This window comes from Neovison vison, chromosome 1 (genome assembly GCF_020171115.1).
Source record: "Neovison vison isolate M4711 chromosome 1, ASM_NN_V1, whole genome shotgun sequence".
In the NCBI taxonomy this organism is placed as follows: domain Eukaryota; kingdom Metazoa; phylum Chordata; class Mammalia; order Carnivora; family Mustelidae; genus Neogale; species Neogale vison.
Window position 1 is genome coordinate 160,951,920 of NC_058091.1, and position 72,089 is coordinate 161,024,008.

A 72,089-nucleotide genomic window follows, 5' to 3' on the forward strand; every position below is an offset into this window, starting at 1 on the left:
ATAATTATTTTTAATATAAAAGCATTTTAATCAATTCTGCCTTGAAATATAAGTATAATATATTGACATCTTGCTTTTAAGAAAAATAGAAAAACAATCTGAGGGGTTTGAAGTGGCGGGGGCGTGGGAGGTTGGGGTACCAGGTGGTGGGTATTATAGAGGGCACAGCTTGCATGGAGCACTGGGTGTGGTGAAAAAATAATGAATAATGTTTTTCTGAAAATAAATAAATTCGAAAAAAAGAAAAATAGAAGCACAACAATTACTCAATGAGTAAATATAACTAATTTAGACTCCTATAGCTTCTAATTTATGCAGAAATTTATAAGGCAGAAGAGAAAGTAGCATTAAAAAGGATAAGAAGGAAATATAGTAAAAGACATAGACTGGCTTTGCCAATCAAGTTCAGTACTGCATCCACTAATCAAATTTACATTGCAAACAGTTTTCAAGCTTTAGCACATACCTAAGGACAGAGGCATTAGTGATGGACATAGGTAATTATTGCCCAGTCATTCTGGAAGGGAACTGGGGAGGTTGCACAGAGTGAGAGGTATTGAATTAAGATCTCCGAAGGAAGTTCAGGCAAAGAGCAGAGAGGCACGTGACTTCTTATGCAGAAGTAACAGCCTGTGTAAATGTGCATAATTTGGAGAGAACATGACACCTGGAGATTCTGCAAACTGCCTGGCACTGGTGGAGCTTAAGCAGATGGTGGAATTTGTGGGTAGACTCACTAAAACATGTCATACAAGGCCTTTCTGTCACATAGGAGAATCTGTAATTTACCCCATAAGTTTTGTGAAGCCACTGATAAAGGATGAACCCCTGACCAGGAGAATGGGTTTCTGCACACAGACAAATCACACTGGTAGGATTGTGCATAAATCATAATGAAGGAAAGGGTCAGAGCTGGAATATCTGTATGCAATTATTGATAGAGATTATGGAGAGAAATGTGGAATGGATAAAAACAACCATGGTATTTAAGAGGTTAAAGGACATGGTTTATGGTTACCAGATGGGTAAAAGTGAGGATTGTTAGGAAGTGCTTATTTTTGCTTTATTCACTGGCTCAAAAACCTGGAAGTAATGGATATTTGGAAGTTTGTTACTGATGAAAACTAAAAAGAGTTGTGATCTCAGAAAAAATTCTGTATTTTCTTCCCAAGCACATTATAATTGTCTTATACCTTTTTCTACATCTAAAAGAAAGAGAGTTTTCCCATTCTAATTGATAAGAAATGAAGCAAGATGAGGGGATTCAGTGAAAGCTCATATTCACATAGGGAATTGGTTGTGATTTAGACCTCTTAAAAATGGTATAGTTTTTTTCTCTCTTTTCTGAGAATTCATTTGTTTTGTTATGTGAAACTGATATTATCAGGTGATAAGAGGAGAGGAAATGGAGACACAGAGATTCCCACTGTTTCCTCAGACCCTGCTGCCTCCAGAGATATTTGAACTTGGAAGTTCTGTGTCTAGTAACTGAAACATGGAAGCCTATTCTGAATAGGACATTTCCTCAGTACCTTCTTCATTGAGCCCACAACCTCCCTGTTCCTTAGACTGTAGATAAGAGGGTTCAGCATGGGAGTGAGGATGGTGTCAAACATAAAGAGACCCTGGTTCAGTATGGGGGTGTGGGAGGATCCAGGTCTCATGTATATCAGCATGGCTGGGCCATAGTAAAAGATGACCACAGTCAGATGGGAGGAACAGGTAGCCAGGGCCTTACTTTTGCCCTCACGGGAGTTTATTTGCAGGACCTGCAGGAAGATTAGGGTGTAGGAGGTCAGGATGAAACTTACTGGGAGAAGAACCACAACAATGCTGGTCACTAGTACTCCTTTCTCATAGGCTGAGATGTCCTCACAAGATAACTTCAAGATGGCCTTGACCTCACAGAAAAAGTGGTGGAGTTCCCTGGGGCCACAGAGGGGAAAGTGCATGGCATATGCTGTGTGGGCCAAAGATGCCAGAATCCCTCCCACCCAGGATCCAATGGCCATTTTCTGGGACACCTGGTGGCTGATAATAATTGGGTACTTAAGAGGATTGCAGATAGCCACATAGCGGTCATAAGACATGAGGGTCAAGAGTAGACACTCAGCAATCCCCAGAGTCAAAGTGAAGAAGATCTGTGTTCCACAGCCAATCAGGGAAATCTTCCTTTTTCCTGAGAAAAAGTTAACAAGCATTTTTGGCACTATGCTAGAGATGAAAGCCAGGTCAATGAGAGAGAGCTGGCTAAGCAGGAAATACATGGAGGTGTGGAGGTGGGGATCTGCCCAGATGAGGAGGATCAAAGTGATGTTTCCTGTGATAGCCATGGTATAGATGAGGAAGACAACAGAGACAAGGAATCCTGGATGTCTCATCCCAGGAAAAAGGCCCAGGAGAATGAAGTCTGTGCTCAATGTCTCATTTCCTGTCTCCATGCTTTCTCCTTAGCAACTTCACCTGAAAGACAGTGGATGCTTTCATAATACATGAATATAAAGCAGGCCCATACAAGACAGTAATTGACTGCATAATATGAACTATTTCTCAGGTGAGCTGAAAACAGAATTTTCTTACTTCATAAAGATATTTAAGTTGCAGGACAGGAATTAACCAGAACATGAAATGGCACATTTTTTCCCATCAATGCTCCAACACATTCTAAATTTACTTGATCTACCTCATCTTTAATTCTCCTCTTTCAATAAGCTAAATAATTCTTAAATTTATACAGCTGTTCCTGTTTTTGTTTTTGTTTTTTTCATAATAATGGTTGTAGTCAAAATGATTTTGTCATAGTGTAAGAATGCTCTAATAAAATATTTTTGTGATTCAGGTGTAACATATACTAAATATGTCACATGAACTAAACTATATTTTTGGAAACCCCAATATTATGTATTTAATTTGTTGACATTTAATCAGAAAGTGGACTATTGAGTGTTCCAATACACACTCATGCCTCAATAACATTTATCTGTTCAGTAGAATCGGTTTTGTTAGTCTTCCTTTGTTATCTGTATTCAGAGAATCAAAGAGCAGCAAGCTTAAATTCAATGCCTTTAAGAAGGGGTAGAAAGGACACATTTTTTTTTCCTCTTCAGTTGAAGTATATTTGGTAGGTGATGTTACATTAGCTTAAGAGGTGCAGCATACTTATTGGACAACTTGATAGGTTATGCTAACTCACCACAAGTGTAGCTATTATCTGTCATCAAATGAATCTATTTTGATACCATTGACTATATCCCCTATTCTGTACCTGGAAGGCTGTACCTCCCATTCTCCTTCAACCATATTTGCCCATCTCTGTCACCCTTTCCCAGTTCCAGGTATGACCAGTTTGTTTTACATATTTATGGATCCATTTCTATTGTATTTTTGTTTGTTTCTTCATTTTAAATTGTTTTTTAGATTCCACATATCAATGATAGCATATGACATATGTCTTTCTCTGCCTGACTTATTTTACTTAGGATATTACCTTCTAGGTTTGCCCATATCACAAATAGCAATAAGAGAAGAAAGTTAAGTAAAAGTCATGCAGATTGGTATGAAAAAAGTAGAATTGTCACTATTTATAGATGCCATAATGCTAAACAAACAAACACCCACTACACTAAAGACTCCACCAGAAAACTATTACAGATAATAAATGTAGTCAGTAAAGTTGCAGAATGCAAAATTTATAAATATAAATCTCGCCTCTCTCTAAACTAATGGCAAAATGGCTGGAAATTAAAATTAAACCAATTTCATCAAAAAGAATAAAATACCTAGGAGTAAATTTAGCCAAGGAGTTGAAAGGAAACAGTCAAAAAAACAAAGAGGCAACCCACGGAATGGGAGAAGATATTTGCAAATGACAGTACAGACAAAAGGTTGATATCCAGGATCTATAATGAACTCCTCAAACTCAACACACATGAAACAGACAAACACATCAAAAAATGGGCAGAAGATATGAACAGACACTTCTCTAATCAAGACATACAAATGGCTATCAGACACATGAAAAAATGCTCATCATCATTAGCCCTCAGGGAGATTCAAATTAAAACCACATTGAGATATCACCTTACACCAGTTAGAATGGCCAAAATTAACAAAACAGGAAACAGCATGTGTTGGAGAGGATGTGGAGAAAGGGGAACCCTCTTCCACTGTTGGTGGGAATGCAAGTTGGTGCAGCCTCTTTGGAGAACAGTGTGGAGATTCCTCAAGAAATTAAAAATAGAGCTTCCCTACGACCCTGCAATTGCACTCCTGGTATTTACCCCAAAGATACAGATGTCGTGAAAAGAAGGGCCATCTGTTGTTCTAGGATGGAGGGTTCTGAATATATCTGTGATGTTGATCAGGTCCAGTGCATCATTCAAAGTCCTTTTTTCCTTGTTGATCTTCTGCTTAGATGATCTCTCCATTGTTGTGAGTGGAGTGTTAAATCCCCTAATGTTATTGATAATGTTATTATCAATGGGTTTCCTTAATTTTGTTGTAATATGTATATAATATGTATATATAATTGGTTGACGTTTAATCAGAAAGTGGACTATTGAGTGTTCCAATACACACTCATGCCTCAATAACATTTATCTGTTCAGTAGAATCGGTTTTGTTAGTCTTCTCAAGTCCACATGGAACATTCTCCAGAATAGGTTACATCCTGTGTCACAAAGCAGGTCTCAAATAGTACAAAATATTGGGATCATTCCGTGCATATTTTCAGGCCCAAATACTTTGAAACTAGAAATCAATCACATGATAAAATTTGGAAAGAAGGGAAATACATGGAGGCTAAATAGCATCCTACTAAATAATTAATGGGACAACCACAAAATTAACTTTGAAAGAATTAGCAAGATTGATAAACACCTGGCAAGACTTATCAAAAAGAAAAGAGAGAGAGCGAGAGAGAGAGAAATGACCCAAATTAATAAAATCACTAATGAAAGAGGAAAGATCACACACAATACCAAAAATACAAACAATTATAACAACTTATTATGAGCAGCCATAAGCAAGCAAGTTGGGCAATCTGGAAGAAAAAGATGCATGCCTACAGATGTATAAACAAACCACCAAAATTGAAACAGGAAGAAATAAAAAAACTGAGCAGACCTATAACCATCAATAAAATTGAAAAAGTAATCAAAAATTCCCCAACAAATACAGTCCAGGGCCAAATGGCTCCACAGGAGCATTCTACCAAACATTTAAATAATTAGTATCTATTCCTCTGAAACTGTTCCATAAAATAGAAATGGAACAAAAGCTTCCAGATTCATTCTATAAGGTTAACATTACCTTGATCCCAAAACCAGATAAAGACCCCATCCTAAAGGAGAATTACAGAACAATATTCCTGATGAACATTGGTGCAAAAATTCTCACCAAAACACTAGCCAGTAGGATCCAAGAGTAAATAAGAAGGATTATTCACCATGACCAAACTGGGATTTATTCCTGGATAGAAATGGTGATTCAACACAACATATCGAACAATGTGATATACAACATTACTTTAATTTTTTTCAGTGTTCAAAGATTTATTATGTACCACACCCAATTTTCCATGGAATACGTGCCCTCCTTAATATTCACCACCAGGCACACTACATCATTAAAAGGAAGGACAAGAACCATATGAGCCTCTTAATTGTGCAGAAAAAAAAAATTGACAATGTACAACATCCTTTTTTTTTCTCTTTCTTTTAAGATTTTATTTATTTATTTGACAGAGAGAGAGAGAGAGAGAGAGAGAGCACAAGATGGGGAGTATCAGGCAGAAGAGGGAGAAGCAGGCTCCCCAGAAATCAGGGGAAGCCTAATGTGAAACTTGATCCCAGGACCCCGGAATCATGACCTGAGCCAAAGGATGTCACTTAACTGACTGAGCCAACCAGGTGCCCTACAACATCCTTTCTTGATTAAAACTCTTCAAAGTATAAGGATAGAGGGAACATACATCAATATCATAAAAGCCATCTATGAAAAATCCACAGTGAATATCATTCTCCATAGAGAAAAATTGAAAGCTTTTACCCTGAGGTCAGGAACATGACAAGGATGTCTACTCTCACCACTGCTGTTCTACATAGTATTAGAAGTCGTGTGGTGCAAAAGCAATGAATTCTGTTACACTGAAAAGAAAAAAAGTCTTAGCCTCAGCAATCACACAACAAAAAGGAATAAAAGGCATCTGAATAAAAATAAATACATACATATGTACATATATACATACATACATAAATAAAATGAATAAAAGTCTAATTCTCACTCTTTGCAGAAGACATGATACTGTTTGTGGAAAACCCCAAAGACTTCACCCCAATATTTCTAGAATGCTACAGGAATTCAGCAATATGGCAGGATATAAAATCAATGCACAGAAATCAGTTGCATTTCTACACATTAACAATGAGACAGACAAAAAATTTCAAGAGTTGATCCCATTTACAATTGCTCCAAAATCCATAAGATACCTAGGAATATACCTAACCAAAGAGGTAAAGGATCTGTATACTCTGAAAACTATAGAACACTCATGAAGTAAACTGAGGAAGACACAAAGAAATGGGAGGGGAGTTCCTCGTTCATGTATTATAAGAAAAAACATTGTTGAAATGTCTCTGATACCTATAGCAATCGATAAATTCAATGAAATCACTATCAAAATATCATTAACTCTTTTCACAGAGATGATATAAATGATCTAAAATTTCTATGGAATGAGAAAAAACCCTGAATCTCCAGAGAAATGGTGAAAAAGAAAACCAAACCTGGGGACATCACAATGTCTGACTTCAAACTGTACTACAAAGCTGTGATCATCAATCCTCACACAGTATTGACAAACATGTAACTTGGTGTACCCACTGTGGAAGACAATATAAAGGTACCTCGAAACGTGAAATTAGAAATATCATACAACCCACTAGTCTCACTATGTAACATTACCAGAAAATGAAAACAATGAATTGAAAATATATGTGCACCCTTATTTTTATTGCAGTATATTTACTTAAAATAACCAGGATATGGGAGCAATCTAAGTGTCCACCAGTAGATATAAGGATAAAGAAGATTTGGTTACTTGGCCATCAAAAGAACACCTTGAAAATTTGATTTACATCCTTGCTATATTTTAAAGTCAGCTTAGATTAAATTTTATTTCACCTACATAGAGAGAAATATAAAGAAATTGCTTAAAGGATTTTGTGGCTTCTACCCAATTAACCTTTGCATCTATGCCAGCTTGATCCTCCAGAAAAAGGGATATGAGCATCTGAAAGAAATATTTCCCATTAGTTTTTGGAGTATTTTATGCAGACAAAATTTGTAACAAGCTTTGGTGAAAATCAGTAATTTCTGTCCTGTAGTTGGTAGAGTCCCTCAGCCAGTAGACTAGGGGTCTTTCTACTTCCTTTCTCTACTCTTTGTATTTGGATCTTTGAACCGCCTTAAGCTTTAATACATGACTTTCATTTATTACTGTTCAGTAAAGCCACTTGGATTGCTTGCTAAAATATATATTCCAGACCCTATACCCAGAAAATTCAATGCTTAGGCTTAGGATGAGCTACTGAAATCTGCATTTCCAGGAAGAGCACAAATTATTCTGATGTTGGTGAAATGGACCACACTATGAGAAGGCTAGTCCTGGCCAAGTTATGGGGCACTTAGTCAGGAATAACATCTGGACACTATGTTACATTCTTTTCTTAGCAACACAGAAACATGCATTAATTGTCTTCCATACCTGTCACCTCTGGACAACTTTGGATAACCATAGAGCTTTCAACGTGTGACCCCAGACAGTAGTAAAATGATCACCATCATTTTGTGTCATGTCAAATTGATTAACTGAGTCTATAAATCTGATAAAATACCTTATACATCCTGATGTAGATACTTTAATAGATGTCAGGTGATTAAAATGCTCTGCATTTTCTTTTTAAAATTAAACATTTAGTATTTTCGATAGTGTTTGATTCTCAGAGTTAAATTTAGCCATCAAATTGAATACCAACTTGATTCCTTTGCATGAAAACTTAAGAAATGATCAACTCCAAAACAATTTATTTCTTCAGGGAGCCATATTAATAAATTAAGTTATACCAGTTACTTTATGTAATTCATTAGGTTTTTTCACAATTGCAAACTTTCCATTCAGTAGCAACACTGGCACATGCTATGAATTTACTACTCCTTCTTATAAATCTACCACAATATGTGTGCATGTGTGTGTGACTTGAAAACCACAGAAGTAGCCAATGATGTATTGAGGAGAGAAATTGTTAGCCCTTTTCCCCATACCAATGGAAAACAATTTTAAAAAAGCAAGTTAGCAAGTTTAGGAATAAATCTGCCAATCATATCAACATTTATTAACCAAATATGTATGAACAGGCAGGCTCACAAAAAAAAATATATGGTACCTGATCTTGAGCTCAATTAAGTCATTGAAGCTCTCACTACATCTCCTAGAAGCTCTTACTACATTTTACACAAAAGACTTACTTTAGGGGAAAAAAAATCAGACATCAGAGGCAGGCTCTGTCATCCAGAAAGCCAGCATTGGGCAAACAGAATCCAAAGCTTAAAGCTGTATATGGCCTGGCTGAGCAGTTTTGTTTAGACTTTCATATCTAAAGGCAAAGGATACATACCATCCTGCCTCCTGACTGAGTGGAGAATGCAAACTTCAAAATATTTTTTAAGCTAATTCACGTATTTTGATCACACTTAAATATACTTGTAGGATTCAATTTCTACTATTCACCATATTAAACTACAAGACAACATTTTTACCAATAAAATCAAATCAGATTTTGTTATTCTGTCATTCTTTAAATAGTGCCTACCCATTGTTCCTTAACAAAAACACTTAAGAATGACTGGTCTAGAACCTAAGATCCCCTCTTGTGAAATATTCTACAGTCTTAAGATAATTCAGTGCCAAACCTAATTAATTAAATAATTTCACATTTAAGCTGGTAACCTTTTTTTTGAATTTTTGTTCTAAGTTTACCACTATTTTGGTATTCTGATACCACATTTTTTTAAAGACTATTTTAACTTAAATTCAAATAGCCAACATATAGCACATCCTTAGTTTCAGATGTAGTGTTTGGTAATTTAGTGGTTGTATATAACAACCTAGGGCTGATCATATCACACACCCTCCTTAATGTTGATCCCCCACCATCATGCCCTGTAGCAACCCTCAGTTTGTTGACTATAGTTAAGGGTCTCTCCGATGACTTCTTATTTTGTTTTCTCTCCCTTACCATATGATCCTATCCAGTGTTTTTATATTCCACATATGAAAACATATAATAACAATAATAACTGAAATGTGATGTCAGACAGGTGTATGAGATACCACCTTATACCAGTCTGACATCATATGTCAATGTTGTGTTTTTTAACTGTCATATGAGTTGGTTGATGTTGTAAATGAAATCTAACGTGCTGTACCTTAATTCTGATCCTTGAAGTGCAGATTTTTCAGCAGAATCTCTCTCTTCTTTTTTAGATTCCAAACCGGATGAAGTGACCAGATGAAGAACAAAAATTCCAATGTTATTGCTCAGTGAGCCACATGGATGGGACATGAATAATATTGGAATTCTGGATGGCTATATCAGATATAATACTTCCAGGAACAAGCAAAGACATATTGCATGATGACTGTTCTCCAAGAGACAGTAAAGTAGTAGGGATTCAGATATATGCCCAGGTGAAGTTTTTTGTTTGTAATTTATTTTGTTGGTCTATAAAAGTATGATCAAACTCACTGGGTGATAGTGTAAACACTCATTTTAATTGTAGAGTATAGTTCGCATGACAAGAAGGACATGCTTAGTTCAAGGAGTGATTGATAGAGATGTACTTGGGAGAAATAAGCAATTATACAATGAGACTTAGTTGATATAAATATTTAGATAGATGATAGATCTCTCTCTCTCTCTCTCTCTCTCTCTCTCTATATATATATATATATATATATATATATGAATGTAAATATAACCTGACAGTTTACAAACATTATCTAGTTGGATCATCAATGACAATTCCTAAAATAGAAGTAACAGATAGTTTTTGCTTTACACTATAGATGCAGAAGTGTACATTCAAGAAATTAAGTGAGCTTAGGGTCAAAAACCAGATAGTTGGAACCTAATTGAATATTGGTCAAGTGTATCTTACTCTCAATCAAACTACAGTCACCTGTGCAGGCAAGATGATGTAACTAAAGTTATTTTTACCTTTTACTGAAATTAAATACCTCTATAATTAATACCAAAGATACCTTCTAATCAAAAAAAAAAAGAGATTAAAAACCTTTGCTTATTTAGACAGATAAAGAGAATACCAAGAAGAAAAAGTTATTGAGAATTGGGAATAAAATATCTAAACATGGGTTTGGCATTAAATAATCATTTGTAGTAGAATGTTGGTGAATGTAAGTGAAATTCCAGGGAAAAGGTACTGTGTGAAAGGGAGGCAAGGATGGCTCTTGTCCAAAGGTATCACAGCAGAATATATCTGTGAGTAATTAACTAAATCTAAAGAACAGAAGGTATGGTCATCATCCTTCATCTCACAAAGACAGTAACTATAGATCATATTCACATTTAAAAAAATAAGAATCAAAAACTCTTCCAGGGCAATGGAAATGTTGATGAAGGAAATGTACAAGATATGCTGGAAGGAAATTACTAAGGAGAGCAAAGAAGGATATGGGATAGAAAGACAGAAATGAGAAGGAATCAGGATCAATCTCTTGGAATGTGTTTGATTTGTGGTAATGTTTCACATAAGTGCATGGGTTATTTTCTTTAGAGGACAGAAAGGTATGTATAAATGTGTTTAAGACATTGTTTTTTTATTTGAAATCATTTGGAATCTGTGTATGGAACTGTGTGTGTGTGTGTGTGTGTGTGTGCACGTGTGTGTGTGTGTGTGTAAAGAGATACTTATATGTGAGATGATTAATATACTTGTACATAATTTAGATGGTCTTCCAATACTTTATATCCCAGAAGGTTGTTTTTCACTCACTGTCTAACAAAAGAAGAACAACAAAAATTGCGTTTCCTGGAGAATCTTGAAGTTTTCATTTATGATTGTAAAACCATAAACAGTTTTTTTTTAAATAAGACTTTGGACTCTGAGAAACAAACTGAGGGTTTTGGAGGGGAGAGGGGTGTGGGGATGTGTTAACCTTGTCGTGGGTATTAAGAAAGGCATTTATTGCATGGATCACTAGCTGTGGTGCACAAACAATGAATCTTGGAACACTGAAAAATTAAAATTAAATTAAGATGTTAAAAATAAATAAAAAATAAAAACACTTGTGTGCATAACGTTTATATGTATGGGGTTCTGTATTTAATTACAAAAGTATACTGATTCCTTTAAATGTTTCTAAACCTGGGGAAGCAGATTGGATTCCCACTAGACATAGAGTTTTCTATTTCCTTGCATTTCAGGAATTTTCACTCTCCGCAAAGAAATGGGAGCATTCTAATTCTATGAAAGGCAGATCAAAGGAATAACTGTTGTAAAGGCAGCTGAGAATTAGATCAGAAAGTAAAAATTCTTTATGGAAAATATATACACGGAAAAAGTATAAGGGAAGACTATTTCTGTTCTCCATGGGTTATAAATGTAGTATCAGACTCAATGAGATAAAAATAGAAAATCAAAAAGTTCTCACATTAGTATGAATTTTCAATGAGTATCCCTACCAACACTATCATTTGTGCTAAGTCTTGCCTGAAATCCTTAGGTTCTTTTGTGGTGCTCATTGCAGCTCTAACCTTGGTGGCATTTGGATGTCTGGCTTGGCCTTTGTGAGGTTCACATACTTGACTTCTCGTTGAGGCTAATCTTTGCATTGTTACCCATCAAGATTAAATAATGAGATGCTGGATTAAAAGGAGAACTTGTGCTGTCAAATCCTTGTTAGAAACTGACAAAGAACAGAGGAAGGATCTCAAAAACAACAAATTTGTTCCTTAATTATTTTGAAGTCACAACTGAGAGTTGCTGCACTGTCCCTCCCACAGTGTTACTGGGTAAAAATAGCACAAATTACTCCTGTGGTTTATTTTCTGGACAAGTGTCTCCCTGTTCGAATTGTAGAAATTATCTGAGGATTATGAAGACACAAGGATTACAGGAAAACTGGATCTCAAATGCCAGGGATGGGCATATGTTTTCCTTTGAATTACTGTTTTTGTATTTTCTGAGTAAATAACCAGTAGTGCAATTACTGGATTACAGGAACAGCATTATTTATAATAGCTAAATTATGTAAACAGCCCAAGTGTCCATTGTTTGATGAATGAATAAATATGTGGCACACAAACACACACACACACACACACACACACACACACACACAGGAATAATATTCAGCCATACAAAATAGTAAGATCTTGCCATTTGTGACAACATAAATGGAGTTAGATCGTATAAAGCAAAGTGAAAGAAGTCAGAGAAAAACAAATACTGTATGATTTCCTTCACATGTAGAATTTAAGAATCAAAACAAATGAACAGCGAAAGAGAAAGAGAGGGAGAGAAAAACCAATAAACAGACACTTAACTAAAGAGAACAAACTGATGCTTACCAGAGGGTTGGTTGGTTGGAGGATGGGTTAAGTAGTTGATAGGGATTAAGGAGTGTACTTGTCATGATGAGCATTGGGTGGGGTATGGAATTGTTGAATCACTATATTGTACATGTGAAACTATTATAACACTGTATGCTAACTATACTGGAATTAAAATGAAAAACTTAATAAAAACTAAAATTTCCAGAATGGGCAAGGAAAGTGGGTGTTTATCAAGGTCTCAGGTTTTTATCCTTACCACCAGGAAAGTGTGTAAAACAAGGAATAAAGAATTATTTCATTGATCATCAAGTAGTGGTAGCTGATAATAGGGTTTCTAGTCGTGGATCTTAATAATGCACATGGAAATTATCTTCCTCATCCAAGATCAGGGTGATGTAACACTGCCATTAGTAATTTAAGCTTTCTCCCTACCCGGGTTCTAATATGTAGTTGATTTGGAGAAACACGGTTTCTCTTTTCCCCAAATAAAGAATTAAATAAGTTATCAGGAATCAGGCAGGGCAAAAATAAGCAGGCAGATCTCCAGATGTATGTCCATCCTGGTGAAGACCATATGGATAAACAGAGCATTTATACACAGTCTTAACCTGTAGAGGTGCTAAGTAATGGTTGTTAATTTGGTATTCCCATTAGCTCAGGGCTTGCAGGAACTTTCAATATGGTTTTCAATATGGTTACTTTCAATATGGTTACTGGGTAGTCTCAGTCACCTCTGGGGACTGGATCAACAGCTTCCAAGTGCCAGATACCACAGAAGCAGTCTCAGATCCCACTGACACTGGCTCGCTCTTTTGAAATCTTGATTTTCCAGCTTGTGTATTAGATATTAGATGGAGTAAGTCAATAGCATGATGTCATCTGGAAATCATTTTATTGGAGCTTTGACTCATTTGTAATAAGAAAAGAAAGTTGTTTCATTTCAAGATGGAAATTTCAAAAGTTAACAAATCACAATCACTCTGATCCTCAGCTTAGCTTTGTTCCCCCCCACCCCATACCTTTAGGGAAATAATGACTCCATTAGTAAGTTGCTATGAGAATTAATGTGAAAATGTTTTGTAAGCTGGTAACTTGTTATTTTTGTAGCTTTTTTGAAGTTTAACTGATAAATAAAAGTTATAAATATTTAGGTTGTGCAATGTGGTGTTTTGATATACATATATTGTGGAATGACAACAAAAACAAACTAATTAACATATCTATCATTGAACCTATGTCCTGTAGGGTTAATGAAGTTGAAACTAGCTGAAAGTTTAAAGCTTATTTCTCAGGAAACTGTTTACCCCTAATCATCTGTTGTGTCTTTTCAGACTCCACTAACAAACTTACTAGCTGTCTTTGAAGAAGCCAGGACTGAAGAGCTTCCCATAGGGTTTCAGCCTGTGAACAAGGAAGCCCTTCATTCCTCTTAGCAATAACAAGCCCAAGAATCAATCCAGTTTATACCAGCACAACAAGACCATATCCCCTTCTCCTTGACTTAAAATAACCTCCTGACATCAGAGGCTGAATTTTGCCTTCTTCTTGTGCTAAGTCACCACCCCAAAATGAACGGAGGATATATGTTAAATACATATTTACTCAATGCTTATGCATGATGGTTCCTCATAAATAGTCATAAGTGTCTCTGCCCTTTTAATGAATAATACATAATTTCAACCCTTATGATTATAAAAATATTTATTTTTCCCCATTCAGAGAGGCAGATTTGAGTTTTGCTCTCCTGTCCTCCTGTTTGACTTCCTCTGGAATAAACTATTTTCCTTCTGCACACCTTATTTTTCAGTGCTTGGATTAGCTGTACATAGAGCAGATGGGCTTGTGTTCAAATACATCACTTCATACAGTTAGTGGTAACTGCCATTCCACTCTCCATTGCTATATGTTTTTATTTCTAGCTTTATTAAGGTACAATTGATATATACGTATACAACATTGTATAAATTTAAGATTACTACATAATTATATATATATATATGTGTGTGTGTGTGTGTGTGTGTGTGTGTGCATGTGGAGAAATGATTGTCATGATAAATTTAGTTAACACATCCGATGATTGAATACATTTTTGTTGTTATGGTGAAAAATCTTAAGATTTACTTTCTTGGTACTTTCCAAATATACAATATAGTATGATTGACTATAGTTACCATGGTGTACATTACAACTTATAGTTACAGATTTGCACTCTTACTACCTATACACTGAACCCCCAACTGCTGAACCCACACCCCTGCAACAACTAATCTGATCTTTCTCATGATTTTTTTTCTTTTAATTTCACATATAAGAAATATCATGCTTCCAATTTACCCAAATTCCCTACTCCTCTCTAACGCCCCTTGTCCTCCATGCTATTTGTTATGCTCCACAAATAAGTGAAACCATATGATAATTGACTCTCTCTGCTTGACTTATTTCACTCAGCATAATCTCTTACGGTCCCGTTCATGTTGCTACAAAAGTTGGGTATTCATCCTTTCTGATGGAGGCATAATACTCCATAGTGTATATGGACCACATCTTCCTTATCCATTCATCCGTTGAAGGGCATCTTGGTTCTTTCCATAGTTTGGCGACTGTGGCCATTGCTGCTATAAACATTGGGGAGGTGAACCATGAGAGACTATGGACTCTGAAAAACAGTCTGAGGGGTTTGAAGTGTCGGGGAGGTGGGAGGTTGGGGTACCAGGTGGTGGGTATTATAGAGGGCACGGCTTGCATGGAGCACTGGGTGTGGTGAAAAAATAATGAATAATGTTTTTCTGAAAATAAATAAATTGGAAAAAAAAAGAAATATCATGCTGAATTTATCTTTCTCTGATTTCTTTTGCTTAATATAATTCCCTCAAGATTCATCTATGTGATATGAAATGGGCAAGAGTTATTTTCATGGAAGAAAAATATAGCATTTACATTTTCTTTGTAAATTAAATTTTAATTTTATTAATTTAATTTACTAATATTTATTATTTTAATAATAAATTAAATTATAAATATATTTTATAATATATTTGTATATTTATATAATATATAACATATATAAGATAAATTAATAATTAAATGTATTAATGATTTATTGATTTAATTGATTATTTTTTTTAAGAAATTTTAAAAAATATTTTATTTATTTATTTGGCAGAGAGAGAGAGAAAGAGATCACAAGTAGGCAGAGAGGCAGGCAGAGAGAGAGGGGGGAAGCAGGCTCCCTGCTGAGCAGAGAGCCCCATGTGGGGCTCGATCCCAGGATCCTGAGATCATGACCTGAACCGAAGGCAGAGGCTTAACCCACTGAGCCACCCAGGTGCCCCTGATTTAATTGATTTTTAATTAAATTAGTTGAAGTATAGTTCACATGGAAATTTGCATTATACATTATGCACATACACATCAGGTCTAAAACTTAATGAGTGAATAATTCTATACGTTATTCTATGTTAATCACATGTAGCTAACTATACCTTGTATTAATGACTTATTTGTTCCATAACTGGAAGTACATACCTCCCACACCCCTACAAATGTTTGCCAGTAACTCTTCCCCCATCCCTTTGGCAACCATCATTTTTTCTCTGTATTTGTGGGCCTATTTCTGCTTTTTTTTTTTTTTTGCTCAATTGTTTTGTTTCTAGATTTCACGTACAAGTGAAATCATACGATATTTGTCCTTAATTTATTTCACAGAGTGTAATAGTCTCCAGGGGCATCCACATTGTTGCAGTTGTCAAGCTCTCAATTTTTTATTGCTAACTAATATTCCACTATATATATATATATATATATATATATATATATATATATATATATAAAGAAATACATGTTTACTCAATGCCTATGCACCATCCTTCCTTATAAATGGTCATAGGTTTCTCTGCCTTTTTCATCAATATATACATAATATCAACCCCTATTATTATAAAAATATGTGTTTTTATGTATAAAAATATGTACATCAGGACACCTGCGTAGCTCAGTTGGTTAGGCGGCTGCCTTCAGCTCAGGTCATGATCCAGCATCCTGGGATCGAGTCCCATATCAAGCTCCTTGCTCGGCGGGGAGGCTGCTTCTCCCTCTGCCTCTGTCTGCCACTCTGTATGCCTGTGCTCACTCTTTCTGACAAATAAACAAATAAAATATTTATATATATATATATATACACATATACATAAACATGTGGACTATTGGATGGATGGAGATGTGTGTGCATATATATATATATATATATATATATAATCTCCACATATTAATTCATTCATCTACTGAAGAACACTTAGATTGTATCCATTCCCTTGCTTCAATACCCATTAGTGGAATTGTTTGATCATGTAGTAATTCTATTTTTATTTTTAAAGTTTTTAAATTAATTAATTATTTATTTTTATATTTTATTTATTTTTTTATAAACATATACAATTTTTATTTAATAAGTATACATCAGCAAAGCTTGAGGAAAACCATGCATTTTAGAAGATTGTATAAGATAATTTATCTGGGTTACTTAAAACATGCTTCGTGTAAGTCATCACTGAACCATAGGTGTGGCACTTTCTCTCTTTATTATCATCATCCAGAACATCAAGAAATGTATCATCAAACTATTTTCACCTAGACACCTGGTATTCCTAGATTCATCATCAGTATAGTTCTCAAATTAGCTGTGTACTATTTCCATCTGATTTTCACAAAGTATCCAGATATTTTTAAACCTTTTCAGTGTTCCAAGATTCATTGTTTATGTATCACACCCAGTGCTCCATGCAATATGTGCCCTCCTTAATACTCACCACCAGGCTCATCCAATTCCCTAACCCCCTCCCCTCCAAAATGCTCAATTTCTGTCTCAGAGTCCACAGTCTCTCATTGTTCCTCTACTCCTCCTATTTCTCCCAACTCCCTTCTCCTCTCATTGTCCCAGTGTCCTCCATGTTATTCCTTATGATTCACAAGTAAGTGAACCATATGATAATTGACTGCCTCTGGTTGACTTACTTCACTCAGCATAATCTTTTCCAGTCCCATACATGTTCATACAAAAGTTGGGTATTCATCCTTTCTGATGGAGGTATAATATTCCACTGCATGTATGGACCATATCTTCTATCTACAGAGATTTTTTTTTTTTTTTGGCTCAAGGACATTCTTAGTTGAATTTTTTAAATATAATTTTATTTTTTAAAATTTTTAAAATTTATTTTTAGCGTAACAGTATTCATTGTTTTTGCACCACACCCAGTGCTCCATGCAATCCGTGCCCTCTCCAATACCAACTACCTAGTTCCTCCAACCTCTCACCCCCCGCCCCTTCAAAACCCTCAGATTGTTTTTCAGAGTCCATAGTCTCTCATGGTTCACCTCCCCTTCCAATTTAGCCCAATTCCCTTCTCCTCTCTAACTCCCCTTGTCCTCCATGCTATTTGTTTTGCTCCACAAATAAGTGAAACCATATGATAATTGACTTTTTAAAAATTTTTTAATTTAAATTATATTAACCAAGGTAAAGTACATCATTGGTTTTTCATAAATATTCAGGGATTCATCAGTTGCATGAAACATCCAGTATGCATCACACCACTGCCCTCTTTACTGTCCTTCACCCAGTTCCCCTATCCCCTCACTCATCTCCCTCTCTGCAAACCTGTTTGTTTCCCAGAGTCAAGTCTCATATGGTTTTTCTTCCTCTCTGATTTACTTTTCAGTTACCCCATCCCTACTTTCATCTCCACTACTCTTTATGTTCCATATATGAGTGAAAACATATGATAATTATTTTTCTCTACTTGACTTACTTCACTTAGCATAATCCCCTCTACTTCCATCCAGGTCCGTGTAAATGATACGTACTTGTCCTTTCTAATGGCTGAGTAATATTCCATTGTATGTAAGTACTATTCTTTCTTTATCCATTCATCTGTTGAAGGACATCTCATTTCCTTCCACAGTTTGACTATTGTGGACATTTCTGATATGAATATTAGGGTGCATGTACTCCTTCTTTTCACTACATCTGTATCTTTGGAGTAAATACTCAGTAGTGCAATTGCTGTGTCATGGGATATATCTATTTTTAAGTTTTTAGAAACCTCCATACTGTTTTCCACAGTGGCTGTATAGCTTGAATTTCCACCAAGAGTATAAGAGGGTTTCCCTTTCATCATATCCTCATAAGCATTTGGTGTTCCCTGTCATGTTAACTTTAGCCATTCTGACTGGTGTAAGGTGATATCTAATTGTGGATTTTAATCTGCATCTCCCTGATGGATAGTGGTATTAAGCATTTTTTTTTTTCATGTATCTGTTGGCCATTTGTATGTCTCCTTTGGGGAAGTTTCTTTTTATGTCTTACGACATTTTTTTGAGAGACGTATCTGTTTTATGGATGTTGTATTTGGAAAGTTCTTCATAGATCTTCGATACCAGCCCTTTTAACGCCTTTTGCAAATATCTTCTCCCATTCTGTGGGTTGCCTTTTTTTTTATTACTGTTTCCTTTGTTGTGCAGAAGATTTTATCTTGATAACGTGCCAAAAGTTTGTTTTTGTTTTCCATGCCTTTATTTGTTCTTCCTCTTAATATTTTTATTAATTTTTATTTGTTTTTAAAATTTCTTTTCAGTGTTCCAGAATTAATTGTTTATGTACCACACACAGTGTTCCATGCAATCTGTGCCCTGCATAATACCCACAACCAGGCTCACCCAACCTCCCACCCCCTTCTCCTCCAAAATCTTCAGATTGTTTTTCAGAGTCCCTATTCTTTCATGGTTCGTCCCCACCTCCAATTTCCCCCAGCTCCCTTCTCCTCTCTTATTCTTCTTGTTTTTATTTATGTATTTGTTTGTCTTTTAATTTATTTTCAGCATAACAGTATTCATTGTTTTTGCACCACACCCAGTGTTCCATGCAATTTGTGCCCTCTCCAATACCCACCACTTGTTTCCCCCAACCTCCCACCCCCCACCCCTTCAAAACCCTCAGATTGTTTTTCAGAGTCCATAGCCTCTCATGGTTCACCTCCCCTTCCAATTTCCCTCAACTCCCTTCTCCTCTCTAACTCCCCTTGTCCTCCATGCTATTTGTTATGCTCCACAAATAAGTGAAACCATATGATAATTGACTCTCTCTGCTTGACTTATTTCACTCAGCATAATCTCTTCCAGTCCCGTCCATGTTGTTACAAAAGTTGGGGATTCATCCTTTCTAATGGAGACATCATATTCCATTGTATATATGGACTGTATCTTCTTTATCTATTCATCTCTTGAAGGGCATCTTGATTCTTTCCATGGTTTGGTTATTTTGGACATTCTTTTATAAGCATTAGGGTACATAGGACATATTTTTAATTTATTGTAGTTATTTTTATATACTGTTTACTCAAGTCAGATCACCATCTGAAAGTGTTTTTCCTCAAATACCTATTGTCTCCTGTCTGCTCCATTTTCATATCCATTTCCATTTGTAGAATCTCCAAGTCTCTGGGCATCTGAAATGGTAGTTATCTTGTCTCTTTTGTAAAAGGTTCATTTCCCTACATCCTATCACCATAGAGTTTGAATTGTCATCTTAAAATAATGTAATCAGATGCAAAATTTTATTTTCATCATGGATATACTAATGTAGTTGAATTTTTTAAAAGATTTTATTTATTTATTTGAAAGACAGAGATCACAAGTAGGCAGAGAGGCAGGCAGACAGAGAGGGGGAGAAGCAGGCTCCCCATTGAGCATGGAACCCAATACAGGGCTTGAACCCAGGACACTGAGATCATGACCTGAGTTGAAGGCAGAGGCTTAACCCACTGAGCCACCCAGGTGCCCCTGTGGTTGACTGTTTAAAAATATTTTATTTATTTATTTTTTATTTACTTACTTGAGAGAAAGAGAGTGAGAGCATGAACACAACATGAGTGGGGAATGGGCAGAGGGAGAGGGAGAAGCAGATTTCATGCTCAGAAGGGAGCCAGACACAGAGATTGATCCCAGGACCCTCAGGTCATGACCTGATCTGAAGGCAGCTGCTTATCCACCTGAGACATTCAGAAGCTCCAATCTGGTTCATTACACACACACACACACACACACACACACACACACACAAACACACGGTGTTGTACTCAACTGATGAATCATTGAACTTTATATCAAAAACTAATGATGTGGAGAAAGACAAGATTGCAGAGAAGTAGGAGGTGTTGTTTCAACTGATGCCCTAAAGTGAGCTGATTATCAAAGAACTTTGATCACCCATGGAATCAGCCTGAGATTAGAATTATACACTTATGAATCTCTACAGGGACAGAAGAGGCCAGTGGACAGGTAAAGCAGAGTGGGAACATTGGACTGATATTGGAAAATAAACAAAAGGGGGAGGGAGCCACCAGAAGTGGCATTGTAAAGTAATACCTCAATATGAGAGTGCCCTGTGAATGGAAACCAGAATTAACTTGGAGTCTGGTTGAAAGCACTCAAAAAGAGCAAAAGATCTTAAGGGGAAATTGGTGTCATCCAGCGGTTAGGGAAACAGGCTTAAGCCCGATGCCCCAGGATGGGCACTGCTGAGAGCAGAGCCAGAGAGAGTGTGGCGAAGCATCCAGGCCTTGGTCCCTGAGCTGCTGGCATGCCTGAGAGCATCTAGGTGGCAGTGCATATGAGAGAGTCTGGTGTGGATGACAGCTAGTGCTCTCTGGAACCACAGCCCTTTGCACTCTGCACACAGGCTGTTCTACCAGAGTCTGAGTCATGCTCCACACCATCCTGTGAGAGAGGTCCTTGCAGGCGCTAGCTGGCACTCTCTAGGAGCTGCCAAGAGTTTGAACACTCCCAGCCACTGCCAACAGGAAAATCTCAGCTGGCTGTCTCTGGTTAGGACCTCTCTGGCTGTCTGGACCTGCCCAGACAGCCACAGTGGAGGCAGCCTCTGAAAGCCAGCTTTCTGGACTATTACATCTTGTGATTTTTGCTGACACCTAGGCACAAGCCAGAGCTCCTGCTACCTAGGAGACTGTGACTGGAGATATGCCCTTTTGGCAGCAGAATGGGAGTTTATGTGCTCTGGAGCACCCAGAGGGGAACAGACTGAGGCTTCTCTCTGAGACAGAGGTCTAGGTGAAGTTTGCTTTCCTCTAAACCTCCAAAGAACCTCCAAAAGCCACCAAGGGGAGGAAAAAACAAACAAACAAACAAAAAACCTCCAGAGAACAAAAACCTGAAAAACCAGTTTCCTCAGAACCAAGCCCCTTGATGGGTGGCAGGAGGAGTCAACACTATCAAGACTGCATGAAAAACCCTGAGGCAGGCCCCTCCCCCAGGAAGCTGGCCAAAAAACCCCCGCAAAACATACAAACAAACAAACAACAAACAAAAAACAAGAGGACAACCACCTCTACTTCGTAGATACAACTTTTATTTTTAATTCGTTCCACTATTCTCATTCTTATACTTTTTTTAATAATTTAACCTCTTTACCATCACTATAAGATGTTTAGTACAACAAATACCATAATAACATTTTAACTTGAACATTTTTGATACATATACCTGTGTTTCACTTTTACTTTTCTATTTTTTTAATATTCATATAGAGATAAGCTTCAAGATTATCCTCTTTCCCTAGTCAATACTACCCCTATATATAATACAGTTGTAATACCCCTTAATCTAGGGAAACTTGAGTCCTTTCACAAAGATATCAGGATACACCCAGGAAGAATCAAAATATCTTTCTTCACCCACACTGAGAATTATAACCACCCTCCCATCCTTGTCTTCTGTCAGTGTTTCTGTGTATTTGTTTTTGTTCTGGTAGTATATGAATCTTATACTTGGGGTTCATGTTGACTAGGTTATTTCTTTTTCCTTTTCATTTATTTTGTCAATCTTTTTGTTTGTATCCTTTATAAATCTTACCTTTGGGGCCCATTACAATGGGGTCTTTTCCTTTCTTTTTACTTTTTTTTCTTTCCTGTCTCTCTCTCTTTCTCTTTTTTTCCCCTTTTTTATTTCCCATTGGTTGGAACTCCCAATTGCTCAGAAGAATTCCAGGGTGCACCTTGCCTGCACCACGGTTAATACATTCAGCTACACATCCATTCAGCCATCTCTCTCCAAAATGAATAGGAGTAGGATTGCCCATCAGAGGAAAAATTCAGAGACTGTGCCCTCTCCATCAGAGCTATTGTATATGGACATAAACAGTATGTTGGATAGGGAATTCAGGCTAACAATTATCCAGGCAATGGCTAGGTTGGAGAGAGCCTTTAATGACAAAATGGAATTGATTAGTGCAGAAGTGAAAGCCACCAGGGAAGAAGTTAACAATGTTCTCAATGAGTTCCAATCTCACCTAAATTCTCTAAAACCTAGGATATCAGAGGCAAAAGATAAAATTACTGATCTAGAGGACAAACTGATAAAGAAAAAGGATCAGGAGGAGGCCTGAAACAAACAGCTTAGAAGCCATAAAAACAGAATTAGGGAAAGAAATGAGGCCATGAAATGTTCTAGTGTCATAATTATTGGAATCCCTGAGGGTAGGAGAAAAAAAAGGAAACCACTGGATATAGTTGAAAAATTTCTCCATGAAAATTTCACAATCTGGAGAGTGGAACCAGCATTCATGTCCTAGAGACAGAAAGGTCTACCCCCGAGATCATAGAATGTAGAAAGACCTTGAGACAACTGATTGTGAAAATGATGAATCATAAATTTGAGAGGAGCTCTTGAAAATGACTAGGAAGAAGAGATACCTTACATACAAAGAAAGGCCCATCAGAATAAATTCAGACCTGTCCACAAAACCTGGCAGGCCAGAAAGGCCTAGAAAGATATATTCAGGGCACTAAATGAGAAGAACATGCAGCCAAGAATACGTTATACAGCAAGATGTCATTCAAGAATGGATGGAAAGATAAAGAGCCTCCAAGACCAGCAAGGTTTAAAAGAGTATGTGACCACCAAGCCAACACTGCAGGAAATATTAATGGGGGGTTCTATAAAAGAGGAAAAAACACAAGAATATCACTGAACAGAAATATATGGAGACAATCTATAGAAAAAAAGACTTCAAAGGTAACATGATGTAAATAAAAATGTATCTCTCAATAATCACTCTCAATGTAAATGGCCTAAATGAGCCCATAAAATGAAACAGGGTTGCAGATTGGATAAAATGACAGGACCCATTCATATGTTGTCTACAAGAGACCCATTTTGAACCTAAGAATACATCCAGACTGAAAGTGAAGGGATGTAGAAGCATCTTTCATGGCACTGGGACTCAACATTCAGCTAGGGTAGCAATTCTAATATCAGTTAAATTAGACTTTGAACTAAAAACCATAGTCAGAGATACAGAAGGACACTACATTATTCTTAAAGGGTTTATCCACCAACAATATCTAATTGTTTATGTCCTCAATATGGGAGCAGCCAGCTACATAAGACAACTGTTAATCAAGAAAAATGTCATATTTATATGAATACATTAATAGTAGGGGATCTTAACACACCACTCTCAGAAATAGACAGATCATCCAAGCAGAAAATCAATAAAGAAGCAAGAGCATTTAATGACACTTTGGACCAGATGGACTCATAGATATATACAGAAAATTCTATCCTCAAATAACAGAATACTCATTCTTCTCAAGTGCACATGGAACCTTCTCCAGAATAGACCACATACCGGGTCACAAGTAAGGGCTCAGCAGATACCAAAAGATTAAAATTATTCCCTGCATATTTTCAGATTACAATGCTTTGAAACAGGAGCTCAGCCACAAGGAAAAAATTCATAAGGAATTCAAACACCTGAAGCTAAAAACCACCTTGCTTAAGAATGCTTGGATCAATCAAAGAAGAACTTACACAATGCATGGAAACCAATGAGAATGAGGAGATTTCGGTCCAGAACAAATGGAATACAACGAAGTTGGTCCTAAAGGGGAAATATATAGCCATCCAAGTCTCTATCAAAAATATTGAAAACTCCAGAATACACCAGCTCTCCTTAAATCTTAAAGAACTGGAGAATCAACAACAAATTACCCAACTCCACATGCAAAAGAGAAATAATCAAGATTAGAGCAGAGATCAATGAGATAGAAACTAGGGATATAGTAGAAAGCCTCAATGAAACTAGAAGCTGCTTTCTGAAAGTATCAATAAGATTGATAAACCATTGGCCAAATAAACCCAAAAGAAAAGAGATAAGGCCCAAATTAATAAAATTATGAATGAAAAGGGAGAGATCACAACTAATACCAAGGAAATAGAAACACTCATCAGAAATTATTATCAGCAGTTATATGCCAACATATTAAGCAACATAGATAAAATGGATGCATTCCAGGAAAACTAAAACCTTCCAAAGCTGAATCAGTGAGAAATTGACAACTTGAATAGACCAATATCTAGTAACGAGATTAAAGCAGTGGTCAAAAACCTCCCAAATTTGCAGATGACATGATTCTTTATATGGAAAACCCAAAAGACTCCACCCCCAAACTACTAGAACTCATACAGCAATTCAGCAGCGTGGCAGGATACAAAGTCAATGTGCAGAAATCAGTGGCTTTCTTATACACTAACAATGAAAATACAGAAAGGGAAATTAGAGAATCGATTCCATTTACTATAGCACCAAGAACCATAAGATACCTGGGAATAAACCTAACTAAAGAGGTAAAGGATCTGTACTTGAGGAACTACAGAACACTCATGAAAGAAATTGAAGAAGACACAAATAGATGGAAGAATAAACATTGTTAAAATGTCTATACTGCCTAGAGCAATCTATACTTTTAATGCCATTCCGATCAAAATTCCACAGGCATTCTTCAAAGAGCTGGAGCAAATAATCCAAAAATTTGTATGGAATCAGAAGAGACCCCAAATCGCTAAGGAAATGTTGAAGAACAAAAATAAAGCTGGCGGCATCACCTTACCTGATTTCAAGCTTTACTGCAAATCTGTGATCACCAAGACAGCATGGTACTGGCATAAAAACAGACACATATACCAGTGGAACAGAGTAGAGAGACCAGATATGGACCCTCAACTCTGTGGTCAAATAATTTTCGACAAAGCAGGGAAAAATATACAGTGGAAAAAAGACAATATCTTCAATAAATAGTGCTGGTAAAATTGGACAGCTGTGTATAGAAGAATAATACTCGACCATTCCTTTACACCATACACAAAGAAAATCTCGAAATGGATAAAAGACCTCAACATGAGACAGGAATACATCAGAATCCTAGAGGAGAACATAGGCATTAACCTCTTTGACACTGGCCACAGCAACTTCTTTCAAGATATGTCTCCAAAGGCAAAGGAAACAAAAGTGAAAATGAATTTTTGTTACTTCATCAAGATCAAAAGCTTCTGCACAGCAAAGGAAACAGTCAACAAGACAAACAGGCTGCCTAACTCACAAAATGGGAGAAGATGTTTACAAATGACAATACAGACAAAGGGCTGATATCCAGGATCTATAAAGAACTTCTCAATCTCAAAACATGCAAAAGAGATAATTATGTCAATAAATGGACAGTACACATGAACAGACACTTCTCCAAAAGAGACATACAAATGGCTAACAGATACATTGAAAAAATGCTCATCACCAGCCATCAGGGAGTTTCAAATCAAAACCACATTGAGATACCACCTTACACCAGTTAGGATGACTAAAATTAACTAGACAGTATACTACGTGTATTGGAGAGGATGTGGAGAAAGAGGAACCCTCTTACACTGTTGGTGGGAATCCAAGTTGGTGCAGCCACTTTGGAACACAGTGTGGAGATTCCTTAAAAAATTAAAAGTAGAGATTCCCTATGACCCTGCAATTGCACCACCTGGTATTTACCCCAACGATACTGATGTAATGAAAAGAAAGGACATCTGTACCTCAATGTTCATAGCAACAATGGCCACAGTCGCCAAACTGTGGAAAGAGCAAAGATGCCCTTCAACAAATGAATGGATAAGGAAGATTTGGTTGATATATACTATGGAGTATTATGCCTCCATCAGAAAGGATGAATACCCAGCTTTTGTATCAGCATGGATGGGACTGGAAGAGATTATGCTGAGTGAAACAAGTCAAGCAGAGGTAGTCAATTATCATAGGGTTTCACTTATTTGAGGAGCATAAGAAATAACACAGAGGACATGGGGAGATGGAGAGAAGGAATCAGGGGGAAATTGGAGGGGAAGGCAAAGCATGAGAGATTGTGCACTCTGTCAAACAATCTGAGGGTTTGGGAGGGTAGGGGTGTTGGGAGGTTGGGTGAGCCTAAGGGTGGCTATTATGGAGGGCTTGTATTGCGTGGAGCACTGGGTGTGGTACATAAAAAATAAATTCTGGAACACTAAAAAGAAATTTAAAAATAAATAAAAATAAGAAAAACTAATGATGTACCTACTATTACTTAGCTAATTGAATTTAAATAAATACATACATATTTTATTTATATATAGAAGACATTTTTGGTTATTCTACAACAAAATATATGCATGTCAGAGAGCTGTTAAACTAGAAGAAGGCAATTTAAAATCATGACTATGAGAATGGAAATAAATGAAGGAATCATGATTAAATTAGGATTGATCATAGTTATTCTGAATGATCATATACTTAATGAATTCCCTTAAAAGATTAAGTCAGGTCTTTTCAGCTGGTACCCCAAAGTGAGCTGATTACCTACCAAAGAACTCTGATCACCCATGAAATCAGCCTGAGATCAGAATTATACACGTCTGGATCTCTACAGGGGCAGAAGACGCCAGTGAGCAGGTAAAGCGGAATGGAACAGCGGACTGATACCGGAAGATAAACAAAAGGGGGAGGGAGCCACCAGAGGCGACCGGTGAGAAAGTAATACCCCGATACGAGCAAGAGTGCCCTGCGTCTGGGGACCAGCATTAACTTGGAGACTGGTTGAAAGCACTCCAAAAGAGCAAAGGATCTCGGGGGGAAATTGTGGGAATCCGGGCGGCTAGGGACAGGGGCTTAAGTCCCAGGTCCCAGACGGCCTCCCCGGCGCGGAGGCAGAGAGAGTGCGGCGGGGAAACCGGCTCCTGGTCCCTAAGCCGCCAGCGCGCCCCAGAGCGCGGGGGTTCCGGCTCTTGTGAGGGGATGGGAGCCGCGCCGGTCTGCAGAACGCACGCTAGCCCTACCACAAAGCTTGAGATGCGCGCGCACGTTGCTCCAGCTCTCCTGGGTTTCTAAGGCCCGGGGCCGCTTATTGACCCGGGCCATTGTTTCAAAGTCTAAGCCGCGGGCGCGCGAAACTCTTCCCCAGACAGAGGCGCGCAAAAGCCCAGCCTGCGGCTTACGGACCAGCGCCCCGTTCTCAGTGCCCCAGACGCGCGCCCGACCCACAGCCGCCTCTGAAAAGAGGTGCGCGCAAGCCGGGCACTCCCAGCCCCAGCCGGCAGCAAAATCTCAGTGTGCGATCGCTGCTTGGAACCTCTCTGGCGGTCAGGAGCTCCCAGACAGCCGCCAATGCCTTGGCTTTGGAGATGAGCAAAAGATCCTGCGCACCCAGGGTCTTTAACTTGGAACCTGCACTGCCAGTGTCCAAGGGGGAATTTATTCAGCTTCTGCACCCAGACTGAGGCTTCTCTCTGAGACGGAGATCAGGAAGTGTTCCAGGGTGCACGTCGACTGCACCAGAGTTGATACATCCAGCTACATCTGTTCAGTCTTCTCCCACCAAAATGACTAGGAGGAGGAATGCCCAACAGAAGAAAAATACAGAGGATGGACCTTCTGCAATAGAGCTAATGGCTATCAACATAGACAATATGTCGGAAAGAGAATTCAGGCTAACAATTATCCAGGCAATAGCTAGGTTGGAGAAAGCCATGGATGACCAAACAGAATAGATTAGGGCCGAACTGAAAGCGACCAGACAGGATGTTCACAATGTTAGGGCGGAGCTTAAAGCTATCAGGGAGGAGGTCCACAATGCTCTCAATGAGTTCCAATCCAATCTAAACTCTCTCAAAGCTAGGGTAACTGAGACAGAAGATAGAAATAGTGATCTGGAAAACAAACAGATAGAGAGAAAGGATCAGGAGGAAGCCTGGACAAACAGCTTAGATCCCAGGAAAGCAGAATTAGGGAAATAAGTGATGCCATGAAGCATTCCAACGTCAGAATTTTTGGAATTCCTGAAGGGGAGGAGAAAGAAAGAAGTCTAGAAGATGTCATGGAACAAGTCCTTCATGAAAACTTTCCGAATCTCGCGAATGAAACCAGCGTTCATGTACTAGAGGCTGAACGGTCTCCACCCAAGATTATACACTCCAAAAAAACATCACGACACCTGATAGTCAAATTGAGAAATTATAATTGTAGGTATAATCTCTTGAAAGCAGCCAGGGCAAAGAGGCTCCTTACTTACAGAGGGAAGCCCATCAGAATAACGTCAGACCTGTCCACAGAGACCTGGCAAGCCAGAAGAGGCTGGCAAGATATATTCAGGGCACTAAATGAGAAGAACATGCAGCCAAGAATACTTTATCCAGCAAGACTGACATTCAAAATGGATGGAGAGATAAAGAGTTTCCGAGACCGGCAAGGCTTAAAAGACTATGCAACCACCAAGCCGATACTGCAGGAAATATTAAGGGGGGGTGCTATAAAAGAGGAAAAATCCAAAGAATAGCATTGAACAGAAATATAGAGACAGTCTACAGAAAGAAAGACTTCAAAGGTAACTCGATGTCAATAAAAACGTATCTATCAATAATCACTCTCAATGTGAATGGCATAAATGCACCCATAAAACGGCACAGGGTTGCAGATTGGATAAAACGACAGGACCCATCCATATGCTGTCTACAAGAGACCCATTTTGAACCTAAAGATACACGCAGACTGAAAGTGAAGGGGTGGAGAAGCATCTTTCATGCCAATGGGACTCAAAAGAAGGCTGGGGTAGCGATTCTCATATCAGATAAATTAGACTTCAAACTAAAGACTGTAGTCAGAGATACAGAAGGACACTACATAATCCTTAAAGGGACTATCCACCAAGGTGATCTAACAATTGTAAATATCTATGCTCCCAATATGGGAGCAGCCAATTACTTAAGAAAACTGTTAATCAAGATAAAGAGTCATATTGATATGAATACACTAATCGTCGGTGATCTGAACACGCCTCTTACAGAATTAGACAGATCATCAAAGCAAAAAATCAATAAAGAAATAAGAGCATTAAATGACACACTGGACCAGATGGACCTCATAGATATATACAGAACATTCCACCCTAAAACAGCAGAATACTCATTCTTCTCAAGTGCACACGGAACCTTCTCCAGAATAGAACACATACTGGGTCACAAATCAGGACTGAACCGATACCAAAAGACTGAGATGATTCCCTGCATATTCTCAGATCACAATGCTTTGAAACTGGAGCTCAATCACAAGGAAAAGCTCCGAAGGAACTCAAACACCTGGAAGCTAAAGACCACCTTGCTTAAGAATGCTTGGATCAACCAGGAGATCAAAGAAGAACTGAAACAACTCATAGAAACCAATGAGAATGAAGACACTTCGGTCCAAAACCTATGGGATACAGCAAAGGCGGTCCTAAGGGGAAAATATATAGCCATCCAAGCCTTGCTCAAAAAAATTGAAAAATCCAGAACACACCAGCTGTCTCTACACCTTAAAGAACTGGAGGATCAACAACAAATCAAACCAACTCCACACATAAGAAGGGAAATCATCAAGATTAGAGCTGAGATCAATGAGGGAGAAACCAGAGATACAGTAGAACGTATCAATGAAACTAGAAGCTCCTTTTTTGAAAGAATCAATAAGATCGATAAGCCACTGGCTACACCAATCCAAAAGATAAGAGAGAAATCCCAAATTCATAAAATTACGAATGAAAAGGGAGAGATCACAACTAACAACAAGGAAGTAGAAACAATCATCAGAAGTTATTACGAACAGTTTTATGCCAATAAGCTTAGCAACCTAGATGAAATGGATGCATTCCTGGAAAAATATAAACTACCAAAATTGAACCAGGAAGAAATCGACAACCTGAATAGACCGATATCTAATAACGAGATTGAAGCAGTGATCAAAAATCTCCCAAAAAACGAGAGCCCAGGACCTGACGGATTGCCTGGGGAATTCTACCAAACCTTCCAAGAAATATTACACCTATTCTCCTGAAGCTGTTTCAAAAAATTGAAGCAGAAGGAAAACTTCCAGACTCTTTCTATAAAGCCAGCATTACCCTGATCCCCAAACCAGGCAAGGACCCTACCAAAAAGGAGAATTTCAGACCAATATCACTGATGAATATGGATGCTAAGATTCTCAACAAGCTCTTAGCCAACAGGATCCAACAACACATTAAAAAGATTATCCACCATGATCAGGTGGGATTCATCCCTGGGCTACAAGGATGGTTCAACATTCGTAAATCAATCAATGTGATACAACAAATTAATATGAGAAGAGAGATGAACCACATGGTCCTCTCAATTGATGTAGAAAAAGCATTTGACAAAATCCAACATCCGTTCCTGATTAAAACGCTTCAAAGTATAGGGATAGAGGAAACATTCCTGAACCTCATCAAATCTATCTATGAAAGACCCACAGCAAATATCATCCTCAATGGGAAAAAGCTTGCAGCCTTCCCGTTGAGATCAGGAACAAGACAAGGATGCCCACTTTCACCACTCCTATTCAATATAGTATTAGAAGTCTTAGCAACAGCAATCAGACAACAGAGAGAAATAAAAGGTATCCAAATTGGTAATGAAGAAGTCAAACTCTCTCTCTTCGCAGATGACATGATTCTTTATATGGAAAACCCAAAAGACTCCACCCCCAAACTACTAGAACTCAGACAGCAATTCAGCAGCGTGGCAGGATACAAAGTCAATGTGCAGAAATCAGTGGCTTTCTTATACACTAACAATGAAAATACAGAAAGGGAAATTAGAGAATCGATTCCATTTACTATAGCACCAAGAACCATAAGGTACCTGGGAGTAAACCTAACTAAAGAGGTAAAGGATCTATACTTGAGGAACTATAGAACACTCATGAAAGAAATTGAAGAAGACACAAAAAGATGGAAGACCATTCCATGCTCTTGGATCGGAAGAATAAACATTGTTAAAATGTCTCTACTGCCTATAGCAATCTATACTTTTAATGCCATTCTGATCAAAATTCCACCGGCATTCTTCAAAAAGCTGGAGCAAATAATCCTAAAATTTGTATGGAATCAGAAGAAACCCCGAATCGCTAAGGAAATGTTGAAAAACAAAAATAAAGCTGGCGGCATCACCTTACCGGATTTCAAGCTTTATTACAAAGCTGTGATCATCAAGACAGCATGGTACTGGCATAAAAACAGACACATAGACCAGTGGAACAGAGTAGAGAGCCCTGATATGGACCCTCAACTCTATGGTCAATTAATCTTCGACAAAACAGGAAAAAATATACAGTGGAAAAAAGAGAGTCTCTTCAATAAATGGTGCTGGGAAAACTGGACAGCTATATGTAGAAGAATGAAACTCGACCATTCTCTTACACCGTACACAAAGATCAACTCAAAATGGATAAAAGATCTCAACGTGAGACAGGAATCCATCAGAATCTTAGAGGAGAACATAGGCAGTAATCTCTTCGATATCAGCCACAGCAACTTCTTTCAAGATACGTCTCCAACGGCAAAGGAAACAAAAGCGAAAATAAACTTCTGGGACTTCATCAAAATCAAAAGCTTCTGCACAGCAAAGGAAACAGTCAAAAAAACAAAGAGGCAACCCACGGAATGGGAGAAGATATTTGCAAATGACAGTAGAGACAAAAGGTTGATATCCAGGATCTATAATGAACTCCTCAAACTCAACCCACACGAAACAGACAAACACATCAAAAAATGGGCAGAAGATATGAACAGACACTTCTCCAATCAAGACATACAAATGGCTATCAGACACATGAAAAAATGCTCAACATCATTAGCCCTCAGGGAGATTCAAATTAAAACCACATTGAGATATCACCTTACACCAGTTAGAATGGCCAAAATTAACAAAACAGGAAACAACATGTGTTGGAGAGGATGTGGAGAAAGGGGAACCCTCTTCCACTGTTGGTGGGAATGCAAGTTGGTGCAGCCTCTTTGGAGAACAGTGTGGAGATTCCTCAGGAAATTAAAAATAGAGCTTCCCTACGACCCTGCAATTGCACTCCTGGGTATTTACCCCAAAGATACAGATGTCGTGAAAAGAAGGGCCATCTGTACCCCAATGTTTTTAGCAGCAATGGCCACAGTCGCCAAACTATGGAAAGAACCAAGATGCCCTTCAACGGATGAATGGATAAGGAAGATGTGGTCCATATACTCTATGGAGTATTATGCCTCCATCAGAAAGGACGAATATCCAACTTTTGTAGCAACATGGACGGGACTGGAAGAGATTATGCTGAGTGAAATCAGTCAAGCAGAGAGAGTCAATTATCATATGGTTTCACTCATTTGTGGAGCATAACCAATAGCATGGAGGACAAGGGGCGTTAGAGAGTAGTAGGGAATTTGGGTAAATTGGAATTTTGGAAGAGGTGAACCATGAGAGACTATAGACTCTGAACAACAGTCTGAGGGGTTTGAAGTGGCGGGTGGGTGGGAGGTTGGGGTACCAGGTGGTGGGTATTATAGAGGGCACAGCTTGCATGGAGCACTGGGTGTGGTGAAAAAATAATGAATACTGTTTTTCTGAAAATAAATAAATTGGGAGAAAAAAAAAAGATTTAGTCATAGTATGTAATCATGCCCCTCTAATAATAGTGGGTCACAAACACATAGTGTAAAGTCCAAGGTCAGTGCCTTCCCAATCCATCTGTATATCTGTTCACCGTGAATTTCACAGGGTTAAGATGTTCACTTTCATTAGTTACATATGATGTTAAAACATATGAAGTTAATACGTATGAAGTTAAAACACATACATAACATACACTTAACACATACATATGGAATTAAAACAGTCAAACAAAAATAACATGCTTTATGAACACATATTATTAAACAGAAACTTCGAGTAGGACTATCTTCCCTCACTGAGTATTTCTCCTTTCTTTCCTAATGTCATCTTCTAAACACAATTTTATCTGTGGATTCCCTTTGGAGTACCAGAGTGTTATGACACCACCAACTGAGTGGTAACATCACATGATAGTATGCATTAAATGACACACTGCTCTTATTTGAGATAGCTTAGAGATAATTTTTATTCTTCAGTGAAGTGACATTTTGACTCAGTTTCAAGGATTCCCTCAGCCATTCCTCTAGGAATTCTGAAGGGTCCATGTTTAATATTATTGAAACAGTTGAAATTTGACACAAATATTTTAAGTTTTCCAGAACTCAGCTCTGTATCTCTGTAATACACTGTCAATTAATGACTTCTGAGATATTTAAGGAAGAAGTTGTTAGATTGTTAGTGCTCCTTTTGAATGTTTCTTTTCACTGGAAAACTGGTTTTATGTTCTTTCAGTCATTTTTAATAATTTTATTTATTTATTTAACAGAGAGATAGAGAGACAGAAGGAGATTAAGCAGCAGGATCAGCAGGCTCCTGGGACACTGAAATCATGCCCTGAGCGAATGGTAGACACTTACCCACATGAGCCACCCAGGCACCACTATTGTAGTCATTTTTAGAAAAAAGAAACTTGTGTAATAAGTTCTTAATGTTCATTTTTTTTCTATTATCTTTTCATTTTTCCAAGGTTCATTGTTTATGCACCACACCCAGTGCTCCATGCAATACATGCCCTCCTAAATACACACCACTGGGCACACCAAACCTCCCACCCTCCTCCCTTCCAAACTCTCAGTTTGTTTCTCAGAGTCCACAGTCTCTTTATTATATAGTGTATTTTCAATTTTTTGAAGAATATCAACATTTTGGAAACATCTATGATACTTCCTGCTTTAAATTTTGTTAAGTTATAAACATTTTTAATTATTCATTGTTTTATATCACAAATCTGAGTCTTTTTTACTTATTTGTATTTTCTCTTTACTCTGTGTCTTCAAAATTTTTAAGTTGTGAATTATTCAAAACATAAAGTTTATTTTTTTACTATCTTAAAAATAACATTTTAAAAAAGATTTTATTTATGTATTTGACAGACAGAGATCACAAGCAGGCAGAGAGGTAGAGAGAGGACGGGAAGCAGGCTACCTGCTAAGCAGAGACCCCAACATGGGGCTCAATTCCAGGACCCTGAGATCATGACCTGAGCTGAAAGCAGAGGCTTTAACTCACTGAGCCACCCAGGTGCCCCAAAATAACATTGGTTTTTGCTAGCCACCTTAACCCATTATATTATATACATTATAAAGAGATCAGGAAACTTTAAGACTGGGAAATTATCTTGCAAACAGGTCTAGAAAATTAGGTCAATAATTACATCGGTGGCTTTCAACCCTTGGTAAACATGACAATCACTAATCAGTTTCCTGGTCAGATCCTTGAGCCCAGTTTAACATATTCCAATTCTTCTAATCTAAGATGAGAACAAAAGAGCTATATTTTGTGAAGTCAGCAAATTATTCTAACACCAGTGATCAGAAATCCACTCTTTGGAAGCACTGACATAGAGTGAAGACTATTTTTCACAAGAGTAAGAGAAATCAATAGTCCTGTTAGATATATGGAGCAAAGCAACACTGTAAATTTATCTGATCCCTGATGATTTATCATCATGCCCATAAATTAATTTTATCAAGGAATTATCCTGAGGTATCTTGTCAATTTTTTTATTTTTTCATTTTAGGGATACAGACACTGATCTATTTTCATGGTATCAACATGAAACTTGGAAATAATAAAGTGCACATTACCATCAAGCATGAATCATAAAGAGAATTGATGTACACAGTTCCTTGTCCTTCATCAAAACATCATGTAGGACAATCAGAAAGAAATTTTAAGATGGAGAAATGAAAGGATAAAGATTTTTCCCTGAAGATAAACTCAGTATAGTGAGTTGACTTTTTCAGGATCTTGAAGGGATGATGATGATGATGATGATGATAATTCAACTGACAAAATGTTCCTTTGCTGGTGTATCACTATTTTGCCTATGGGTGACAGTGAGATTTCTGCCATTTACCTGAAAGACTGACATCTCCCTATTAACTTTTTCAGTGCACTTAGAACTTCCTTGTTCCTAAGACTGTAAGCAAGCGGGTTTAGGAGTGGAGTGAGGACAGTTCCAAACAGAAAGAGACCCTGATTCAACCTTGGAGTCTTGGCAGAACCGGGTCTCATGTAGATGCACATGCCTGGACCAAAATAGAGACCCACAACACAGAGATGAGAGGAGCAGGTGGCCAGAGCTTTGTTCCTGCCTTCTGGGGAGTTCATTCGGAGTACTGCAAGGAAGATGAGAACATAGGAAGACAAGATGAGAGACAATGGCAGCAGCAGAACAAGGATGCTTGTTATGACTACTGCCTTCTCATAGGCTGAGATATCCTCATAGACGATCCTAAGCACCGCCATGACTTCACAGAAGAAGTGGGGAATCTCTCTGGGGCTGCAGATGTTAAAATGCAAGGTAAAAGCAGTGTGGCCCAGGGAAGTAAGTGCCCCTCCTGCCCAAGACATGGCAATCATCTGTAAGCAAACCTTAGGGTTGATGATGACTGGGTATCGAAGAGGATCACATATAGCCACATAATGATCAAAGCACATGAGAGTTATAAGGATGCATTCTGCAATGGCCACCATCAGGGAGAAGAATATTTGAGTCCCACAAGCCAGGAATGATATGCTCCGCCATCCGGAGAAGAAGTTGGATGCCATTTTGGGGACAATGCTGGAGGTCAAAGTCAAATCCATTAAGGAGAGCTGACTGAGAAGGAAGTACATGGGGGTGTGGAGATGGGAATACAGCCAAATGAAGATGATCAGAAGAGTGTTGCCAGTGAAGGCAGCCATGTATATCAGGAGAATGATTGAGACCATGGCTGTGATGTGTTTAAATTCAGGGAAGAAACCTGTGTGATGTGTTTAAATACAGGGAAGAAACCCAAGAGAATGAAATCTGTGGTTTCTGTCTCATTCTCACTTTTCATGACTCTCTGTAGTGATAACAGACAGATAAGAGATTTATTAGAAATATCATAGAAATTGAAGCAGTTTCTAATTAAAGTTTAAGAACAATGTAAAATACAAAAATACCCATCCATGATCACTTGAATCAGCTTTTACTATTTTTTCTATATTCCTTATCCATGGTTTAATGTACTTTTAGAAACGTGTGTGTGTACATATGTGTATTTTAAGTTTTTATTTATTTATTTGACAGAGAGATCACAAGTAGGCAGAGAGACAGGCAGAGAGAGACGGGGAAGCAGGTTCCCCACTGAGCAGAGAGCCCAATGTGTGGCTCGATCCCAGGACCCTGAGCCAAAGGCAGAGGTTTAACCCATTGAGCCACCCAGGTGCCCCAAGAGTATACACATTAAAATGAATTCCATTAATTTTATGTACTAGAGGTATTTTCATATGTTAAAATCAACTGAACAGTTGTAGTTTTTGTTGTTTTCTACAATTTTAAAACCTATTTTTTACTATTTTAAAATATGACAGAGATGGTTAAGTCACAATTTCAAATTGCACATTATCCAATTTTTTCACTATTTTGGAAAATCATGTTATTCCATTCTCATCCTTTTAGTGATTTTGTTAGTAATATTTTTGAAGAAAAACTTACACGTATTTCCAAGTCAGATATTAGAGACCTTATTTGGCTATGAAAAAATGCTAATTTAATTTATAAAAAAATATTTTTATAATTTCAAAACACTCTGCTTAATTCTTTTGGTTCTGAACATTATAATTTAAGGGGGAAATTGACTATTATGACTGTACTTTGTTGTTATACACATTTATTATAATTTCAGCTTTTAATCTAATTAACCTTGTTTTCTATCCAGGGAAAACACTTACTGTATTTACATGGTCTATAGTAAATTCAGATTATCAATAAAGGAGTGAGTTTCCTTTCTATGTGATCTTGTAGGGTTCTTTATTTTTTCAATTTATTGGAAAAACAGTATTCATTTAATTTTTTCAATTTATTTATTTTCAGAAAAACAATATTCATTATTTTTTCACCACACCCAGTGCTCCATGCAAGCCGTGCCCTCTATAATACCCACCACCTGGTACCCCAACCTCCCACACCCCCGCCACTTCAAACCCCTCAGATTGTTTTTCAGAGTCCATAGTCTCTCGTGATTCACCTCCCCTGACAATTTACCCCAACTCCCTTCTCCTCTCTAACACCCCTTGTCCTCCATGCTATTTGTTATGCCCCACAAATAAGTGAAACCATATGATAATTGACACTCTGCTTGACTTATTTCACTCAGCATAATCTCTTCCAGTCCCGTCCATGTTGCTACAAAAGTTGGGTATTCATCCTTTCTGATGGAGGCATAATACTCCATAGTGTATATGGACCACATCTTCCTTATCCATTCGTCCATTGAAGGGCATCTTAGTTCTTGCTGTTAGAGTTCTTACTATTCTTTTTTTTTTTCAATTTATTTATTTTCAGAAAAACAGTATTCATTATTTTTTCACCACACCCAGTGCTCCATGCAAGCCGTGCCCTCTATAATACCCACCACCTGGTACCCCAACCTCCCACCCCCTGCCACTTCAAACCCCTCAGATTGTTTTTCAGAGTCCATAATCTCTCATGGTTCACCTACCCTTCCAATTTACCCAAATTTCCTACTCCTCTCTAACACCCCTTGTCCTCCATGATATTTGTTATGCTCCACAAATAAGTGAAACCATATGATAATTGACTCTCTCTGCTTGACTTATTTCACTCATCATAATCTCTTCCAGTCCCGTCCATATTGCTACAAAAGTTGGGTATTCATCCTTTCTGCAATTGCACTCCTGGGTATTTACCCCAAAGAGTTCTTACTATTCTTATCTATTAGCTACAGCCATTGTGCCATTCATGGATTCAGGGAAAGTCCTTAGGGTTTCTCAAATTTACTATATTTTTTTTTCCTTTTTAGACTATCCTATTTATATTTAATCTTCTTCTCTGATAATTATAAAATTCTTAGAAATGCTTAGAATGCTAGATAGCTATCTATCATTACATATACATACTTTATTATAGCATTTTATGTTGATCATCTTCAAACCAAGATATCATATACTAATGTGATCATATACTAGTATGTCCAGAGACAAAAGGCTTGAATAAAGGACCTCCTGTCATTGGGTGTCTAACTGACTTGATTAGTTAGGCTGCTTTTAGATGTGAAGGTAGTTTAAGATATAATAATAATGATAATAAGAAGAAAAAGAAGAAGAAGGGGAAGAGGAGGAGGAGGAGGAGGAGGAAGAGGAAGAAGAAGAAGAAGAAGAAGAAGAAGAAGAAGAATGGCAAAATTAGCCAGATTGCGTCTTACTCTCTCCTGTCTTAATGTGAGTCTTGGTGTAGTCAGTGGGTTGTCTATGTCTTTAGTAGAGTCATCAGAAGGTGAAAAGCAGATATCAGAATGTGCAGATCCTTGAAAATTTTCTAACATTGCATAAAAGCAAAGCAGGGTCCTGTTATTTAAGTTCTATGTTACATAATGTCCGGTTTCAGGATCAAGTGCTCTTTTCTGAGGCGTTGGGGTATACCTACTTGGATAGGTCCGATTATAAACTTTTATTCCAAATTCTATTCATCACAGCCCAGATTGAAACCTAGATTTTATCATTTGTGTGACTATATGTTTTCATATATGTCTCCATCCTTAAACCATAAGATTTATGATGGAAGGGAGTGTATTTGCTAAGCTCAACATTTTCTCTTTAGATCTAGCATCTGTTTGACTTCCGGGTTTGCTTTTACAGATATTGTTGACCCCCCCATCTTTTCTCCATGGCCCTCCATATTTCTTTTCCTCTATTCTTCCATACTGCAGATTTTTCTCACTTTTGTACAAAGAAATGGTGATGTACATTTTTATGAAATTTGATTTTGGGAATTCTGTCACCATATGTAATGAGTTCTTCCAAAACATATTTTTTGCAATTAAAAAAAAAGATCTAGCATGTTGCTTTCAGTGAAAATATGAGTAAAATACGTTATCAGCTTAGGGCTGGAATCCAGCCTTTGAGCACTGGATTTTGTGCCTGGACCAAACTAGATTCTTTTAACAGTCTTTTTTCTACCAAAAGTTTATTTTGACTTATGATCACTTATGGGCTTCAAAGCATCTCCCAGCATTTTATTTTGTTGGAATAAAGACAATACTGTTAATTATGTCTACTTGATAAATGATATATAGGAAGAACTAGGTCACAGTCAAATAACACTGTCCTACTCCTAGGTAAATTAAATATTTACCGAGATTGAACCTTACAAGTACTACTGACTAATAAATATATAGTTAGCATAAACAGAATTTCACAATCTGGGAAAACTGGGTTTCTTCCTTTATCAAGATGCTTACCTTGTAATTTCTTTTCTGTCAATGAAATCTCTTAGAAAGTATAAAATACTAATTCCTGCTGCCAATTAGAGCTGAAAATACTGTTAACGAAAACATAAACAATTTCAGTAAGAAAAAAACAAAACAGGTGATGGAGTAGGTCTTGATAGGCTATTTTTCCTCAGCCTGTCCAGTTGTGAGCAGGGATGAGATCTTCCTAATTCCCCAATGTCATGGGGTTTAGTATGGAATGCCTGGTCAGACCAGATTGCAGCTTCATTGGAGGCCCATCAAATATAATCAGGGTTTTTCAAAACTATCTACTAGTGCATGCTCTGATGTGTTTTTTTTTTTTTTGTCAGCACCAGTATCATTTTCCCAGAGGTCCAATTTAGAATTTTCTTTGCCTTTTAGTCATTAATCTCATTCAACCACTAAGCAAGTTATTCTAAGATCTCTATTTGCCCATCCTTTGTAGTCCCAGAATTCACAATCTATGCCAATATCCCATGTCAACAATTATCCCCTTTACTTTATCTTTTTAGCTAAATTTTCCCTTTTCTTCAAGGACAGATGTAAATTTAACCTCCCCAATAGAATACTCTTTTATGTCTACAGTGTATATCAACATATTTTTCCTAAGTAATTTTGACATATCTTTTTTGGCTTATTATCTATAATTGTCCTGCTACTGATTTTTTCACACTTTCTAACAGCCAACAAGAAGATTTTAAGCTATGAAAATCCTGGGGTTTTGCCATAGTGTTCCTTTTGTTTCTTATTCCTGGTAGATTAACTTATTCTTTATAGGCACTGACTTAACACTAGCAATTAAATTAAAATTTCACTAAAACCAACAAACACTATATTATATGCTGGGAATTCAAAATGGAAAAAAAATAAATTCACTAAAGCTTTTTAAAGTGAATGAACTGATTTATGAAGAAAGAGATTATGGTATGGAAGATAGGTACTATAATAAAAGTAGGTAGCTATTACTACAGCAACCAACAGACAAAGGGATTCTTTTTTCTAGATGAAAGATTGGTGAGAGGCCAAATGGTATCATGGGACTAATAACATCTGAGTTGGGTCTTAAAAGACAAGTAGGAATAAATAAAAATAAGGAATGATGGAAATTGTAGCATAAATAGCTGTATATAATGCCAAGGCAAATGGACTGACATGGATTTTATGGGGAAAATAGTCATCCATATTTCTCCTGGATACAGAAGCTTCTGAATGAGGAATGCTATTGGAACATAGAGGAATGTCCAGATGTACAAGAAGTATAGGGGCAGGGAATATGACATAGGCAGTAAACGACTGCACTCCCAGGGAAGAGGCTGCTGAAATTAACACAGACAGTGTGAAACAAACTACTGGTATTAGAATGAGAAACGTGTTTAACTGGCCACATTATTGAAGCCAGACTCAGCAAGGGCCTTGAAGAATTAAAAGAAAAGTGAAGATATTTTGCATTTGGAGATAATTTATTTCTTTCCCACACCATCATTCTCTCTTTCTTCACTCTACAGTCTCTTCTGCTGTTGCTAACAATGGCCACATTTGAGCTCCGATCATGTACTTTTGGTCATCAGATCCTACAAGCCTCCATTTTATTAAGTTTTCCCCTTATGTATGCATCCAGATTTATCCCTAATTCAAAAGAATATCAAACTGTTTCATCAGACTAGGTATTTTTTAATTAATTTATTTATTTTCAGAAAAACGGTATTCATTATTTTTTCACCACACCCAGTGCTCCATGCAATCCGTGCCCTCTATAATACCCACCACCTGGTACCCCAAACCTCCCACCACTCCGCCACTTCAAACCCCTCAGATTGTTTTTCAGAGTCCATAGTCTCTCATGATTCAGACTAGGTATTTTTTAAATGTTAGTAATATTTTAAAATAAATGTAGTTTTTTAAGAGTTCCAGATTTATGGAGCAGTTGACAAATATACAAAGTTTCCATAAATCCATCATTCAGTTTTCTTTATTGCTAACATCATACATTATTATTAAATGAACATTGGTTCTGTCATAAAACTAAGAAACCAATATCTGTACATTAAATAAATTCTATATTTTATTCAGATTTCACTCATTTTGCTTTTTGAAAGATCACATTGACCAGCACATCTCATTAGACTCTTCTGGGCTGTGAAAGACATTCAGGCTTTGTTTTAAATGACTTTGACGATTTTGTGGAGCGCTAATAGTTATATTGTAGACTATCCCCCGAACTGTTTTTGTCTGATTTTTTTTCTCCTCATTAGACTAAGGTTATAGTTTTGGGGGAAGAAGTTTGCAGAGGTAAAGTGCCCTTATTATCAAGTCTTGTAGGGGTATATAATATATAATAACTACATGACTTATCTCTGATGATGTAAATCCTCACCACTTGGCTGAGGTACTATTTGCCGGATTTCTCTAGGGTAAAGTTATCCCCCCTTTTTTTATATGCCCTGATTTTTGGAAGCAAAACAACGAGTACAGCTCACACTCCAGGTAGGAGGAAGGTTAATCTTAACCTTCTTGGGGCGTGGAGTATCTACATAAATTATTTGGAATTATCCTAAACAGGAATTTGTTTTGTTTTGTTTTGTTTTTCCCTCCCTCACTCTCTCCCTTTCTCCCTTTTTTTTTTGTTTTTCTTCTTTCTTTATTACATTTTCACTAATTTATGTCAATATCAGCCACATTAAAAAAAATCAAATTTTGACTCTCCCTCTCCTAAAAACACCACAAGTAATATGTGTAGCTCTCAACTACTTTTTCAACTTTAAATTTTAACATGTAGATTTACATGCAGTTATAAGAAATAACATAGAATGATCCCTCCTATGCTTCACATAATTTCTCCCAATTACAGTCAGGAATTGGTGTGAACTGCTGATCTCATTCAAATTTCACCCATTTTTTAATATTCAATTTTCTAACATGTGTGAATCCCTGTTACCACTAATACCAGCAAGATGCAGAATGAGGGGGAGTCAAGATGGCGGAGAAGTAGCAGGCTGAGACTACATCAGCTAGCAGGAGATCAGCTAGATAGCTTATCTAAAGAGTACAAACGGGGGACAAGATGGCAGGGTACTAGGAAGAGGCGTCTTTTCAGCTGGAACCCCAAAGTGAGCTGATTACCTACCAAAGAACTCTGATCACCCATGAAATCAGCCTGAGATCAGAATTATACAGGTCTGGATCTCTACAGGGGCAGAAGACGCCAGTGAGCAGGTAAAGCGGAATGGGAAAGCGGACTGATATCGGAGATAAACAAAAGGGGGAGGGAGCCACCAGAGGCGACCGGTGAGAAAGTAATACCCCGATACGAGCGAGAGTGCCCTGCGTCTGGGGACCAGCATTAACTTGGAGACTGGTTGAAAGCACTCCAAAAGAGCAAAGGATCGCGGGGGCAAATTGTGGGAATCGGGGCGGCTAGGGACAGGGGCTTAAGTCCCCGGTCCCAGACGGCCTCCCCGGCGCGGAGGCAGAGAGAGTGTTTCGGAGAGACCAACTCCTGGTCCCTAAGCCGCCAGCGCGCCCCAGAGCGTGGGGGTTCCGGCTCGTGTGAGGGGATGGGAGCCGCGCCGGTCTGCAGAACGCACGCTAGCCCTACCACAAAGATTGAGATGCGCGCGCACGTCGCTCCAGCTCTCCTGGGCTTCTAAGGCCCAGGGGCGCTTCTTGACCAGGGCCATTGTTTCAAAGTCTAAGCCCTGCGCGCGCGAAACTCTTCCCCGGAGAGAGGCGCGCAAAAGCCCAGCCTGCGGCTTACAGACCAGCGCCCCGTTCTCAGTGCCCCAGACGCGCGCCCGAACCACAGCCGCCTCTGAAAAGAGGTGCGCGCAAGCCGGGCACTCCCAGGCCTGGCCGGCGGTAAAAATCTCAGTGTGCGATCGCTGCTTGGAACCTCTCTGGCGGTCAGGAGCTCCCAGACAGCCGCCACTGCCTTGGCTTTGGGGACGAGCAAAAGATACTGCGCCCCCAGGGTCTTTAACTTGGAACCTGCATTGCCAGCGTCCAAGGGGGAATTTATTCAGCTTCTGCACCCAGACTGAGGCTTCTCTGTGAGACGGAGATCAGGACGTGTTCCAGGGTGCACCTTGACTGCACCAGAGTTGATACATCCAGCTACAATTGTTCAGTCTTCTCCCACCAAAATGACTAGGAGGAGGATTGCCCAACAGAAGAAAAATACAGAGGATGGACCTTCCGCAATAGAGTTAACGGCTATCAACATAGACAATATGTCGGAAAGAGAATTCAGGCTAACAATTATCCAGGCAATAGCTAGGTTGGAGAAAGCCATGGATGACCAAACAGAATTGATTAGAGCCGAACTGAAAGCGACCAGACAGGATGTTCACAATGTTAGGGCGGAGCTTAAAGCTACCAGGGAGGAGGTCCACAATGCTCTCAATGAGTTCCAATCCAATCTAAACTCTCTCAAAGCTAGGGTAACTGAGAAAGAAGATAGAATTAGTGATCGGGAAGACAAACAGAGAGAAAGGATCAGGAGGAAGCCTGGAACAAACAGCTTAGATCCCACGAAAGCAGAATTAGGGAAATAAGTGATGCCATGAAGCGTTCCAACGTCAGAATTATTGGAATTCCTGAAGGGGAAGAGAAAGAAAGAAGTCTAGAAGATGTCGTGGAACAAGTCCTTCATGAAAACTTTCCGAATCTCGCGAATGAAACCAGCGTTCATGTACTAGAGGCTGAACGGTATCCACCCAAGATTATACACTCCAAAAAAACATCATGACACCTGATAGTCAAATTGAGAAATTATAATTGTAGGTATAATCTCTTGAAAGCTGCCAGGGCAAAGAGGCTCCTTACTTACAGAGGGAAGCCCATCAGAATAACGTCGGACCTGTCCACAGAGACCTGGCAAGCCAGAAGAGGCTGGCAAGATATATTCAGGGCACTAAATGAGAAGAACATGCAGCCAAGAATACTTTATCCAGCAAGACTGACATTCAAAATGGATGGAGAGATAAAGAGTTTCCAAGACCGGCAAGGCTTAAAAGACTATGCAACCACCAAGCCGATACTGCAGGAAATATTAAGGGGGGTTCTATAAAAGAGGAAAAATCCCAAGAGTAGCATCAAACAGAAATATAGAGACAGTCTACAGAAAGAAAGACTTCAAAGGTAACTCGATGTCAATAAAAAATGTATCTATCAATAATCACTCTCAATGTGAATGGCCTAAATGCACCCATAAAACGGCACAGGGTTGCAGACTGGATAAAACGACAGGACCCATCCATATGCTGTCTACAAGAGACCCATTTTGAAACTAAAGATACACGCAGACTGAAAGTGAAGGGATGGAGAAGCATCTTTCATGCCAATGGGACTCAAAAGAAGGCTGGGGTAGTGATTCTCATATCAGATAAATTAGACTTCAAACTAAAGACTGTAGTCAGAGATACAGAAGGACACTACATAATCCTTAAAGGGACTATCCACCAAGATGATCTAACAATTGTAAATATCTATGCTCCCAATATGGGAGCAGCCAATTACTTAAGAAAACTGTTAATCAAGATAAAGAGTCATATTGATATGAATACACTAATCGTAGGTGATCTGAACACGCCTCTTTCAGAATTAGACAGATCATCGAAGCAGAAAATCAATAAAGAAACAAGAACATTGACGACACATTGGGCCAGATGTACCTCATAGATATATACAGAACATTCCATCCTAAAACAGCAGAATACTCATTCTTCTCAAGTGCACACGGAACCTTCTCCAGAATAGAACACATACTGGGTCACAAATCAGGACTCAGCCGATACCAAAGGACTGAGATTATTCGCTGCAAATTCTCAGATCACAATGCTTTGGAACTGGAGCTCAATCACAAGGAAAAGTTCCGAAGGAACTCAAACACCTTGAAGCTAAAGACCACCTTGCTGAAGAAGGCTTGGATCAACCAGGAGATCAAAGAAGAACTGAAACAATTCATAGAAACCAATGAGAATGAAGACACTTCTGTCCAAAACCTATGGGACACAGCAAAGGCGGTCCTAAGGGGAAAATATATAGCCATCCAAGCCTTGCTCAAAAAAATTGAAAAATCCAGAACACACCAGCTGTCTCTACACCTTAAAGAACTGGAGGATCAACAACAAATCAAACCAACTCCACACATAAGAAGGGAAATCATCAAGATTAGAGCTGAGATCAATGAGGGAGAAACCAGAGATACAGTAGAACGTATCAATGAAACTAGAAGCTCCTTTTTTGAAAGAATCAATAAGATCGATAAGCCACTGGCTACACCAATCCAAAAGATAAGAGAGAAATCCCAAATTCATAAAATTACGAATGAAAAGGGAGAGATCACAACTAACAACAAGGAAGTAGAAACAATCATCAGAAGTTATTACGAACAGTTATATGCCAATAAGCTTAGCAACCTAGATGAAATGGATGCATTCCTGGAAAAATATAAACTACCAAAATTGAACCAGGAAGAAATCGACAACCTGAATAGATCGATATCTAATAACGAGATTGAAGCAGTGATCAAAAATCTCCCAAAAAACAAGAGCCCAGGACCTGACGGATTGCCTGGGGAATTCTACCAAACCTTCCAAGAAGAAATAACACCTATTCTCCTGAAGCTGTTTCAAAAAATTGAAGCAGAAGGAAAACTTCCAGACTCTTTCTATGAAGCCAGCATTACCCGGATCCCCAAACCAGCCAAGGACCCTATCAAAAAGGAGAATTTCAGACCAATATCACTGATGAATATGGATGCTAAGATTCTCAACAAGATCCTAGCCAACAGGATCCAACAACACATTAAAAAGATTATCCACCATGATCAGGTGGGATTCATCCCTGGGCTACAAGGATGGTTCAACATTCGTAAATCAATCAATGTGATACAACAAATTAATATGAGAAGAGAGAAGAACCACATGGTCCTCTCAATTGACGCAGAAAAATCATTTGACAAAATCCAACATCCGTTCCTGATTAAAACGCTTCAAAGTATAGGGATAGAGGGAACATTGCTGAACCTCATCAAATCTGTCTATGAAAGACCCACAGCAAATATCATCCTCAATGGGAAAAAGCTTGCAGCCTTCCCACTGAGATCAGGAACAAGACAAGGATGCCCACTTTCACCACTTTGTTCAACATAGATTAGAAGTCCTAGCAACAGCAATCAGACAACAGAGAGAAATAAAAGGTATCCAAATTGGTAATGAAGAAGTCAAACTCTCTCTCTTCGCAGATGACATGATTCTTTATATGGAAAACCCAAAAGACTCCACCCCCAAACTACTAGAACTCATACAGCAATTCAGCAGCGTGGCAGGATACAAAGTCAATGTGCAGAAATCAGTGGCTTTCTTATACACTAACAATGAAAATACAGAAAGGGAAATTAGAGAATCGATTCCATTTACTATAGCACCAAGAACCATAAGGTACCTGGGAATAAACCTAACTAAAGAGGTAAAGGATCTATACTTGAGGAACTATAGAACACTCATGAAAGAAATTGAAGAAGACACAAAAAGATGGAAGACCATTCCATGCTCTTGGATCGGAAGAATAAACATTGTTAAAATGTCTCTACTGCGTAGAGCAATCTATACTTTTAATGCCATTCTGATCAAAATTCCACCGGCATTCTTCAAAGAGCTGGAGCAAATAATCCTTAAATTTGTATGTTATCAGAAGAAACCCCGAATCACTAAGGAAATGTTGAAAAACAAAAATAAAGCTGGCAGCATCACCTTACCTGATTTCAAGCTTTATTACAAAGCTGTGATCATCAAGACAGCATGGTACTGGCATAAAAACAGACACATAGACCAGTGGAACAGAGTAGAGAGCCCTGATATGGACCCTCAACTCTATGGTCAATTAATCTTCGACAAAACAGGAAAAAATATACAGTGGAAAAAAGAGAGTCTCTTCAATAAATGGTGCTGGGAAAACTGGACAGCTATATGTAGAAGAATGAAACTCGACCATTCTCTTACACCGTACACAAAGATCAACTCAAAATGGATAAAAGATCTCAACGTGAGACAGGAATCCATCAGAATCTTAGAGGAGAACATAGGCAGTAATCTCTTCGATATCAGCCACAGCAACTTCTTCCAAGATACGTCTCCAAAGGCAAAGGAAACAAAAGCGAAAATAAACTTCTGGGACTTCATCAAAATCAAAAGCTTCTGCACAGCAAAGGAAACAGTCAAAAAAACAAAGAGGCAACCCACGGAATGGGAGAAGATATTTGCAAATGACAGTAGAGACAAAAGGTTGATATCCAGGATCTATAATGAACTCCTCAAACTCAACCCACACGAAACAGACAAACACATCAAAAAATGGGCAGAAGATATGAACAGACACTTCTCCAATCAAGACATACAAATGGCTATCAGACACATGAAAAAATGCTCAACATCATTAGCCCTCAGGGAGATTCAAATTAAAACCACATTGAGATATCACCTTACACCAGTTAGAATGGCCAAAATTAACAAAACAGGAAACAACATGTGTTGGAGAGGATGTGGAGAAAGGGGAACCCTCTTCCACTGTTGGTGGGAATGCAAGTTGGTGCAGCCTCTTTGGAGAACAGTGTGGAGATTCCTCAAGAAATTAAAAATAGAGCTTCCCTACGACCCTGCAATTGCACTCCTGGGTATTTACCCCAAAGATACAGATGTCGTGAAAAGAAGGGCCATCTGTACCCCAATGTTTTTAGCAGCAATGGCCACAGTCACCAAACTATGGAAAGAACCAAGATGCCCTTCAACGGATGAATGGATAAGGAAGATGTGGTCCATATACACTATGGAGTATTATGCCTCCATCAGAAAGGACGAATATCCAACTTTTGTAGCAACATGGACGGGACTGGAAGAGATTATGCTGAGTGAAATCAGTCAAGCAGAGAGAGTCAATTATCATATGGTTTCACTCATTTGTGGAGCATAACCAATAGCATGGAGGACAAGGGGCGTTAGAGAGTAGTAGGGAATTTGGGTAAATTGGAATTTGGGAAGAGGTGAACCATGAGAGACTATAGACTCTGAACAACAGTCTGAGGGGTTTGAAGTGGCGGGTGGGTGGGAGGTTGGGGTACCAGGTGGTGGGTATTATAGAGGGCACAGCTTGCATGGAGCACTGGGTGTGGTGAAAAAATAATGAATACTGTTTTTCTGAAAATAAATAAATTGGGAAAAAAAATAAATAAAGAGTACAAACACCTGCAAATCCATCGGCAGATCAAAGTGCAGAAGAACAGCAATTCTAGAAACAGAAAAACAACCCCTTTCTGAAAGGTAGGACTGGTGGTGAAGTGAATCCAAAGCAACAGGAAGATAGACCCCGGGGGGAGGGGCTGGCTCCCGGCAAGCGGCAAAGCAATGGAGTTCAAAATCGGGACTTTTAAAAGTCTAATCCTCTGAGGGACATTGCTCCAGAGGCTAAACTGGGATCAAGCCACCCAGGGTCAGCGTGGCCTCAGGTCCCGCAGGGTCACAGTAGAATCGGGGTGTCTGAGTGTCACAGAGCTTGCGGATATTGGAACGGGAAAGTCGGCTGCAGAGACATAGCTGACAGTAAGCTCACAGCTCGGGGTTACCTTGAACCGGTCGCAGGCTCGGTGAGCTCAGAGTGCGGCTGGAGGTCAGGCAGACAGGAGTTACTGGGCACTGTTCTCTGAGGTCGCACTGAAGAGTGGGCCCCAGGCTCTCGGCTCCTCTAGGCCAGAGACCAAGAGGCTGCCATTTGTATTCCCGTCCTCCCGAACTCTACGGAAAGCGCTCAGGGTAAAAAAGCTCCTGAAAGCAAACCTGAGTGGATTACTCAGCCCGACCCCTGGTAAGGGCAGTGCAATTCCGCCTGGGGCAAAGACACTTGAGAATCACTACACAAGGCCCCTCCTCCAGAAGATCAACAAGAAATCCAGCCAAGACAAAGTTCACCTACCAAGGAGTGCGGTTTCAATACCAAGGAGAGCAGCAGAATTCCAGAGGAGGAGAAAGCAAAGCATGGAACTCATGGCTTTCTCCCTGTGATTTTTTAGCCTTGCAGTTAAAGTAATATTTTTCTTTTTCATTTTTTTCTCTTCTTTTGCTAAAATATTTTCTAACTTTTACCCTTTCCTTTTTAACGTTTTTAACTAGTTTATCTAATATATTTATTTTTTCGTTTTTACAATTTTCTTTATTTGTTTTCTTTTATTAATTCTTTTTTTTTTTGTTTTGTTTTGTTTTTCTTTTTATCCTTTCTTTCTTTTTGAACGTCTTTTTATCCACTTTCTCCCCCATCACAATTTGGGATGTCTTCTGATTTGGTTAAAGCATATTTTCCTGGGGTTGTTGCCACCCTTTTAGTATTTTACTTGCTCCTTCATATACTCTTATCTGGACAAAATGACAAGGCGGAAAAATTCACCACAAAAAAAAAAAAAAAAAAAAGAACAAGAGGCAGTACCGAAGGCTAAAGATGTAATCAATACAGACATTGGTAATATGTCAGATCTAGAATTCAGAATGAAAATTCTCAAGGTTCTAGCCAGGCTCGAAAAAGGCATGGAAGATATTAGAGGAACCCTGTCGGGAGATATAAAAGCTCTGTTTGGAGAAATAAAAGAACGAAAATCTAACCAAATTGAAATTAAAAAAAAGCTATTAATGAGGTTCAATCAAAAATGGAGGCTCTCACTGCTAGGATAAATGAGGCAGAAGGAAGAATTAGCGATATAGAAGACCAAATGACAGAGAATAAAGAAGCTGAGCAAAAAGAGGTACAAACAGCTACTGGACCATGAGGGGAGAATTCGAGAGATAAGTGACACCATAAGATGAAACAACATTAGAATAATTGGGATTCCAGAAGAAGAAGAAAGAGAGAGGGGAACAGAAGGGATACTGGAGAGAATTATTGGGGAGTATTTCCCCAATATGGCAAAGGGAACGAGCATCAAAATTCAGGAGGTTCAGAGAATGCCCCTCAAAATCAATAAGAATAGGCCCACACCCCATCACCTAATAGTAAAATTTACAAGTCTTAGTGATGAAGAGAAAATCCTGAAAGCAGCCCGGGAAAAGAAGTCTGTAACATACAATGGTAAAAATATTAGACTGGCCGCTTACCTATCCACAGAGACATGGCAGGCCAGAAAGAGCTGGCATGATATTTTCAGAGCACTAAACTAGAAAAAATGCAGCCAAGAATACTGTATCCAGCTAGGCTATCATTGAAAATAGGAGAGATTAAAAGCTTCCAGGACAAATAAAAACTGAAAGAATTTGCAAACACCAAACTAGCTCTACAGGAAATATTGAAAGGGGTCCTCGAAGCAAAGAGAGAGCCTACAAGTGGTAGATCAGAAAGGAACAGAGACAATATACAGTAACAGTCACCTTACAGGCAATACAATGGCACTAAATTCATATCTCTCACCAGTTACCTTGAATGTTAATGGGCTAAATCCCCCAAACAAAAGACGCAGTGTATCAGAATGGATAAAAAAACAAAACCCATCTATATGTTGCCTCCAAGAAACTCATTTTAAGCCCGAAGACACCTCCAGATTTAAAGTGAGGGGGTGGAAAAGAATTTACCATGCTAATGGACATCAGAAGAAAGCAGGAGTGGCAATCCTTATATCAGATCAATTAGATTTTAAGCCAAAGACTATAATAAGAGATGAGGAAGGACACCATATCATACTCAAAGGGTCTGTCCAACAAGAAGATCTAATAATTTTAAATATCTATGCCCCCAACGTGGGAGCAGCCAACTATATAAACCAATTAATAACAAAATCAAAGAAACACATCAACAATAATACAATAATAGTAGGGGACTTTAACACTCCCCTCACTGAAATGGACAGATCAGCCAAGCAAAAGATCAACAAGGAAATAAAGGCCTTAAACGACACACGGGACCAGAAGGACATCACAGATATATTCAGAACATTTCATCCCAAAGCAACAGAATATACATTCTTCTCCAGTGCACATGGACCATTCTCCAGAATAGATCACATTCTCGGTCCTAAATCAGGACTCAACCGGTATCAAAAGATTGGGATCATTCCCTGCATATTTTCAGACCACAATGCTCTGAAGCTAGAACTAAACCACAAGAGGAAGTTTGGAAAGAACCCAAATACATGGAGACTAAAAAGCATCCTTCTAAAGAATGAATCGGTCAACCGGGAAATTAAAGAAGAATGAAAAAGATCATGGAAACAAATGATAATGAAAACACAATGGTTCAAAATCTGTGGGACACAACAAAGGCAGTCCTGAGAGGAAAATATATAGCGGTACAAGCCTTTCTCAAGAAATAAGAAAGGTCTCAAGTACACAACCTAACCCTACACGTAAAGGAGCTGGAGAAAGAACAGGAAAGAAACCCTAAGCCGAGCAGGAGAAGAGAAATCATAAAGATCAGAGCAAAAATCAATGAAATAGAAACAAACAACAACAAAAAAAAAAGCAATAGAACAAAAAACCAAACTAGGAGCTGGTTCTTTGAAAGAATTAATAAAATTGATAACCCCCTGCCCAGACTTATCAAAAAGAAAAGAGAAAGGACCCAAATAAATAAAATCATGAATGAAAGAGGAGAGATCACAACTAACACCAAAGAAATACAAACTATTATAAGAACATACTATGAGCAAGTCTACGCCAACAAATTTGACAATTTGGGGAAATGGAGGCATTTCTAGAAACATATAAACTACCACAACTGAAGCAGGAATAAATAGAAAGCCTGAACAGACCAATAACCAGTAAGGAGATTGAAACAGTCATTAAAAATCTCCAAACAAACAAAAGCCAAGGGCCAGAAGGCTTCCTGGGGGAATTATACCAAACATTTAAAGAATAACTAATTCCTATTTTCCTGAAACTGTTCCAAAAAATAGAAATGGTAGGAAAACTTCCAAACTCATTTTCTGAGGCCAACATCACCTCAATCCCAAAACCAGACAAGGATCCCATCAAAAAAGAGACTATAGACCAATATCCTTGATGAACAGAGATTCAAAAATTCTCACCAAAATACTAGCCAATAGGATTCAACAGTACATTAAAAGGATTATTCACCACGACAAAGTGGGATTTATTCCAGGCCTGCAAGGTAGGTTTAACATCCGCAAATCAGTCAATGTGATACAACACATCAATAAAAGAAAGAAAAAGAACCATATGATCCTCTCAATAGATGCTGAAAAAGCATTTGACAAAGTACAGCATTCCTTCCTGATCAAAACTCTTCAAGTGTAGGGATAGAGGGCACATACCTCAATATCATCAAAGACATCTATGAAAAACCCACGTCAAATATCATTCTCAATGGAGAAAAAGTGAAATCTTTTCTGCTAAGGTCAGGAACACGGCAGGGATGTCCATTATCACCACTGCTATTCAACATAGTACTAGAAGTCCTAGCCTCAGCAATCAAACAACAAAAGGAAATTAAAGGCATCCAAATCAGCAAAGAAGAAGTCAAACTATCACTCTTCGCAGATGATATGATACTATATGTGGAAAACCCAAAAGACTCTACTCCAAAACTGATAGAACCTGTACAGGAATTCAGTCAATTGTCAGGATATAAAATAATGCACAGAAATCAGTTGCATTTCTCTACACCAACAACAAGAGAGAAGAAAGAGAAATTAAGGAGTCAATCCCATTTACAATTGCACCCCAAACCATAAGATACCGAGGAATAAATCTAACCAAAGAGGCACAGAATCTATACTCAGAAAACTATAAAGTAATCATGATAGAAATTTAGGAAGACACAAAGAAATGGAAAAATGTTCCATGCTTTTGGATTGGAAGAATAAATATTGTGAAAATGTCTATGCTACCTAAAGCAATCTACACATTTAATGCAATTCCTATCAAAGTACCATCCATCTTTTTCAAAGAAAGGGAACAAATAATCCTAAAATTTATATGGAACCAGAAAAGACATCGAATAGCCAAAGGAATATTGAAAAAGAAAGCCAAAGTTGGTGGCATCACCATTCCGGACTTCAAGTTCTATTACAATGCCGTCATCATCAAGACAGCATGGTATTGGCACAAAAACAGACACATAGATCAATGGAACTGAATAGAGAGCCCAGAAATAGACCCTCAACTCTATGGTCAACTAATCTTCGACAAGGCAGGAAAAAATGTCCAATGGAAAAAAGACAGCCTCTTCAATAAATGGTTTTGGAAAAATTGGATGGCCACAAGCAGAAAAATGAAATTGGACCATTTCCTTACACCACACACGAAAATAGACTCAAAATGGATGAAGGACCTCAATGTGAGAAAGGAATCCATCAAAATCCTTGAGGAGAACACAGGCAGCAACCTCCTCGACCTCAGCTGCAGCAACATCTTCCTAGGAACATCGCCAAAGGCAAGGGAAGCAAGGGCAAAAATGAACTTTTGGGATTTCATCAAGATCAAAAGCTTTTGCACAGCAAAGGAAACAGTTCACAAAATCAAAAGACAACTGACATAATGGGAGAAGATATTTGCAAACGACATATCAGATAAAGGAATAGTGTCCAAAATCTATAAAGAACTAAGCAAACTCAACTCCCAAAGAACAAATAATCCAATCAAGAAATGGGCAGAGGACATGAACAGACGTTTCTGCAAAGAAGACATCCAGATGGCCAACAGACACAAAAAAAAAGTGCTCCATATCACTCGGCATCAGGGAAATACAAATCAAAACCACAATGAGATACCACCTCACACCAGTCAGAATGGCTAAAATCAACAAGTCAGGAAATGACAGATGCTGGCGAGGATGCGGAGAAAGGGGAACCCTCCTACACTGTTGGTGGGAATGCAAGCTGGTGCAACCACTTTGGAAAACAGCATGGAGGTTCCTCAAAATGTTGAAAATAGAACTTCCCTATTACCCAGCAATTGCACTACTGGGTATTTACCCTAAAAATACAAACGTAGTGATCCAAAGGGGCAGGTGCACCCAAATGTTTATAGCAGCAATGTCCAAAATAGCCAAACTATGGAAAGAACCTAGATGTCCATCAACAGATGAATGGATAAAGAAGAGGTGGTATATATACACAATGGAATACTATGCAGCCATCAAAAGAAATGAAATCTTGCCATTTGCAACATGGATGGAATGAGAGCATATCATGCTTAGCGAAATAAGTCAAGCGGAGAAAGACAACTATCATATGATCTCCCTGATATGAGGAAGTGGTGATGCAACATGGGGTCTTACGTGGGTAGGAGAAGAATAAATGAAACAAGATGGGATTGGCAGGGAGACAAACCATAAGTGACTCTTAATCTCACAAAACAAACTGAGGGTTGCTGGGGGGAGGGGGGTTGGGAAAAGGGGGATGGGGTTATGGATATTGGTGAGGGTATGTGCTTTGGTGAGTTCTGTGAAGTATGTAAACCTGGTGATTCACAGACCTGTATCCCTGGGGATAAAAATATATGTTTATAAAAAATAAAAAAATATATAAAAAAAAGATGCAGAATGATTCCATCACAGTGATCCCTTGTACTATTTATTTATAGCAAGAAGGATCTCATTTCTTATAACCTTCCTTAGCCCCTGGCCCACAAATGTGCTCTCCATTTCTGTAGTTTTGTTATTTTGATAATCTTATATACCTTGGTTAATATATTATGTTGACCCTCTGATATTTATCTTGCTTCTTTCAGTATAATTTCTGAACATAAATGAGATATATGCAAGTTGTGCAATATATCACTCATTTACTTTTATTGCTAAGTAATATTTCATGCTGGGGTTTTATTACACTTTTTTTAACTATTCACCTGTTGAAGGGTATTTAGTTTATCTCTAGTTTTGGCCATTATGACTAAATTCACTGTAAGTATATATAGGTTTTGCTTTTTGGGTTTGGATTGTTTGTTTTGCTGGTGTGTGTGTGTGTGTGTGTGTGTGTGTGTGTGTGTGTGTGTGTACATAAGTACTTATCCTCTAGGATATGTGCTCAGGAGTACAATTATGAGATGATATACCCAGAATAGTGAAATTGTGAGATAATATTTCCAGAATCGCTATTATCATCTTACATTCCCTAAATCAATGTATGAGATACCTGAATTCTCTGCAAGCTCTCCAGCTTTTGTTGTAACTATTGTTCGATTAGTCCTTCTGATAGGTGTACAGTGATACCTTGTGATTTTAATTTGCATTTCTGTAACGGCTAATGATGTTAAACATGTTTTCCTGTGTTTGCTTGCCATATATGTATCTTTTTTTTATTTTTTTGGGTCTGTTAGTCACCATACAGTCCATCATTAGTTTTTGATGGAGTGCTCCAAGATTCATGACTTACATATAACACCCAGGACTCCATGCAATGGGTTCTTTTTCATTAAAATGCTTCCTCATGTTTTTTGTTTATTTTCTAATTACATTATTATTATTATTAAATTGAATGTCTATTATATGCTTTCCTATAGTCCATGGTCAGATAGGTAGTTTACACATATTGCCTCCCAGTCTGTAACTGTCTTTTAACCCTCTCAAGAAGGTCTCTTTTATTATAGTAAGAATATATAACATAAGATCTACACTCCCAACAAATTTCTTCTTTTTATAAGATTTTATTTATTTATCTGACAAAGATCACAACTAGGCAGAGAGGCAGGCAGAGAAAGAAAAAGAGAAGCAGGCTCCCTGCTGAGCAGAGAGGCGGATGCTGGCTGGATACCAGGACCCTTAGATCATGAACCGAGCCAAAGGCAGAGGCTTTATCCCACTGAGCCACCCAGGCACCCTCAACAAATTTCTAACTGCAAAATACAGTATTGTTAACTTTAGACACACATTTGCATAACAGATACCTAATTCATCTTGTGTAACTAAAACTTCATATCTATTGAAGAGCATCTGCATTCCCTGTAGTTGTCAGTCACTGACAACCACAATTCTGCTACTTGTTTCCAGGAGTTTGACAATTTTAGATACTGAATATAATTGGATAATAAAAGTATTTGTTCTTCTGTTAGTGGCTTATTTTCATATTGTGTATGTCCTCCAGGTTCATGCACATTGTCATAACAAAGAATTTCCCACGTATTTAAAACTGATTAATATTCTAATGTATATATATGCCATATTCTATTTTTCTATTCATTGGCTGAGGGACATTGAGGATCTTTCCACTTCTTAGCTGCCTTGAATAATGCCACTTCCCATGATTATGAGAGTTCATATCTTTCTACAAGACTCTATGTCATGTTTTTTGGGTAAATACTCAGAAGTGGGATGGGTAATCATATGGGAGTTATTTTTTATTTAATTGTTTTGAGGAACTTCCATAATGTTTTATGTGAAAACTACAACATTTTGCATTAAACCTAACAGTGAACAAGGTTTTCAACTCATTCAGTTCCTCATGAAGATATTATTTTCTGTTGCTATTTTGGATACTGGCCACCTTAATGGGGATGAGGTGATATCTTGTGGGTTTGATTTGCATTTCCCTGGCGATGAGAGATGTTGAGCATCTCTTTATATAAGTGTTACTATGTCTTCTTGGAGAAATGTTTGTTCCATCCCATGGCTATTTTTAATTGGGTTATTTGTGGGGGATTTTATGTGGAATGTAAGAGTGTTTTATATATTTGGATACTAATGTCTCATCAGATATATCATTTGAACATATTTTCTCCCAGTCTGTAGCTTGCCCTTTATCTGTTGATTTTTTTTTCTTTTTGGTGCAGAAGTTGTTACTTGATGTTATCTTACTTGTCTATTATTATTTATGTAATTATTTATACATTTATTTACATATTTATTTGTGTTATTTATTTATGTATTTTGCTTAGTCATACACAAAAAATAATTTCCAAGAAAAGTGTTATGAAGATTTTCCTTATGTTTTCTTCTAGGGATTTCATAAATTTGGGTCATAAAATAAAAATTTTAATACATTTAGAGTTGGTTTTTGTGGATGATGTGAGATAAGGATTTAATTTCACTCTTTTCTGGTTTTTCAATATCATTTATTGAAAATACTTTATTTCTACACTTTGTACTCTAGGCATCTAGTCAAAGATCAGATGACTGTGTGTGTTTTTGTATATTTAAGAGCTCTATTTTGTTTCATTGATCTATATGTCTTTTTTTTCTTGATTGTTTATTCATTTTGAGTTGTTTTATTTATTTACTTTTTTGCCAGCACCATACTGTAATTTTAATTTACTCTAGTTTTGTAATATATTCCAAAATCAGAAAATTTAAGTTTAGTTTTATTCTTCTTAAAATTGCTTTGTTTATTCAGTGTCTCTTGTGACTTTATACAAATTTTAGCATTTTTTTCTACTTTTGTAAAAAATAATTCATTAAGGTTCTGAGATAAATTACATTCACTATATGTATTGCTTTGGATAATATGGACATTTCTATAATATCTTTCTTCAATTCATAAACATGAACAATTTCTCATTTATTTCTTTCTTCTTCTAAATTCTATCATTGATGTACAGTTTTCAGTGCATAAGCCTTTCATCTTCTTGGTTACATTTATTTCTATGTATTTTATATTTGATATTTTAAGTGCCATCTCTTTTTCTTCTTTTCAGTGTTCCAGAATTTATTGTTTACACACCACACCTAGTGCTCCATGCAATATGTTCCATTCATAATACCCAACACCAGGCTCACCCAACCTCCTACCACCTCCCCTCCAAAACCCTCAGTTTGTTTCTCAGAATCCACAGTATATCATAGTTTGTCTCCCCCTCCTATTTCTCCCAACTCACTTCTCCTCTCCTTCTCCTAAGGTCCCCTGTGTTATTCCTTATGCTCCACAACTAAGCAAAAACATATGATAATTGAAAAACACTGCTTGACTTATTTCACTTAGTATAATCTCTTCCAGTCCACCCCCCATGTTGATATAAAATTTGAGTATTCATCCTTTCTGATGGAGGCAAAATACTCCATAGAATATATGGACCATGTCGTCTTTATCCATTCATCCACTGAAGGAAATATTCACTCTTTCCACAGTTTGGTGACTGTGGCCATTGCTGCTATGACCATTGGGATAAAGATGTCCCTTCCTTTCACTACAACCGTATCCTTGGGGTAAATATCCAGTGATGCAATTGCAGGGTCATAGGGAAACTCTATTTTTTTAATTTCTTTTTTTTTGTCATTCTGTTTTTTTTTTCTCCCAATTTATTTATTTTCAGAAAAACAGTATTCATTATTTTTTCACCACACCCAGTGCTCCATGCAAGCTGTGCCCTCTATAATACCCACCACCTGGTACCCCAACCTCCCACCCCCCTGCCACTTCAAACCCCTCAGACTGTTTTTCAGAGTCCATAGTCTCTCATGGTTCACCTCCCCTTCCAATTTACCCAAATTCCCTACTCCTCTCTAACGCCCCTTGTCCTCCATGCTATTGGTTATGCTCCACAAATGAGTGAAACCATATGATAATTGACTCTCTCTGCTTGACTGATTTCACTCAGCATAATCTCTTCCAGTCCCGTCCATGTTGCTACAAAAGTTGGATATTCGTCCTTTCTGATGGAGGCATAATACTCCATAGTGTATATGGACCACATCTTCCTTATCCATTCATCCGTTGAAGGGCATCTTGGTTCTTTCCATAGTTTGGCGACTGTGGCCATTGCTGCTATAAACATTGGGGTACAGATGGCCCTTCTTTTCACGACATCTGTATCTTTGGGGTAAATACCCAGGAGTGCAATTGCAGGGTCGTAGGGAAGCTCTATTTTTAATTTCTTGAGGAATCTCCACACTGTTCTCCAAAGAGGCTGCACCAACTTGCATTCCCACCAACAGTGGAAGAGGGTTCCCCTTTCTCCACATCCTCTCCAACACATGTTGTTTCCTGTTTTGTTAATTTTGGCCATTCTAACTGGTGTAAGGTGATATCTCAATGTGGTTTTAATTTGAATCTCCCTGAGGGCTAATGATGATGAGAATTTTTTTAAGGTGTCTGATAGCCATTTGTATTTCTTGATTGGAGAAGTGTCTGTTCATATCTTCTGCCCATTTTTTGATGTGTTTCTCTGTTTCGTGTGGGTTGAGTTTGAGGAGTTCATTATAGATCCTGGATATCAACCTTTTGTCTGTACTGTCATTTGCAAATATCTTCTCCCATTCCGTGGGTTGCCTCTTTGTTTTTTTTGACTGTTTCCTTTGCTGTGCAGAAGCTTTTGATTTTGATGAAGTCCCAGAAGTTTATTTTCGCTTTTGTTTCGTTTGCTTTATGAGACGTATCTCTAAAGAAGTTACTGTGGCTGATATCAAAGAGATTACTGGCAATGTTCTCCTCTAAGATTCTGATGGATTCCTGTCTCACGTTGAGGTCTTTTATCCATTTAAAGTTGATCTTTGTGTACGGTGTAAGAGAATGGTCGAGTTTCATTCTTCTACATATAGCTGTTCAGTTTTCCCAGCACCATTTATTGAAGAGACAGTTTTTTTTTTCCACTGTATATTTTTTCCTGTTTTGTCAAAGAAAAATTGACCATAGAGTTGAGGGTCCATATCAGGGCTCTCTACTCTGTTCCACTGGTCTATGTGTCTGTTTTTATGCCAGAACCATGCTTTCTTGGTGATGACAGCTTTGTAATGAAGCTTGAAATCAGGTAAGGTGATTCCGCCAGCTTTATTTTTGTTTTTCAACATTTCCTTAGTGATTCGGGGTCTCTTCTGATTCCATACAAATTTTAGGATTATTTGCTCCAGCTCTTTGAAGAATGCCGGTGGAATTTTGATCGGAATGGCATTAAAAGTATAGATTGCTATAGGCAGTAGAGACATTTTAACAATGTTTATTCTTCCGATCCAAGAGCATGGAATGGTCTTCCATCTATTTGTGTCTTCTTCAATTTCTTTCATGAGTGTTATATAGTTCCTCAAGGACAGATCCTTTACCTCTTTAGTTAGGTTTATTCCAAGGTATCTTATGGTTCTTGGTGCTATAGTAAATGGAATCGTTTCTCTAATTTTCCTTTCTGTATTTTCATTGTTAGTGTATAAGAAAGCCACTGATTTCTGCACATTGACTTTGTATCCTGCCACGTTGCTGAATTGCTGTATGAGTTCTAGTAGTTTGGGAGTGGAGTCTTTTGGGTTTTCCATATAATGAATCATGTCATCTGCGAAGAGAGAGAAATTGACTTCTTCATTACCAATTTGGATACCTTTTATTTCTCTCTGTTGTCTGATTGCTGTTGCTAGGACTTCTAATACTATGTTGAACAAGAGGGGAGAAAGTGGGCATACTTGTCTTGTTCCTGATCTCAATGGGAAGGCTGCAAGCTTTTTCCCATTGGGGATGATATTTGCTGTGGGTCTTTCATAGATAGATTTGATGAGGTTCAGGAATGTTCCCTCTATCCCTATACTTTGAAGCGTTTTAATCCAGAACGGATGCTGGATTTTGTCAAATGCTTTTTCTGCATCAATTGAGAGGACCATGTGGTTTTTCTCTCTTCTCATATTAATTTGTTGTATCACATTGATTGATTTGCGAATGTTGAACCATCCTTGTAGCCCAGGGATGAATCCTACCTGATCATGGTGGATAATCTTTTTAATGTGCTGTTGGATCCTGTTGGCTAGGATCTTGTTGAGAATCTTAGCATCCATATTCATCAGTGATATTGGTCTGAAATTCTCCTTTTTGGTAGGGTCCTTGCCTGGTTTGGGGATCAGGGTAATGCTGGCTTCATAGAAAAATTCTGGAAGTTTTCCTTCTGCTTCAATTTTTTGAAACAGCTTCAGGAGAATACGTGGTATTTCTTCTTTGAAGGTTTGGAAGAATTCCCCAGGGAATCCGTAAGGTCCTGACCTCTTGTTTTTTGGGAGGTTTTTGATCACTGATTCAATCTTGTTATTAGATATCGGTCTATTCAGGTTGTCGATTTCTTCCTGGCTCAATGTTGATAGTTTATATTTTTCCAGGAATGCATCCATTACATCTAGGTTGCTAAGATTATTGGCATATAACTGTTCATATTAACTTCTGATGATTGTTTCTACTTCCTTGGTGTTAGATTTGATCTCTGCCTTTTCATTCATAATTTTATGAATTTGGGCTTTCTCTTTTCTTTTGGATTAGTGTAGCCAGTGGCTTATCGATCTTATTGATTCTTTCAAAAAACCAGCTTCTAGTTTCATTGATACTTTTACTGTATCTCTGGTTTCTCCCTCATTGATCTCAGCTCTAATCTTGCTGATTTCCCTTCTTATGTGTGGAGTTGGTTTGATTTGTTGTTGATCCTCCAGTTCTTTAAGGTGTAGAGACAGCTGGTGTGTTCTGGATTTTTCAATTTTTTTTGAGCAAGGCTTGGATGGCTATATATTTTCCCCTTAGGACCACCTTTGCTGTATCCCATAGGTTTTGGACCGAAGTGTCTTCATTCTCATTGGTTTCCATGAATTGTTTCAGTTCTTCTTTGATCTCCTGGTTGATCCAAGCATTCTTAAGCAAGGTGGTCTTTAGCTTCCAGGTGTTTGAGTTCCTTCAGAACTTTTCTAGTGAATGAGCTCTAGTGTCAAAGCGTTGTGATCTGAGAATATGCATGGAATAATCTCAGTCTTTTGGTATCGGTTCAGTCCTGATTTGTGACCCAGTATGTCGTCTATTCTGGAGAAGGTTCTGTGTGCACTTGAGAAGAATGAGTATTCTGCTGTTTTAGGTTGGAATGTTCTGTATATATCTATGAGGTCCATCTGGTACAATGTGTCATTCAATGCTCTTGTTTCTTTATTGATTTTCTGCTTGGATGATCTGTCTATTCTGAAAGAGGCGTGTTAAGATCTCCTACGATTCGTGTATTCATATCAATATGACTCTTTATCTTGATTAAGTTTTCTTAAGTAATTGGCTGCTCCCATATTGGGAGCATAGATATTTACAATTGTTAGATCATCTTGGTGGATAGTCCCTTTAAGGATTATGTAGTGTCCTTCTGTATCTCTGAGTACAGTCTTTAGTTTGAAGTCTAATTTATCTGATATGAGAATCGCTACCCCAACCTTCTTTTGAGTCCCATTGGCATGAAAGATGCTTCTCCACCCCTTCACTTTCAGTCTGCGTGTATCTTTAGGTTCAAAATGGGTCTCTTGTAGACAGCATATGGATGGGTCCTGTCTTTTTATCCAATCTGCAAGCCTGTGCCTTTTTATGGGTGCATTTAGGCCATTCACATTGAGAGTGATTATTGATTGATACGTTTTTATTGACATCGAGTTACCTTTGAAGTCTTTCTTTCTGTAGACTGTCTCTATATTTCTGTTCAATGCTATTCTTGGGATTTTTCCTCTTTTATAGAACCCCCCTTAATATTTCCTGCAGTATCGGCCTGGTGGTTGCATAGTCTTTTAAGCCTTGCCGGTCTTGGAAACTCTTTATCTCTCCATCCATTTTGAATGTCAGTCTTGCTGGATTAAGTATTATTGGCTGCATGTTCTTTTCATTTAGGGCACTGAATATATCTTGCCAGCCTCTTCTGGCTTGCCAGGTCTCTGTGGACAGTTATGACGTTATTCTGATGGGCTTCCCTCTGTAAGGAAGGAGCCTCTTTGCACTGGCGGCTTTCAAGAGATTATACCTACAATTATAATTTCTCAATTTGAGTATCAGGTGTCGTGTAGTTTTTTTGGAGTGTATAATCTTGGGTGGATACCGTTCAGCCTCTAGTACATGAACGCTGGTTTCATTCGCGAGATTCAGAAAATTTTCATGAAGGACTTGTTCCACGATATCATCTAGATTTCTTTCTTTCTCCTCCCCTTCAGGAATTCCAATAATTCTGATGTTGGAACACTTCATAGCATCATTTATTTCCCTGATTCTGCTTTCCTGGGATCTAAGCTTTTTGTTCCAGGCTTCCTCCTGATCCTTTCTCTCTATCTGTTTTTCTTCCAGATCACTAATTCTATCTTCTGTCTCAGTTACCCTAGCTTTGAGAGAGTTTAGATTAGATTGGAACTCATTGAGAGCATTGTGGACCGCCTCCCTGGTAGCTTTAAGCTCCGCCCTAACATTGTAAACATCCTGTCTGGTCGCTTTCAGTTTGGCCCTAATCTATTCTGTTTGGTCATCCATGGCTTTCTCCAACCTAGCTATTGCCTGGATAATTGTTAGCCTGAATTCTCTTTCCGACATATTGTCTATGTTGATAGTCGTTAGCTCTATTGCAGAAGGTCCATCCTCTGTATTTTTCTTCTGTTGGGCATTCCTCCTCCTAGTCATTTTGGTGGGAGAAGACTGAACAGATGTAGCTGGATGTATCAACTCTGGTGCAGTCAAGGTGCACCCTGGAACACTTCCTGATCTCCGTCTCAGAGAGAAGCCTCAGTCTGGGTGCAGAAGCTGAATAAATTCCCCCTTGGAAGCTGGCAGAGTAGGTTCCAAGTTGCAGACCCTGGGGGCGCAGGATCTTTTGCTCGTCCCCAAAACCAAGGCAGCAGCAGCTGTCTGGGTGCTCCCGACCGCCAGAGAGGTTCCAAGCAGCGATCGCACACTGAGATTTTGCCGCTGGCCCGGGCTGGGAGTGCCCGGCTTGCGCGCACCTCTTTTCAGAGGCGGCTGTGGGTCGGGCGCACGTCTGGGGCACTGAGAACGGGGCGCTGGTCCATAAGCCGCAGGCTGGGCTTTTGTGCGCCTCTGTCCGGGGAAGAGTTTCGCGGGCGCGCGGCTTAGACTTTGAATCAATGGTGCAGGTCAAGAAGCGCCCCCGGGCCTTAGTGACCCAGGAGAGCTAGGTGGACGTGCGAGCGCATCTCAAGCTTTGTGGTAGGGCTGGCGAGCGTTCTGCAGACCGGCGCAGCTCCCATCCCCTCACAAGAGCCAGAACCCAGGCGCTCTGGGGCGCCCTGGCGGCTCAGGGACCAGGAGCTGGTTTCTCCGCCGCACTCTCTCTGCCTCCGCGCTGGGGAGGCCGTCTGGGATCGGGGATTTAAGTCCCTGTCAGTAGCCACCCCGATTCCCACAATTTCCCCCTGCGATCCTTTGCTCTTTTGGAGTGCTTTCAAGCAGTCTCCAAGTTAATGCTGGTCCCCAGACGCAGGGCACTCTCGCTCGTATTGGGATATTACTTTCCCACCGGTCGCCTCTGGTGGTTCCCTCCCCCTTTTGTTTATCTTCTGATATCAGTCCGCGGTTCCCATTCTGCTTTACCTTTTCACTGGCGTCTTCTGCCCCTGTAGAGATCCAGACGTGTATAATTCTGATCTCAGGCTGATTTCATGGGTGATCGGAAATCTTAGGTAGGTTATCAGTTCACTTTAGGGTACCAGTTGAAAAGACGCCTCTTCCTAGTACCCCGCCATCTTGTCCCCCGCCCGGGAGTTTTTTGATCACTTCTTCAATCTTGTTAGTAGACATTGGACTCTTCAGATTGTCAATTTCTTCCTGTTTCAGTCTTGGAAGTTTCTAGGTTTCCAGCAGTGCATCTATTGCTTAACTTATTAGCATATAACTGTTGACAATAATTTCTGATAATTCTTTCTATTTCGTTGGTGTTTATCATGATCTCTCCCCTTTCATTCAGGATTTTTTTTTTTTTTTAATTTGGGAACTCTCCCTTTTCTTTTGGTCTAGTTTGGCCAGTGGTTTATTGATCTTATTAAGTCTCTCAGGGAAACAGCTTCTTGTTTTGTTGATGTATTCTACTGTATCTCTAGTTTCTAACTCCTTGATCTCAGCTCTAATCTTAATTATTTCCCATCTAGTGCATGGGGTTGGCTTAATTTGTTGTTGATTTTCCAATTCTTTAAGGTATTTAGAGAGGCATTGTATTTGGGATATTTGAAAATTTTTTGAGTGTGGTCTGGATGGCTATGTATATCCCCCTTAGGACTGCCTTTGTCATATCTCGTAGGTTTTGGACTGATGTGTCTTCATTATCTTTGGTCTCCATGAATTGTTTACATTTTATTGGAGTTCCTGGTTTATCTAAATATTATTTTGTAGTGACTACGTTTCAATTTTAAAGTATTGTGGTCTGATAATATGCAGGAAATAATCTCAATCTATTAATATCAGTTGAGCCCTGATTTTTCACCTACTATGTGGTCTATTCTGGGGAAAGTTCCATGTGTGCTCAAGAAGACTGAGTATTCTGTTGTTTTAGTGTAGAATCTTCTGTATATTTTGAGAGGTCCATTGGGTCCAGTTTTTCTTTAAAAGCCATTGTTTCTTTGTTGATTTTCTGCTTGGATGATCTCTCTATTGTTGAGAGTGTCATGCTATGATCCCCGACTCTCAATGTATTCATATTGACATGACTCTTTATTTTGATTTACAGTAGGCTTATGTATATGGCTGCTTCCATATCAGAGACATAAATATTTACAATTGTTAGAACTTTTTGGTGGATATATCCTTTAAGAATGATGCAGTGTTATTCTTTGTCTCTGATCTCAGTCTTCAGCTTAAAAATCTAATTTATCTGATATGAGAATTAGCACCTTAGCCTTCTTTTGAGGGCCATTGGCGTGAAAGATGCTTCTCCATCTCTAAACTTTCATCTGGATATATCTTTAGGTTCTAAATGCATCTCTTGTGGACAGCACTGGAAAGGCTACTGTCATTTAATCCAGTCTGCAAACCTGTACCGTTTTATGGGAATATTTATGCCATTCATATTGAGAGTCATTATTGAAAGAGAAGTTTTTATTGACATCATGTTGCCTGTGAAGTCAAAGTTTCTACAGATTGTCTCTATAAATTTATGTTCTATGTCACACTTGGGTTCTTCTTTTATATAATCCCCCTCAATATTTCTTGTAGTGCCAGCTTGGAGGTCACATACTCTTTTAAACCTTGCTGGTCTTATAAGCTCTTTAACTCTCATTCCATTTTGAATGTTAACCTTGCTGGATAAATCATTCTTGGCTGTATGTTATTCTCTTTTAGTGCCCTGAATATATCTTGCCAGCCCTTTCTGACTTGCCAGGTTTCTGTGCACAGAATTTATGTTATTCTGATGGTCTTCCTCTGTAGGTAAGGAATATCTTCCCCTTGGCTGTCCTTAAGACCTCTTGTCAGAAATTATGATTTGTGAATTTCACAAACTAGTTTCTGCATGTCTTTCTAAATCTTTGATCTGGGGGCGGGGAGTGTCCTATCTGCCATGAATACTTGTTCTATTCTCCATACTGGTGAAATTTCCATCCAGTATTTGTTCAACTATATCTTCCAGTTTTCTTTATTTCTCCATCCCCTCAGGGATCCCAATAATTTTGACACTGGAAGTTTCATGGCAACATTTATTTCCCTAATTCTCCTTTCATGGCTTCTAAACTGTTCCATGCCTCCTCCTGATCCTTTTCTTCTATTATTTTTTCCTCAAGATCAGTAATTATATCTTCTGCCTTTGTTAACCTAGATGTTAGGGTAATTATATTAGATTGGACCTCATTGCTAGCATTTTTTTAACATCTGCCAGATTGGCTGTCACTTCTGCCTTTCAAGATTCTATGTTGTCACTAATGGTTTTCTTTAACCTAGCCATTTCCTGGATATTTGTTACTCTGAATTCCCTCTCTGACATACTGATTATGTCCATATCCAGTAGTTATGTGAGAGAGGGCATAGTCTTTGAAGTTTTCCTCATTGTGTATTCTTTCTCCAAGTCATTTTGATGAGAGGTGGCTGAAGGTATATATATCTGCACATATCAACCATGATAGAGTCAAGATGGTCCCTGGAAAGTTTCAGAGCAATCAGAAGACAATACCAAAAAAAAAAAAAGAAAAGAAAAGAAAAGAAAAAGAGAGAGAGAGAGAAAAGAGGGGAAAAAAGAAACAGCCAAAAAGAGCCCAACAGTAAGATTTATAGGGCACCTGAGTGGCTCAGTGTGTTAAAGCCTCTGCCTTCAGCTCAGGTCATGATCCCAGGGTCCTGGGATCAAGCCACACATCAGGTTTTCTGCTCAGCAGGGATCCTACTTCCTCCTCTCTGTCTGTCTGCATCTCTGCAATCTTGTGATCCCTGTAAAATAAAAAAAAATAAAAGCTTAATAAAACTGTACGATATATAAAGTACATAAACAAAAATGAACAGAAAGACTGACAAAGGAGAAGACAAGATGGCAGGGAAGTAGGAGAAGGCGCCCTTTCAACCTGTGCCCTAAAGTGAGCTGATTACCTTCCAAAGAACTCCGGCCACCCAAGAAATCAGCCTGAGATCAGAATTATACATGTTTGGATCTCTACAGGAGCAGAAGATGCCAGTGGGCAGTTAAAGTGGAGTGGAAAAGTCGTCAGAAGATAAAGAAAAGGGGGAGGGAGCCACCAGAGGCACCCCATTGGAAAGCAATATCCCAATAGGAGAGTGCCCTGCATCTGGGGACCAGCATTAACTCACAGTCTGGTAGAAACCACTCAAAAAGAGCAAAGGACCATGGGGGGTTTGTAGGATTTGGGGCGTTAGGGACAGGGGCTTCAGTCCCCAGACCCAAGACAGCCACCCCTGGGGCAGAGCCAGAGAGAGTGCAGTGGAGAAACCAGGTCTTGGTCACTGAGCCACCAGCGCACGTGAGAGCATGGGGTCCAGCTCCCATGAGGGGCTGAGCCTCGCTGGCTGGCAGAAGCACAGCCTTTTTTTAGTCCCCATGTGAGTGCCCTGCCTTGCTATCAGAGCCCTAGTCCTGGCCCGCGACCTCCCCTGAGAGAGGTGTGCACAAGCACCAGCCCCCTGCTCTCAGACCAGGAAAGACAAGGCACTCCAAGCCCGGGCCAGCGGGAAAATCTCAAGGTGTGATTGCTGCTTGGAACCTCTCTGGAAGTCTGGAGCTGCCCAGACAGCCGCCGCTGCTGTGGTTTTGGGTACAAGCAAAAAATCCTGTGTTCCCAGGGACCTCGACTCAGATCCTGCTCTGCCAGTGGCCAAGAGGGAATTTATTTGGGCTCTGCAGCCAGACTGAGGCTTCTCTCTGAGAGGGAGGACAGGGTGCAGTTTTCTTTCCTCTAAACCTATAAACACCATCAAAAGCAGTCAAGGTGAGAGAGAAAAACAAAAGTGAACAAACATAAAAACCTCCAGAGAACAAAAGCCTAAAAAAAACCATTTTCCTCAGAGCCCACCCGCTTGAGGGGGTTGGGAGGACTTAACTCAGAGAACATCGTTGACAGCAAACCCAAGAGGCAGGGCCCTCCCCCAGAAAACCAAACAGGAAAGGAAAAAAAAAAAAAAAAGAACAACCACCACTACTTCACAGGACAACTTTTATTTTTAATTTGTTCACACTATTCTGGCACATTTTTAATATAGATAATTTTTAACTTATTTACAATCACAATGAGATGTCCAGTACATCAAATTCCATAATAACCTTCTAACCTTAACATTTTGATACATACATCTGTGTTTTTCTTTTGCATTTCTATTTTTTAAATTTATTATTTTTTTAATTTTAGTTTAGTTTGGTCTAGTTTATTCCTTTTTTCTTATTTTCTAATATTCATATAGAGTTAACCTTCAAGGTAATCCCCTTTCCACAATCAATGCTACCCGTATACATAAACCAATTTTTAAAATATTTTATTTATTATTTATTCGACAGACAGAGATAACAAGTAGGCATAGAGGCAGGCAAAGAGAGAGGGGCAATCAGGCTCCCTGCTGAGCAGAGCTTGATGCTGGGCTCCAGGACCCTGGGATCATGACCTGAGCCAAAGGCAGAGGCTTTAACACACTGAGCCACCCAGATGCACAAAGATAAACTGATTTTTAATCCCCCTTTATCTTAGGAAAGTTGAGTCCTTTAACAAAGATATCAAGATACATCTAGGAAGAATCAATACAGCCTTCCTCGCCCACACTGAGAATTTATAACCACTCTCCCATCTTTATCTTTCACCAGTGTTTCTGTGTTTCTCCTGATAGTATATAAATCTTACTCTCGGGGTTCTTTTTGACGAGGATCTTACTTTATTTGCATATATATGTATATTTATTTGCATATATATGTATACACATATATGTATACATATATAATTTTTTATCTCTTGTCATATGCTTTTATCAGTCTTTTTGTTTTCTTTGTATGCTTCATCAGTCTTACCTTGGAGCCCATTAGGGCTGAAGCTTCTCTTTTATCTACTCATTCTTTCCTGTATCTCTCTCACTCTTTTATTCTTTTTTCTCTCATTTGGGTGGGGAATCCTGATTGCTCAGAAGCGTTCCAACATGCACCTTGACTACACCATGATCGATACATCCAGCTACATCCATTCAGCCATCTCTCACCAAAATAAATAGAAGGAGGAATGCCCAACAGCAGAAAAATACAGAGGATGGGCCTTCTGCAACAGAGCTAATGGCTATCAACATAGACAATATATCAGAAAGAGAATTCAGGCTAACAATTATCCAGGCAATAGCTAGGTTGGAGAAAGCCATGGATGACCAAACAGAATTGATTAGGGCCGAAATGAAAGAGACCAGAGATGATGTTTACAATGTTAGAGAAGAGCTGAAAGTACCAGGGATGAGGTTTACAATGTTCTCAATGAGTTCCAATCTAATCTAAATTCTCTCAAAGCTAGGGTAACTGAGGCAGAAGAGAGAATTAGTGATCATGAGGAGAAACAGACAGAGAGAAAGGATTAGGAGGAAGCCTGGAATAAACAGCTAAAAGCCACGAAAACAGAATTAGGGAAATAAATGATACCATGAAATGTTCCAACGTCAGAATTATTGGAATCCCAGAAAAAGAGAAAAAAGAAAGAAGTCTAGAAGATACAGTGGAACAAGTTCTTCATGAAAATTTTCCAAATCTCACAAATGGAACCAGCGTTCATGTACTAGAGGCTGAATAATCTCCACCCAAGATTATAGATTCCAAAAAAAATCAAGGCACCTCAAAGTCAAATTGAGGAATAATAATCGTAGATACAATCTCTTGAAAGCCGCTAGGACAAAGAATCTCCTTACTTAGAGAGGAAAGCCCATCAGAATAACATCAGACCTATCCACAGAAACCTGGCAAGCAAGAAAGGGCTGGCACGATATATTCAAGGCACTAAATGAGAACAGCATACAGCCAAGTATACTTTATCGAACAAGACTGACATTGACATTGGAAGGAGAGATAAAGAGTTTCCAAGACTAGCAAGGCTTAAAAGACTGTGCAACCTCCAAGCTGACATTGCATGAAATATTAAGGAGAGTTCTGTAAAAGACGAAAAATCCTAAGAATAGCACTGAACAGAAATATAGAAACAATCTACAGAAAGAAAGACTTCAAAGGTAACACGATGTCAATAAAAACGTATCTATCAAGGGGGACAAGATGGCGGGGGAGTAGGAAGAGGCGCCTTTTCAGTCGGAACCCCAAAGTGAGCTGATTATCTACCAAAGAACTCTGATCACCCATGAAATCAGCCTGAGATCAGAATTATACACGTCTGGATCTCTACAGGGGCAGAAGACGCCAGTGGGCAGGTAAAGCAAGGTGGGAACAGCGGACTGATATCAGAAGATAAACAAAAGGGGGAGGGAGCCACCAGATGCGAACGGTGGGAAAGTAATACCCCAATATGAGCGAGAGTGCCCTGTGTCTGGGGACCAGCATTAACTTGGAGACTGCTTGAAAGCACTCCAAAAGAGCAAAGGATTGCGGGGGGAAATTGTGGGAATCGGGGTGGCTAGAGACAGGGACTTAAGTCCCCGGTCCCAGGACAGCCTCCCCAGCACTGAGGTAGAGAGAGTGCGGCGGAGAAACCAGCTCCTGGTCCCTAAGCCACCAGTGCGCCCGAGAATGCATGGGTTCTAGTTCCTGTGAGGAGATGGGAGCCCTACCGGTCGGCAGAATGCGCGCTA

The 72,089-nt window shown here is 38.6% G+C and overlaps 2 protein-coding genes across 2 annotated transcripts; both read right to left on the minus strand.

Moving 5' to 3' along the window:
* Positions 1–1,481: 1,481 nt before the first annotated feature.
* On the minus strand, positions 1,482–2,441 carry LOC122914069 (olfactory receptor 2L2-like). The gene has a single exon (XM_044260739.1). The coding sequence runs from the start codon at positions 2,439–2,441 to the stop codon at positions 1,482–1,484; it is 960 nt and encodes a 319-aa protein (XP_044116674.1).
* Positions 2,442–35,840: 33,399 nt separating this feature from the next.
* Positions 35,841–36,811, minus strand: LOC122914177 (olfactory receptor 2M5-like). Its single transcript, XM_044260842.1, has 2 exons — positions 36,766–36,811; positions 35,841–36,733 (listed from the first exon to the last, which is right to left on the minus strand). The coding sequence occupies exons 1-2, from the start codon at positions 36,809–36,811 to the stop codon at positions 35,841–35,843; spliced, it is 939 nt and encodes a 312-aa protein (XP_044116777.1).
* Positions 36,812–72,089: the final 35,278 nt, after the last annotated feature.

Coding starts and splice junctions, on each gene's coding strand:
- LOC122914069 (XM_044260739.1), bottom strand. CDS start 2,441: ATGGAGACAGGAAATGAGACATTGAGCACAGACTTCATTCTCCTGGGC.
- LOC122914177 (XM_044260842.1), bottom strand. CDS start 36,811: ATGAAAAGTGAGAATGAGACAGAAACCACAGATTTCATTCTCTTGG. Junction 36,734..36,765: donor CACAGATTTCATTCTCTTGG/GTTTCTTCCCTG, acceptor CACATCACACAG/GTTTCTTCCCTGAATTTAAA.